This window comes from Lepus europaeus, chromosome 2, assembly GCF_033115175.1.
Source record: "Lepus europaeus isolate LE1 chromosome 2, mLepTim1.pri, whole genome shotgun sequence".
In the NCBI taxonomy this organism is placed as follows: Eukaryota; Metazoa; Chordata; class Mammalia; order Lagomorpha; family Leporidae; genus Lepus; species Lepus europaeus.
This window is the reverse complement of record NC_084828.1, coordinates 56,562,186-56,634,274: the sequence shown is the minus strand read 5'-3', so window position 1 is coordinate 56,634,274 and position 72,089 is coordinate 56,562,186. Positions and strand designations below refer to the sequence as shown.

The following is a 72,089-nucleotide window of genomic DNA, read 5'->3' as shown; positions in this document are numbered from 1 at the left end:
AAGTACAAAACCAAAAAATTACACTTGAGGAAAAATTTCCAGATTACTATTTAGTTGACAGATGGTTTTTTAATCCCTACCCTGGAATGGAACAATTCTCTCAATACAGCATTATCTAAGCTCTATGTACAACTTAGAATACTGAATCTCTATCTTGAAATAATAAGTGCAGGTCTAAATGTAAAAAAAAAAAATAGGTTACAAATCCATATTTACCTCTTGAGTTCTCACTTCAACTGGCACTATCATGTACTCATGACATCTTTATCCTCACTAGAACCTCTACTTCCAGCACAACTCGGACAAAACCACTTTGATTGACAGAATAGGAGAAATCAAAGCCATTGAAGCAGGAAGAAGAGAATCCAAGGCTAGGAGCGGATGACTCATCAGTATAAGTGGACACACTTAAGTCCTTGTTAATTTCTCTCACTATTTCTCCCATACAAACTTATAAGAAACTAGCAAACTGGTTTGGCAAACTTTGAAAATATACCTTACTGCAAAGATGATATAATTTTGTGATTTATTTCAAGAACAACATGAGAGGGGCCAGCGCTATGGTACAGTGGGTTAACGCCCTGGCCTGAAGCACCAGCATCCCATATGGGTGCCGCTCCACTTCCGATCCAACTCTCTGCTATGGCCTGGGAAGGCAGTGGAAGATGGCCCAAGTCCTTGGGCCCCTGCACCCGCATGGGAGACCTGGAAGAAACTCCTGGCTCCTGGCTTCAGATCAGCGCAGCTCCGGCCTTTGTGGCCAACTAGGGAGTAGACCAGTGGATTGAAGACCTCTCTCTCTGTCTCTCACTTTCTCTTTCTCTCTCCCTCTCCCTCTCCTCTCTCTGTGTAACTCTGACTTTCAAATAAATAAATAAATCTTTTTTTAAAATGACATGAGAGTATAGAGCCATGTAAATATTAATCGACTAGTTCATTGGCAAAATCAGCTAACCTTCAACTGACTCAAATGGGCCAACAGATTTAACAATTATATCAGATACTCAGAAGTTATTTAAAAATCACTTAATGGTTTAAAATGCTATGTTGACCAAGATTGTGTCCCTGGATACACTGAGCCTTCCTGCAGTAGGCTGTTGATACCACCCTTTCAGATAGCTGCCATGATTACCCAGCTGAAACTGAAATCCCAGCTAATTCCTTTCTAATTAAAACTCCTAATACTTAATTGGGACCACTAATGTTTCTTTCCTTGTTGTATTTATTTTACAGTTATTTCTTTCTTTTCCTTTAAAGCAGGATCTGTGGCACTTTTCAATTAATGTTTCATTATACCTTAAGTACAGTAGCCATCAAAAATATTGACTAAATGGCTTCAATTTTCCTATCATGCATCATTTTATGGAAAGGTCTAACCATTCTAATACTGAAGAGGAATTGGCAAAAATCAAAATTTCTCCTAAATTTTATTTTTAGACATTTGCCTTCTCACCTATATTGTAATTAAGGTATTAAGTCATGATTTTTTTTAATTATTTGGGAAAGTTATTCAGAAAACAAGGTACCCAAAAGATAATTGTTATCATTTCTTCTGTCAAACATCCAGTTATATTAGACCTATCACCCTACATGATTTAGTCAAAGGAAATTAAGTATTCCTAGATCCACTGTTTCCACCAAAGGGGTTGGTAGAAACACATACTCTTTACTCAGCATCATGATATATTATTACTACTTGAATGAGGTGAAACAGTGGTATAGCTAAATTTATAGGTCCTAGCTGTGCCTGAAACTCATTAAATTCCCACTGATGACATTGTAAAATTTTAACATTAATATAAAAGACACAGTAACACTGATTAGATTAACAGCCATCCTTAAATACAAATGCTTACCTCCCCCACCACGACCACTAAAAAAGAAATGCTATTCTCTGGACCTAATGTTTAGTCATTACATATACATAAAGTTTACATATTCATCCAATGGAAAACGAGTTTGTGTGTACTAATGATAAACCAACATGGCTTCCCAATATTAGCTACTCAAAATGCTTGAGTGAGCTTAAATTAATATAACCATGATTTGGCCGGCACCGCAGCTCACTAGGCTAATCCCCCCGCTGCTGCACCGGCACCCCCGGGTTCTAGTCCCGGTTAGGGCGCCGGAATCTGTCCTGGTTGCTCCTCTTCCAGTCCAACTCTCAGCTGTGGTCTGGGAGTGCAGTGGAGGATGGCCCAAGTGCTTGGGACTTGCACCCGCATGGGAGACCAGGAGAAAGCACCTGGCTCCTGGCTTCAGATTGGTGCAGCACACCGGCCATAGCGGCCATTTCGGGCAAACAGAAGGAAGACCTTTCTCTTTGTCTCTCTCTCTCACTGTCTAACTCTGCCTGTCAAAAAAAAAAAATATATATATATATATATATGTATATATATATAAAACCATGATTTGAAAAGTCAGAATAAGAGTGCATTTTGACCTAGTGGTTAAGCTTCTTGTTAGAATGTCTGCATCCCAACCAACAGAATGGGAAAAAATATTTGCAAACTATGCTAGAGATAAAGGGTTGATAACCAGAATATACAAAGAAATCAAGAAACTCCAAAACAACAAAAAAAACAACACACTTAAGAGATGGGCCAAGGACCTCAATAGACATTTTTCAAAAGAGGAAATCCAAATGGCCAACAGGCACATGAAAAAATGTTCACGATCACTAGCCATCAGGGAAATGCAAATCAAAACCACAATGAGGTTTCACCTCACCCCAGTTAGAATGGCTCACATTCAGAAATCTACCAACAACAGATGCTGGCGAGGATGTGGGGAAAAAGGGACACTAACCCACTGTTGGTGGGAAAGCAAACTGGTTAAGCCACTATGGAAGTCAGTTTGGAGATTCCTCAGAAACCTGAATATAACCCTACTACGCAACCCAGCCATCCCACTCCTAGGAATTTACCCAAAGGAAATTAATTTGGCAAACAAAAAGCCATCTGCACATTAATATTTATTGCAGCTCAATTCACAATAGCTAAGACCTGGAACCAACCTAAATGCCCATCAACAGTAGACTGGATAAAGAAATTATGGGACATGTACTCCATAGAATATTATACAGCAGTCAAAAACAATGAAACCCAGTCATTTGCAACAAGATGGAGCAATCTGGAAAACATCATGCTGAGTGAATTAAGCCAGTCCCAAAGAGACAAATATCAATTTTTTTCCCTGATGGGTGACAACTAACTGAGCACCAAAGGGGAAACCTGTTGAAGTGAAATGGACACTATAAGAAACAATGACCTGATCAGCTCTTTGTCCTGACTCTTGATGTACAATGTAATACTTTATCCTTTTTAGTATTTGTTGTTGTTGTTGTTGTTCTAGTACTAGTGGTTGAACTCTGTAATTAACACACATTTATTCTTAGGTGTTTAAATTTTAACTGAAAAATGATCCCTGTTAAATGTAAGAGTGGGAAAAAGAGAGGGAGGAGATGTACAATTTGGGACATGCTCAATCAGACTTGCCCCAAATGGTGGAGTTAGAAATGTGCCAGGGGATTCCAATACAATCCCATCAAGGTGGCAGGTACCAATGCCATCTCACTAGTCCAAGTGATCAATTTCAGTTCACAATTGATGACTCTGATAGGTCTAAGAGTCAAAGGGATCACACAAACAAGACTAGTGTCTGCTAATACTAACTGATAGAATCAAAAGGGGAGAGAATGATCCAACATGGGAAGCGGGAGACACAGCAGACTCATAGAATGGCAGATGTCCTCAATAGCACTCTGGCCTCAGAATCAGCCCTTAAGGCATTTGGATCTGGCTGAAGAGCCCATGAGAGTATTGTAGGCATGGAAAGCCAAGACACCCTGGGAAAAAAAAAAAAAAAACAAGACCTAAATGAATGATCTCTGTGAGTGAGATCCCAGTGGAAAGAACGGGGCCATCAAGGTAGGAGGTACCTTTCTTGAAGGGAGGAGAGAACTTCCACTTTGACTGTGCCCTGTCGGAATAAGATCAAAGTCTGCAAACCCTAAAGGCTTCCATAGCCTTGGTAACTCATGACTAGAGCCTAGGGAGATTACCGACGCCATAAACAAGAGTGTCAAATTGTTAAGTCAACAACAGGAGTCACTGTGTACTTACATCTCATGTGGGATCTGTCCTTAATGTGTTGTCTAATGTGAAGTGATGCTATAACTAGTACTGAAACAGTATTTTTACACTTTGTGTTTCTTTGTGAGTGCAAACTGATGAAATCTTTACTTAGTATATACAGAATCGATCTTCTGTATATAAAGATAATTGGAAATGAAAAAAAAACAACCTGGTGTTAAATTGGAAATGGAATAGAAAATTAATTAATTTTTAAAAAAAATATTATATAGGATCTCTGTCTTTAATGTGCTGTACACTGTTATTTAATGCTAAAGCTAGTACTCCAACGGTAGTTTTTTCACTTTGTGTTGCTATATGGGGCAAACTGTTGAAATATTTACCTAATATATACTAAACTGATCTTCTGTATATAAAGAGAATTGAAAATGAATCATGATGTGAATGGAAGGGAAGAGGGAGCGGGAGGGGGGAGGGTTGTGGGTGGGAGGGAAGTTATGGGGGGGGGAGCCATTGTAATCCATAAGTTGCATTTTGGAAATTTATATTCATTAAATAAAAGTTTTAAAAAAAATGTCTGCATCCCACATCACAGTGCCTGGGTGTGGTACTTGACTCTGGCTCCTGATTCCAGCTTACTGCTAATGTGGATCATGGGAGGCAACAATGATGGCTCAAATAGTTGAGTACCTGCCACCCATGTGGAAGATCTGAATTAGGTTCCCATCTCACAACTTCAGGGCTCCCCACCCTCTTCCAGTCATTTCAGTCATTTGGAGAATGAACCAGGGGATGGATAGAAGTACTCTGCCCACTTCCCCCAGTCTCTCTCAAATAAAAAAAAATTAAATACCAGAGTGGCCTATAATAATAACACTTAACCTTAGACCCAAGACACTAAAAAAAAAGGCATCACGTTATGGCCCTAGCTCTTGGTTCCAGCTGCCCACTTGGGAGACTCAGTTGGAGTTCCAGGCTTTTGACTTCATCTAGCCAAGTCTTGGCTGTTGGTGTTTGGGGACTGAACCAGTGAATGGAAAATAACTGTCTCTCCCTCTCTGTCACATTGCCTTTCAAGTAAAATTAAGTATCCTTTAAAATAATGATTCTATAATCAGTAAACTGTACAAGTGAAAATACTGTCAATTGGAAATTAGGCAGGAATAATACCAAGGAATTCTGTAGTAAAGTACTTAAGAACAGAAGGCTATCGGAAAAAAAAAAAAAAAATCTTCCCACTAACATTTTTTTGCTATGTGCACTCTTAGGACAAGTTAATTTACTTTTCTTAGCCTCAGTTTTCTCATTTTCAATTAATAATAATAATAGCCTCATGAAGACTGTGATGCTGGGGCTGGCGTTCTGACACAGTCTGTTAAGCTACCACCTGAAATGCCCCCATCCTATATGAACACAGTGGCTGCTCCACTTCTAATCCAGCTCCCTGCTAATGTGCCTGGAAAGACAGCTAAGGATAGCCCAAATACTTGAACTCTGACACCTGTGTAAGAAACTGTGATGGAGTTCCAGGCTCCTGGCTTCAGCCAGGCCTAGCCCCAACTATTGCAGTCATTTGGGTAATGAACCAGGGCATAGAAGATTTCATCTTCCTCTTTCTCTCTGTCACTCTGCCTTTCAAGAAAAAATAAAATAAGTCTTTTTTAAATAAATATTATGGCACTAATATTGTGCAGGATAATATATGTAAAGTTTCATATATTCATATACTCAAATAATCAGTAAATACTTAACAGTAATAGTATAATGTATCTATGAAGGTATTGTAAATTTAAAGAATTATATTCAAGTGAGATGGTTCACAGATATTTTCAGTGAAATCAGTTTTATGGAAGAGATCCAAGAAAACCATCTTTTAGAAGCTTAGATTATAAAACTTCCCAAGGTCCCACACAGAACAAAACAATGATCAGCCTCAGCTGTCCTGGTTCAGCATATTCATATATCAAGGTTTCAAACTTTTTAGCTAAGAAGTCCTCTAAAATATTTTTAAATGTATTCTTTTGCATATTTAAATGTACTTTTTATTTTAGGTTTTAAAAATTTATTATTAGGAAATAAATTTACATATTTTAGGAAATAAAAGTCTGATTGGATTGAATATGTCATAACAAGATGTGATGAAACAGGCTTTAGGGGTGGGCATTGTGATACAACAGGTTAACCTGACACTTCATCTTCATCCTCACCTGACACTTGGAACATACATATCTCAAATCAGAGTGCTTACTTCAGTTCTTTCCATTCATGTGGGAGACCAAGATGGAGTTCTTGGCTCCTGGCTTCAGTCTGACCCAGCTGCCACTACTACAGGCATTTGAGGAGTGAAACAGCACACTGAAGATCTCTGTCTCTCCCTGTCACTCTACCTTTTAAATACACACACACACACACACATAAAAAAGAAATAAGCTCTACAAGTCAGGTTAGAAGTTACTGTGGGGCCGGCGCTGTGGCATAGCGGGTAAAGTCGCCGCCTGCAGTGCCAGCATCCCATATGGGCACTGGTTTGAGTCCCAGCTGCTCCATTTCCGATCCAGCTCTGTGCTACAGCCTGGGAAAGCAGTAGAAGATAGCCCAAGTCCTTGGGCTCCTGCACCCATATGAGAAGACCCGAAGGAAACCCCTAGATCCTGGCTTTGGATCAGCATAGCAGCCAACTGGGGAGTGAACTAGCGGATGGAAGACCTCTCTCCCTCTTTGCCTCTCCTTCCCTGTGTAACTCTGACTTTCAAATAAATAAATCTTTAAAAAAAAAGTGTGATGTAAGAGGTCTTCAAAAAGTTCACAGAAAATGTGAGTTATGAAAAAACTGCATGAATCTCAAAATTTTTGCACCTTAAGCTTATTTTTTTGGTTCATAATTTTTATATTTTTTATTTTGGATTAACATGCAATATTCATACATTTTTAAGGCATACAACACAATTTTTCAACACATACATGTAGATTAAGCTCACCATACCAGGCATTCAGTCTTTCCATTTCCTTATCTTTTCTTTGTGTTTGGAGCCTAGCAGTCTTCCCTTCCAGAACAATACACAGTAAACATACATACCATTCATAGTAATAAAATGACACACCACTGTGAGCCACAGTCAGCCCACTGTGCTGCAAAACACCAGAACCTGTTACATTTACCCTACTGTTTGTTAGGACTCTAATTCTATTTTTCTAGGACCAGTGTTGGGGCGCAGTGAGTTAAGCTGCCACCTGCAATGCCACCATCCCATACAGGCACTGGTTTGAGTCCTGGCTGCTCCACTTCTGATACAGCTCCCTGCTAATGCACCTGGGAAAGTAGTGGAAGATGTCCCAAGTGCTTGAACTCCTGTCACCCACATAGAAGACCTGGATGGAGCTCCAGGCTCCTGGCTTTGTCCTGACCTTGCCCTGGACATTTCAGTCATTTGAGAAGTGAACCAGCAGATAGAAGATTTCTATGTATCTATCTATCGATATAATCTGTCTTCAAATAAAACAAATAAATCTTTTTTATAAATGCTTTTAATTCTATCTTTCCACAAACTTTTATAAGTACTCTTATAGAGCTCATACATTTGACTAGTTCTTGGCACTTTCAAAGGAAAGTTTATACTCTTTTCTGATCAGTTTTATCACTGAATTTTTGTTAGCTGGGAGACTCAATACTCTTAAGTCTTTGTGGCCTTTACAGAGATAACGAAGAGAAGACGGCAGCAATTAGGCTGTTATGAAGTTGACTCCTTATTTCTCACGAGTACACTTCTAGGGAGTTGTAGGGAAAGGCTTCAAGGTTTGTGCCATTCATTTCAACTTTCTGTATTTAACTCAGCCAACCACAAAAAGCCCTTTTCGTTAAGGAACTTCTTTCAGTTTAAAAAAAAAAGTGGAAGAATGATAATTTCCCACATGATCAATAAACATAAAGCAGCATCAGGGCATTTTTATACTGTTTCAACAGGAAAACAGAGAAAAGGAGAGAGAAGGGAAGAAAGGGAAAGAAAAAGATTTAAGTGTTTTAACTGTTGAAAATGAAAAGGAAAATTTTCCTTTTCCATAAGATCAATGGTCGTTGGTTTGTAAAGGAAATATTGACACAATCTGAAACTTAATTGATTGTCATCAAAAGATTATGCAAATAGCTCAAAAACTGTTAGGCAATGTTCACACCTCCAATTCTCCTGAACCAATATCCTGGAACAAACTGAAATTTACCTTTCCATTTTCAATGAAGAAAAGAGCACAGAATTCTTGAACAAGGAGTATTTTTTAAAATATTATTTCACTATTTTAAAGAATTATTTTATTTATTTGAAAGACACAGTTACAGAGAAAGGTAGAGACAGAGAGAGTGGTCTTCCACCCACTGGTTCACTCCCCAAAATGCCGCAATGTCCAGAGCAGGGCCAATCTGAAGCCAGGAGCCAGGAGCTTCTTACAGGTCTCCCACGTGGGTGCAGGGACCCAGGACTTGAGCCATATTGTACTGCTTCCCCATGTGCATCAGCACTGAACTGGATCAGAAGTGGAGCAGCCAGGACTTGAACCAGCACCTATATGGGATGCCAGTACTGCAGGTCAGGGCTTTAATGTGCTGCGCCACAGCACTGGCCTCACTACTTTGTTTCTAGTCACCAAGAATATGTGAAAAGGAAAATAAAAACAAATGAGTGTAAATGAGAAATCAGAGAAGAATCTCCCCCCTGAAGCACTTTCATACCAAAGTAGACATTAAAGATAATTTTTCTACAGCCAGGTTGCAAAGCACTGATGCAGCAGAAATTTTTTTGTAAATGCTAGGCACATTATTTGCCATAAAATATTAAGCCTGATATGTTAGAATTTTGTCATCCAATTAAATCAAATTACCATATTCTGGGGAGTCTGTGAGAGGTTTACTTGGTTTAGAGCACAAGTCAATAAAATGAAAATCTTGGTTCATTAATTTAACCCCCATATTGTTCAGTTCTATAAGTAAAGCCTGTTCCCATGACCTTGACCAGACTTTTCAAGGATATGTATTAGGTATACAAAAGTAATTCAGTAAGCAGGTATAGATCATCCAACAAAAATTCATTCACCATGGCTGGAGGAACATCTCCAAGCACATCTACTACTCAGGGAGGAAAATACAAAGTGATAGAATCATAGACAAGTTGACTCAGAAGGGAACTTCATGCTCACCCTGGGAGGAGCCTTCACTTTAAACATCAAAACAATGTATAATGAAAGGAGTTTTTTGACTATGTGAGTGTCATGTTCCTCAGCTATAAGATAAATATAACATTATTTGGCCTACTTACCTCATAATTTGGTTTAAAATTAAGTGATGTAGATTAATAAAGCCATCTAACTGTTGCAATTAACTATAAGGCAGAATTATTTGAAAACTAGCACAGTATCTTATTTTTAAAAAAAACTCAAATTTAAGTCCTACTTTAACCACTTATATAATGACTTGGCCATGTCACTTAAAAGTTCTCAGCCTAAGATTCTTTATCTTCAAAGGCAGAATATATAGGTCAATATTATGGGTGCAGTAGGTTAAGCCACTGTTTGTGGTGCCCACATCTCATATCAGAACATCTGGGTTCCTACTCCACCTCCACTTTCAATCCAGCTTCCTGTTAATGCACATCCTGGGAGGTAGCAGATTAAATAGCTCAAGTACATAGTTCCCTGTCACCCATAAAGGAGACTCAGAGGGACTCCTGGGGCTTTTGACCTTGACCTGGTTCAACCTGCCACAGGCATTTGAACAATGAACCAGCAAGGTGAATCAATCTCTCTCTCTCTCTCTCTCTCTCTTCCTCTCTCTCTCTTTCTTCCCTTTTTCAAATAAATTTTAAAGAGAGAAAATAATAAGCTGCTTTGTCAAACTTACATTTGCAAGGGTCAAATGAAGTAGATAACATATGTGTTAAACCATAAAATCCATGGCAGTGAAACTCAAAAGTAGCTAATGAATTAATGCTTCATATTGCTCAGCTGACACAGAATATTACAAAGAAACAGCAGTCTAGCAAAAAATACACACTTAAGTGCATGCACACATACTTGCTCTGTGTGTTTCTTTACTTCAGCCACACTAGTGGATAAGTGTTGTCTTTGTGGTTTTGATTTGCTTTTTCCTGGTGATTAGCGATATCCATCTTTTCAGGTGAATATTGACATTGACATTTTTGTCTTCTTTAGAAAAGTCTATTCACTTCATTTCCTTCTTTCTAATTGAATTATTTATCTTTTCACTGTTAGTTATAAAAGTTCTGTACATATTCTGGATACAAATGCTTTATCAGAGATATAATTTCAAATATTTTCTCCCATTCCTTGAGTTACCTTTTCATTTTCTTGATGGTGTCACTTGAGGCATAAAACTTTTAATTTTGATAGGTCCCATTTATCTGGGTTTTTTTCTCCTTTAAATATCTTCTTTTCAACTTTTGCATTCATTCAGATATAAACATGAAGGTACTTCAAAAAGTTTGTGGAAAATGAAATTAAAAGATAAGTTTATTTTGTTTTTTCTAATTTTTAATTAGATTCTAACAGACTCGATGTAATTTATAGATGTAATTCTAAGAACATAATGATATTACCTTCCTCTCTCCCTCCCTTCTCCTCTTTCCCTCCCACCCCTATTCCATCTCCTTTTCCTTTCTAGTTTTTGATATGACATGTTTTAAATTTACATTATAGTAAAAAGACTTAATATTTCACCAAATGAGAAGTTTGGAAATTTATATTCATTAAATAAAAGTTTAAAAAAAAAGAAGTAAAAAGTAAAAGAACCCTTGTTTAGTGGGAATATAGACAATGGCTATATTATATAAATAGTAATTGAATGGGAAAATGACCATTTCACACATATAGAGTAAATTTTAGAGTAATCTCAGATCATTAAAACTACAGTAGTATAACATTTTTTTTTTTTGGAAAGTCAGAGCTACACAGAGAAAGGAGAGGCAGAGAGAGAAAGAGAGAGAGAGAGGTCTTCCATCCAATGGTTCACTCCCCAGATGGCCGCAACAGCCAGTGCTGCAACAATCGAAGCCAGGAGCCAGCAGCTTCTTCTGGGTCTCTCACGTGGGTGCAGGGGCCTAGGACTTCAGCCTTCTTCTACTGCTTTCCCAGGCCATAGCAGAGAGCTACATCGGAAGTGGAGCAGCCAGGACTAGAACTGGCGCCCATATGTGATGCCGGCGCTTCAGGCCAGGGCTTTAACCCGCTGTGCCACAGTGCTGGCCCCAGTATCACATTCTTAACCATTGGTTTGCCAAAAGGTATAAAACAAAGTTTTACAAAACTATGTTTGCAGCAATACAGATACATACAACATTTTTTAATTTATTTATTTATTTGAAAGTCAGAGTTACACAGAGATAGAAGAAAAGGCAGAAAGAAAGAGGTCTTCTATCCTCTGGTTCACTCTCCAATTGGCCGCAAAGGCTGGAGCTGCACTGATATGAAGCCAGGAGCCAGGAGCTTCTTCTGGGTCTCCCATGCAGGTGCAGGGGCCCAAGGACTTAGGCCATCCTCTACTGCTTTCCCAGGCCATAGCAGAGAGTTGGATCGGAAGTGGAGCAGCCAAGACTTGAACCAGTGACCATATGGGATGCTGGCACTGCAGGCAGTGGCTTTACCCACTATGCCACAGCACCTGCCCTGAGCCATCTTCTACTGCCTTCCCAGGCCATTAACAGGTAGCTGTATCAGAAGTGCAGTAGCTGGGACTCGAACTGGTGCCCATATGGGATGCTGGCGCCACACACAGATGCTTAACTTATAACACCACAGCACCAGTCCCAGTCTGAGCACTTTTGTCAAAAATCAGTTGGAGTAAGAAAAAAAAATTGAATTCATGCATAGAAATCTTCAAAAAGCTTATAAAATGTATATTATGGGAGAACTATGCATGAATTTCAAAAAAATTGTAACAAAATTTATGTATCTTTTATTTCCATTTCTACAAATTTTGAAGTGCACTTGCCCATCGCGGAGAGGTTTAGAACTGGTCCAGAAGCCAGGACTATGCACCCCAAAGCTGTCCTGGCTAAATTGGATCTCCACTAGAAAAAAGGTATAGAGCAGGGGCCAACATTGTGGCATAGCGGGTAAAGCCACCGCTTGCAATGCCAGCATCCTATATTGGCATCGGTTCATGTCCTGGCTGCTCTACTTCTGATCCAGCTCTCTGCTATGGCCTGGGAAAACAGTAGAAGATGTCCCAAGTCTTTGGGCCCCTGCACCCATGTGGGAGACCCAGAAGAAGCTGCTGGCTCTTGGCTTCAGATTGGTGCAGCTTTGGCCGTTGCAGCTAATTGGAGAGTGAACCACCAGATGGAAGACTTCCCTCTCTCTGCCTCTCCTTCCTTCTCTATGTAACTCTTTCAAATAAATAAATAAAATTTTTTTTAAAAAAAGTATAGAGCAGGACCCTTCTGTGTGTGAATTCATTGACTTTTAAGCTCCTCCACCACCCCACCACCCCACCACCCCACTCTCCCTACACCACTAGTTTCTAAGTTATTTTCGGAAGATTCTCAAATGATCTCAGCTGAACTAAAAGCGAAAAAAAAATGCTTTACCTCTGCCAATATGAGGGTACTTCAAAGAGTTCATGGAACAACAGAATTAGAGATAAGTTTGTTTTGGTGCAAAAAATATTGAAATCATGCATAGCCTTTCTTGATATATATGTTCCATGAACTTCTGAAGAGCCCTCGTATGTGTTGGGAAATCAATATATTCTCAGCAATCAACATATATCCTCAACAATCTATGTGGAACACCTTCAACTAAAACATTTTGAAAAGCCATATTTAAAAAAAAGAAAAGAAAAGAAAAGCCAATATAAAAGGTGTGAATCTGTGGCAGGAGTTGTGACACAGGGAGTAAGCAGCCACCTGCAATGCCAACATCCTGTATGATTTCCAGTTCCAGTCTCAGCTGCTCCACTTTCAATCCAATTCCCTGATAATTCACCTAGGAAAGCAGTGCAAGGTGGCCCAAGTGCTTGGGCCCCTACCACCTACATGGGCGATCAGGATGGAGTTCCAGGCTCCTGGCTTCTACCTTGGCCATAGCAGCCATTTGGGGAATGAGCCAACATATAGAAAATCTGTCTCTGTCTCTGTAACTCTGCCACTCAAATATATAAACAAGTCCTTTAAAACAAATGGTTTGGACCCAGAAGGGGAGCAGATCTGGGGAGACTCTTGGCTATTCTTGTATTCTTGGATGAGCACCAAAATGGAAACAAGAGATGATAGTGAAAAGGCTTGAAAGAAGAATTAAAAAGCAAAAAGGAAATGCAAGAATTTAAAAGACAAAAGTAGTCTGTGCTCAATTTGCAAAAGAGCAGATTAGTCTCCAGAAAGTATTAACGGATATTTTTGGACAGTACGTCTTTTCCAAAGTAGCTATAGGTTACATTACATCCAGAAAAAGGGAGATTAGAGATATGTTAGAATTCTGACTACTGCAAAATGTAGCAACTAAATCAGAAGGTTTTAGCCCCAATTTCCTAACTACAGAAAAGATCAACTGGTTTGTCCAGGCTGGCAAAATTATTGTCCTTGCTCCAATCAGAGTGAGTAACATAATATAGTATAAGCATCACTCCTACAATAAGGAAAACTGAAAACATCTAAGATGAGAAGAGCTTATAGTGACATGGTGGGAAGAACAGTGCTGGTTTACCAGGTTACATAATCTCTAAGCAAGTCCTCAGTCTTTACACTTTGGTTTTGTTTGTTTTGTTTCTAAAGATTTATTTATTTAATTGAAAGGCAGAGTCAGAGAGAGAGAGAGGAAGAAAGAGATATTCCATCTGCTGCTTCATTCCTCAAACGCTCTCAACAGCAAAGCCTGGAGCCAGGAAGTCCACATAGTGGCAGAGGCCCAAGTATTTGGGCCATCTTCAGCTGCTTTCACAGTTGCATTAGCACATCTGGACCAGATATGGAGCAGCCAGGACAAACTGTTTCTCCAGTAGAGCATGACAGCATTGCAAGCAGCTGCTTAACCCACTGCACTACAATGCTGGCCCCTTGTTTTTAATGAGTCTGCACTATTAAGAATTAGTGACAGGAGTTGAGGTGTAGAGAATTTGGACTAGTGGTTAAGACACCAGTTAAGATGCCTATATTACACATCAGAGAACCTGGGTTTGACACCTGGCTCTGTCTCCTGACTCCAGCTTTCTGATAATCCAGACTCTGGGAGGAAGCAGTGATGGCTCAAGTAACTGGGTCCCTGTCACCCATATGTGAGATCTGCATTGAGTCACTAGTTTCCAGCTTCTGCAGAGACCAGCTCTAGCACTTGTAGGCATTTAGGGAGTGAAATAGCAGATCGATCTCTCTCTCTCTCTCTCTCTCTCCCTCTAAAATAAGTAAGTAAAATTTTTAAAGAAATGTTTTAAAGAATCAGTGAGGATTTTGTCTGTCCTTACAAAATAAATTTAATCTTTTAAAAAATCATTTTTTAACTTTTAAATATACACACTGACACACAATTCCCACAGATTAAAGTACTATTATAATTTTGAGATCAAATACTTTTTATTTATAAATACAGTACCTTTGTTTGGTTCTTTCTCTAAACACAGTGAATTCTCCCATAACAAAAAATAACCCCAAATTCTGAAGGGGTTTTGTGTTGTAAAGTTATACTACATTTAAGTTTTTCAAGTGAACAGTTTCAAATTATATTTTCAACTGGGAACATGGATGAGTGGTTAAAAACAGGAAGTTTGATGAGTAAACTTGAAACCAGTGAAAATACAGACAATAATGAGGGAAATTCAGAAAATTCTGAAATGGTCCACAGATGTGACAGTTATGGAGTGGCTCCTGAGTTTTCCCACATGAACCTGGTAGTGGAAAGCGTGATTGCAATATCCTGCCAAACAAGCAGTAAATCAACAGAAGGCTGCTATTAGAAGCTGACTGAAAGAGTTTCTCTTAGCATTTTGCAGATTTAATGTCTAAGTTTTGGAACTTTTGTTCAAGATGTCTTGGAATAATAATGTGCGTCCATGATACTGACATAATTATTGAAAAGCTAATCTTGGAAATTTTAAGGAAGAGCACTGGAATTCAGTGAAAAGTTCAACTTTAAAAGACCAAATAAAATACCTTGATGTTTCCCTCAAAAGAAATTTCAGAACATTATACAATGAGGCCTATATCCTATGACAAACTAGAGTGAAACAAAAGAAGAAAAGCTTGAAAAGTATCATTTGAAACAGTTCACTGTCACAGTTTTAAAAGCAAAAACAACCATTTGGGAGAAAGAAGTTAACCAGATTTTTTTTATCTTAACATTTGAATTAAAAAATTATTATTCATAGTTTGGACATTTCTTCTGTTATTACTCACTATATTTACAAAGGTGTATTTGATGGTAAAATGATGAGTAAATAAATTTTCTCTGGATTATTGGAACGTGTTTAAATTTAAGACACACAATGCTACAAGGGATGACAATAATGGCCTGAGCCATTACAAACCCTGAATACCAAGCAACTTATACAGAATTCACCAGAATCACATTCTCTCAGAGACTGCCTCCTGATTTTCAAAGTGTGCTCAATGGAGCCATCAACATTGTATATTATACTTTAAAATGTGTTTTAACCATGATGTTTTTTAACTAATTTGTGATGAAGTAGAACTTTTTCAACCACCTAGATGGATGCTGTCTTAATTAGAAAAGAAGGCTGATCAGTATTCAACTGCTATTGTGTCATCTTAGAGAAAATTTTTAAATTCATACTTAATGTGGCTGCTCAAAGCCTTCTTGAGCTCCATCCAAGTTCTCACTTATGATTTAAGGTTGTGAAATAAATGGCTTCTTGCTGGGCCCACCCTGTTCTCTTGAGTGTACTCTCTGTCTAAGGTTACCAACAACCCTGGAAGTGGTTGGTATGGACATTCCCATTCAGCCTTCTTAGCCCACTCTCCTTTAATAAAGCCCTTACATTCCTATGTATTCTTCTCACTTTCCAAATAAATCCTAAACCTTACCAAAAAAAATAAACAAATAAATAAATGGCTTCTGGAAGAGTTGGATATAATTATTATTGAACCTACCCAGTCAAGCCTACTTGATCCAATGACACAGAGTGACCTGGCAAACCTAAGTACTCAACACTTCAAGTCCCCAAACCCAAAACTCCTCCAAGTACTCAGGCCACTCTAGCTCTGTCTGTATACAGCAACAGGACTTGGGGTGCTCATGTGATGACTTACAACTTCCAGCACACTGTCATTTCCTCTCTCTACCACATCCCACTCCTTCCAGGATGTTTCCTCTATTTTCAAATATATGGCAGTTTGCCCACATATCCTTGGAATATTAAGCATTATACTGTGTTAGGAATTAGAATGGCTGTTTTCAAAACTCTTTCCCTCTGTCAACATGATTCTAATTATTGTTACTTCCTTAAAACACATACTTCTTTGCATACTTTCTGATTCAATCCCAGTAATTACCTCATACCTCAACTAAATTGCCTTTTTTTCTCAATTTACTATTATTATTATCCCTCTTATTTTCTCTTTCTCCTCTAATCAAAGGTGATTCTGTTGTCTACAAGATTTTCAGTTTCAACAGTAGGTCTGTGTATCAAAGCTGTATTTATTTGACCCAAAAGATATTGAGGGCTTAATAGACCAGCTATTTAAAAAAAAAAATCAACATATTAATTAGACACAGCCTCTTGGAGAGTGTTGTGGATAAGTGTGAACAAGCAAATAAATAACCATTAAAATGGTAAAAGGTGAAGATGAGAGGTACAAATTCTGTGTGGGGTCAAAGGAGAGAACAGTTTCAAGTGTTAATCAGGGAAAGTGTCACGGCAGACACTTGGATTACATGTTTTCCTATTTCATCTTCCTGTAAATGATGAAACATTGGAGGTTTTGAGCAAAGGAGTGTCCTAATCAGAGCATGCCTAAGAATGGTGACCCAGCCGGCAGTGTGGGGGGGCGAATCCAAATGTTCAAAGCAGGAGCCAGAACCTAGTAGAGAGCCACAATAATTGTCCAGACAAGAAGCAGTGCAGGCCTGAACTGAGGGGGCAAAAGCAGAAGGAAGGAAGGAAAGGAAAAGAACAAGTGATGAGCATATACATGTCAGGAACTGTGTGAAGTCCCCCAATACATGCTATTCCATTTAATGGAAAAGAAAGGTGGGTATGTAGATATAACAAGCACTGAGGAAAAGAACGAATTTATTCCTTACTAAGATTACATATAAACCACACAGCTCTAATCAAATCCTCTCAATCAGCCACTTGGGAATGTTGATTTTGTTTTGTACATGAGTATACCTATACTTGTGAGTTTATGTAACTCACTCAAGGCCAAAAGGGTAGAGAGTAGCAAAATCATATGAACTCAGATTTATCTGACTCCAAATAGTTTTTCTCCCCCACCTCACCCCCGTGCCCTACAAAGTCTTTAGAATCCACAACATATTCTACAACATACAAAGCATGGAGTATGAGAAGAGAGGAAGAATAAAAACTGAGCTGTGAATTTTGAAAGATGACTCATTAATAGTGGGATCATTAACAAAACAAAAAAGAGATGAAGTTTGGAGTTCAGTGAACATAAGTTAATAGCCTTCATTTTAGATATGCTGAGTTTGAGATTCTGACTGGTTATCTGAGTAAGAAAGTTCTATCAGTAGTTGGAAATTCATAGATTTTGGAATCATCTGGAGAAAGATTTTTGAGATGAAGAGAAATAGATTTAAGGAATTCAAGTGCAACACCAAGTCAATGAACAAGAAGTTACCCGAGGCGAAGATTTAGAGAAGAGAATGTCCTCACTTCCAACAGAAAGAAGAAAAACCAGCTAGTGATGGAGATGGAGAAGTTCTCAGAAAGCTAAAAGAACCAGCAGGCTAGGGTCTCAGAAGCCACACAAAGAGAAGGTTTCAAAAGTAAAATCTCCCGAAAGAGGACAAAAACTATGAGGACTGAGAAAGACTGTTAGATTTGTTGGATGTGAAATTCCTGGCAACTCCCCATCAAGAAGGAGATTTTGTAGAAGGGTAGACGCCATTTGACAAGGGGTTGAGAAGTGAATATGTGAACAGGAAGTGAAAGCAGAATTTATATTCTTTTAGAAGTGTGGTGGCAAACGGAAGAGAGATAAGGCAGTAGCCTGCTCCAGTAGCAGGGTCAGAAGAGGGTTATTTTAGGATAAGGAGGGCCCTGACCATATTTGTGGGCAGAGGAGGAGAGATTAAAGATACAAGAAAAATAGCACTGAGAGGATGGAGCAATGCTGACAAAAGGTGAGCAGTGACAGAATCAAGAGCAGTGCTCTTGACAAGCTAAAGATCAGATTACCTGATTCTGAGGTGGGGAAAAGGACAACCAGGGAACCTCTCCAGAGATACTGAGTGTTCACTTAGTCTGGCCTCATTCTCAATAAAACACAAGACAAACAGCTAATATAAGTCAGAGAAAAGTGGATCTCCCCTAAAAGATTGACATCCACATTCCAAAAGGAAAGAAAATATTTATATAGGTCAAAAAATGGCAATTCAATTTTGAAATATTTTTTGAACTTCAATGATTTCTTCAGCTATTCTCTTAGCATTTTTTCCTCAGAATCAAAACTGTTATTCTCTAAAAGTAAAAATATACCTCTCGATGGCATGGTTATAATTTGGACAAGGTTGTCAAAAATGAAGCAGCTGTCTGGATTCTCATCTGTGTTCTTTTAAGAACGTTCAAAATATTTACTTCAGTAAAGTTTTCCAAAGCAAGTATAGATATCAATGTTTATTACCAAAGCCTGCCAATTATGTGGTGATTTTAGTTGATCTACAAATAACAAATGCTATCTTTTAGTAAAACATTATATTTTACATGGATTAACAGCAAAACTTTTTAAACTTCTATTTAATAAATATAAATTTTGAAAGTACAACTTTTGGATTATAGCAGTTTTTCCCCACATAACCTCCTTCCCACCTGCAACCATCCCATCTCCCATCTCCCAACCCCTCTCCCATCCCATTCTTCATCAAGATTCATTTTCAATTATCTTTATATACAGATCAATTTAGTATATACTAAATAAATATGTAAACAGTTGCACCCACACAGATACACAAAGTATAAAGTACTGTTTGAGTAGTAGTTTTACTGTTAATTCGCATAGTACAACACATTAAGGACAGAGATCCTACATGGGGAACAAGTGCACAGTGATTCCTGTTGTTGATTTAACAATTGACACTGTTTCTTATGATGTCAGTAGTCACCTGAGACTCTTGTCATGAGTTGCCAAGGCTATGGAAGCCTCTTGAGTTCACAAACTCTGACCTTATTCATACAAGGTCATAGTCAAAGTGGAAGTTCTCTCCTCCCTTCAGAGAAAGGTACCTCCTTCTTTGATGGCCCCGTTCTTTCCACTGGGATCTCACTCACAGAGATCTTTCATTTAAGTCATTTTTTTTTTTGCCACAGTATCTTGGCTTTCCATGCCTAAAATACTCTCATGGGCTTTTTAGCCAGATCCGAATGCCTTAAGGGCTGATTCTGAGGCCAGAGTGCTGTTTAGGACATCTGCCATTCTATGAGTCTGATGTGTATCCTGCTTCCCATGTTGGATCATTCTCTCCCTTTTAATTCTATCAGTTAGTATTAGCAGACACTAGTCTTAACAGCAGAAATTTTAAAAGAAACTAAGTGCCTGGAGCTGTTTTCCCAGTCCTTTCCATTCTCACCTTCTATCACTAAGAACTCAGATGCACTGATCTGCAACTGCTGTTAGATTATTATGTATGTGAAAGATATTACTTAATCCTCGTAACAACCTTGCAGTTTATTACTGTTATCATTCCCATTTTGCAAATGGGTAAACTGGGATTAGGTCACATGACCAGCAGAGTCTCAGAGCTGGTATGGTGAAAACAGTTTCAGTCCTAGGCTGACTCAAAAATGTATGTATATAGGGGCCGGCGCCATGGCACACTAGCTTAATCCTCTGCCTGCAGCGCCAGCATCCCATATGGGTGCCAGTTCTAGTCCCAGTTGCTCCTCTTCCAGTCCAGCTCTCTGCTGTGGCCTGGGAAAGCAGTAGAGAATGGCCCAAGTGCTTGGGCCCTTGCACCCACATGGAAGACCAGGAGGAAGCACCTGGCTCCTGGCTTCGGATCAGTGCAGCTCTGGCCATTATGGCCACTTAGGGAGTGAACCAACAGAGGGAAGACCTTTGTCTCTCTCTCTCTCTCTCTCTCTCTCTGTAACTCTGCCTGTTAAATAAATAAATAAAATCTTTATTTTTTTAATTAATGTATATAAGCTAGACCACCTCACAATTCTGTTGGACATTTGGCTATATACAACCTTTTCTTATTCTCTAATTTCTTTGGTTACCTAAGAGTTCTCCTTTCTGAATTGTCCCTCACCCTAAGAGTATGAAGTCCCTGAAATCAGATACCAAATTTAGTATCCTTGCAACAGAATCTAGAACATTTTTACGTATTTCAAAAATATGGGATGCCAGCATTGCAGTGTTAGCAGGTTAATCCTCCACCTGCAACATCAGCATCCTGTATGGGTGCCGGTTCTATGAGACCTAGCTGCTCCATTTCTGATCCAGCTCTCTGCTAAAGCACCTAGAAAAGCAGAAGAAGATTGTCCAAATGCTTGTACCCCTGCACCCACTTGGGAGACCTGGAAGAAGCTCCAGGTTCCTAGCTTTGGCTTGATCCAGCCCCAGCCATTGTGGCCATTTGGAGAGTGAACCAGCAGATAGAAGGGGTGTGTGTATGTGTGTGTGTATGTGTGTGTATGTGTCTCCTTCTATTCTTCCTCTTCCTCTCTGTAACTCTTTCAAATAAATTTTAAAAAAATCTTTAAAAAATGTGGAAAGAAATTGAAATAACCATAAAGTTAACTTAAAATGATTAATCCAAGGCAGGCATTCAGCACAGCAGTTAAAATGCCACTCAAGATGCTCATATTCCAAATCAAGTGCCTGGGTTCAAATCCTGGCTTAACTCATGATTCTGGCATCCTGCTAAGGCAAGTATCTGGTTCCCTGACAAATTACCTCCCTCCCAAGTTCTTGGAGATGTGGGTTGTGTTCTCAGCTCCCAGATTTGGCCTGGCCCAGCCTCTCCCCTCCTCTCTCTCTGTTTCTCTCTCTCTCCCCACTCTCTCCCTCCCTCCACCCACCGGATCTCTGTCTCTCTGCTTTTAAAATTAATTAGGGGCCAGCACAATGGCATAGTGGGTAAAGCCACCACCTGAAGTGTCGGCATCCCATTGGGGTGCTGGTTCACGTCCCAGCTGCTCCACTTCTGATCCAGCTCTCTGCTATGACCTGGGAAAGCAGTAGAAGATGGCCAAAGTCCTTGGGCCCCTGCACCCACATGGGAGACTCAGAAGAAGCTCCTGGATCCTGGCTTCAGAGAAGCACAGCTCCAGCTGTTGTGGCCAACTAGGGACTAAACCAGCAAATGGAAGACCTCTCTCTCTCTCTCTCTCTCTCTCTCTCTCTCTCTCTCTGCCTCTCCTTCTCCCTCTAAATCTGCTTTCAAGTAAATAAATAAATCTTTTAAAAAATTAATTAATTAAATGAAGATCTGAGCTAAGGATAGGTTAGAAAATATTAGAGCTAATGTCCACTGGTTCATTTAACAGCTATTCTCCAAGGACTTTCTGTTTGCTTAACCCAGTCCCTGCCCTCTATGAATTCTCAGCCAAGTGAAGGAAACAGACAGGAGCTTTCTAACTATTGATCAATCTGGTAATGCCTGAAAACAGGTAGGGAGGATGATGGCACAATGGCTTGACTCTTTATTTATCATTAATATAAATATATATTATATAATATATATATATTAATGATAAATATATATATATATATTTCAGCCTAACTTCCCAATATGGGCTCATTTCCTTTTTGCATCAACACGAAGCCTCAAATGAAACCACACAGTGTATTTCATTTCAGAGTGAAACTCATGACACAGCTAAGCAGTGAGTCATCCTCAGAGACCATGAAATTTCAATCCCAGTGGTTTAAGGACTGACTGTGTCTTTTCCATCAGTAAGCTGCATTGTATGTTTCTTGGGCTTAACTTTTTTTGGTCATTCATTTTATTTTAACTGATAATTTTCAGGACAGTCAGTCTGTGTTATAACAAAACCTAAAATTCTATATAATCACTAAAAACTGAACAAAAGGGAAATAAAATGAGGAAGCTATTTTCCTTACTGACATAGATAATGGAGAAAATTTAGACATTTGACCACAATTTTTCCACAGTGATAATCCTCACAGACTAACTTGTATTACTATTTTACTTCATTGTGTTCTTTATAAAATTTTTCAGGTTAACAAAAGGCTATATCCTTTCACTTTGGAGTGTGTGTATGTATGAGAGAAAGAGACAGAGAGAGTAAATCTTACAGTGAAAAATGGGGAGAGAAAATAGACCAGGAAATCTTACAGTGAAGACTAGGCTTAGATCAGTAACAGATTTCAGAATTTATGAGGATACTACAAACATAGCTTCCTATGCCACACAGGTGATGTCTATTTCCTACCCTCCTCTTGAAAAATAAAAAAGCTAGGGCCGGTGCTATGGCACAGCAGGTTAATGCCCTGGCCTGAAGTGCTGGCATCCCATATGGGCGCTGGTTCGAGGCCCAGCTCCTCCACTTTTGATCCAGCTCTCTGCTATGGCCTGGGAAAGCTGTGGAGGATGGCCCAGGTCCTTGGGCCCCTGCACCCACATGGGAGACCCGGAGGAGGCTCCTGGATCCTGGCTCCTGGCTCCTGGCTTCGGATCATCAAAGTTCCAGCCGTTGCAGCCAACTGGGAGGTGAACCATCGGATGGAGGACCTCTCTCTCTCTCTCTCTCTCTCTCTCTCTCTCTCTCTCTCTGCCTTTCCTCTCTCTGTGTAACTCTGACTTTCAAATAAAAATAAATCAATTAATTAAAAAAAAAAGCATCAGTAATTTCTCAGGGTTAGAACACAAGTTAGTGTGAACCAATCACTCATCAAGGTCCATTCATCTCATTTGCCCCACCCTAACACACCCAAACAAATCCACCTAACACAAAAGGAAAGACCAAAAGTACACTACAATCATGCAGAAACAAATTCACCTTCAGCTCAACTTTAAGCTAATATAAAAGAAAAAAAACTTTCTTGTTTTTCCTGGAGCATGCCAAATCTTTTATGTGCTCTCCACCTCCTTACACCTTCCCTTCACTCCTATTGTCACTTCCTCTCATAGTTGTAAACATGAATTCCCACTTAAGACCTGCAGAGGTAAGATTATGTGAAGAATGCATGGTCAAGTGAGTTAGAAACTTAAAAATCTTTGAAGAGGACAGCACTCACATACAAATCACAAAATGGCTTCCAATGGCACTGATATGCATGATAAGAAGTTTAGATCATGTAATACTCACTGGAAAATCCTAATGAATCACAACCATACAAGAAACAAGGAAATTGACAGCCCATACTCAATATCTTTATTCTCTGTAATACAGAAGTGACAATAAACCAGATAAAGGTACTTGGATTTCACAACTTCTGATAGTTTGGTCTGGTCAAAATCAAGGTCCTTCCTAAGTACTTATCAGCTGGAATGATAGGTGAGATACAGAACTGTTTCCATCGTAAATATCTTCTTCTATCAACCCTACCAGTTTTAGTGCCTACCTAGATCAACTCCTAATCTTTCTTTTCCTCTCATAATGAAGTCACATCTTGCTCCAGGATTAGGTGTGTCAGCCTATAAAGTGAAAATCTCATTTAATGCAAATTACCCTTGAAAACCCCATAAGTCCCCCATAGAGTTCAATTTTTTTCTGAAAGTGATCTTATCAGTTCCTCTAATATTTCTCTAGGGCTTTTGATTACTTTTTCAATTCCTACATTGAGCATGTCAACAAATCCTTCACCATTCACTTACCAAGTGCCTTGAAATTCTTTGTCATATCATTCTTTTTGTTCAGGGAAATCCTTAAACTCATGTATATAATCTTTCCTTGGATTTTCACCAAAGACATTGATTGTTTGGGGCTTAATTAAATCTTTTGTCTGCTGCAGGGGACAAATAACCACTGTACTTATCATCCTAACCTTACCCAGTGTGTCTGCCCACCTCCCTGTCTCTCTAGTCCTGGTCCCTTTCTTTTCTCCTCCTTTCTCTTAATTTCTTTAAAGCTCAATTTATGTAAGTTAAGCATTTGTATAAAGTAAATCCTCAGTGTTGAGGCAATCTGCTCAAGGAGCATTTATAAATGCTTCGGCAATGACTATTGTTTCATAATAACTGTTTTTTAAAAACTCTCATTTATTCATTCATTCTCTCCATTGCATAAAAACTGTTTACACCAGCTACATACTAGCCTCTATTTCAAGCACTGGGACACATCAGTGTTCACAAAAGGCAATACTCCTGCTCTCAGGAAAACTCACTCTCCAGTGGGACAGGCAGTAAAAAGACATAAAAGGGGACTCCAAAAAGTTTGTGGACATTTTGCATTTTCTTTTAATTCCTTTTTCTCATGAACTTTCGGAATTCCCTGGTATACTAAGTATACTATCAGATAGGAGGGAGTGTTAAAAGGGGCAGAGGAGGCAGTCTGATCAAACAAAGCCTCTGAAAGAGGGGTCCGGGAAAGACCTAAGTTAAGCCGGAGGATGAGCCATGTGAATATCTAGGGCAAAAGAGAGGAAGCACCCATTGCAGAAGCCTGAACAAGAGAGTGGATCCGAGTGCTCCAGAAAGAGCAAGGAAACTTTCAGTAGAGTTGAAGCTGAGAGCTCAAAAGGCAAAATGTTATGAGTTTGAGAGCTGGCCAGAATCCACAGGGACTGGAATGTTTAAGCATGATCTCATTGAAATGTCTTTAGAGTTTCTCCCGCCGTTATGTCAAGAGGAGTTGAGAGAGTGGGATGTGGTGAGTGGAAGACACAAATCTGGGAAGGCTCGCCTTTGGCATTGCCCAGTATCTCAAATTAGTGTTTTCCCAAGATTTAACTTTTGTGTCAGGGAAAACAATTTAAAAAAGAGTTCTCATTAAGTGATTTTTGTTCACAAACTACAACTTAGACTTCTACTCTCAGGTCTGACGCCCTCCCGTAAAATTAGCTCTGAGGCTGTCCCTGAGAGCAGGCTCCCTCACACAGCAGCTCCTTCAGTGCCCAGAAGTCACCTGGACCCATGTGGCAGCCCTGAAAGTTGCCCTTCTGCCAGCACAGGACCCCACTTGCTGCCTTGTTCACGGCAGAGCTTCCAGCACCAGTGGGGAAGCAGGCTGCCTTCTCTTGGGGAACAATTTTAATAGCTAGTTTTAATAGTTTGTCTTCATTTTTGGTTAAACACTGGTCTCAACAGACTTTTTAGTGCCTTGAGAAGTTGGAATGTAATGAATTGACTTTTGAAACTGTAAGAATTTTTTTAACTTTACCTTTCATTTATTTAGAAATAAATAATGGTTTTTTTAAATAAAAATGGCACCCAATGCATAATATAAACTATAGAGCAAATTATCATCACTAAAACCCCCATTGCTCATATGCATGTGTTAGAGTATGTATGTATGTATGTACACACTTATATAAATTATTATCAGTTACATCTGACGTGTTGTGTTTAAACTTTCAGGCAACCCTGTCACCCATTCCTCTTCATGTCTCCTCTCCCTGTTCTGAATGCCACCCAATTGCCTTAAGTGTATCTACTGCCTAGAATGACTGCACTAAGGAAAGTTGAGTTGATTCTTTAGGCAGTGGGTTTCAGTGAGGAAGAAAATTCCTCAGTATGCATTCAATCAAACATAGGTTGTGCATCAACTATGCATTCACACCATGCCTGGGTCCTTGTAGACCACTGTAAGTACTTCATGGAAAACAACTGGTAGGGAGCCAAGTCTGGGGACAAAAAAGCAGAACAGCATGTTGTCATAGTCTGAGAAAATGAGGAAGCTAAGAAGAGCCAAAGCACATGTTGGAAATAGAATTAACTGGACTCTCCTAAGTTTTCTGCCCTTGCCAAATCTCAATTAATTCCCTCCAGAATTTTCCCTATGAAAGTTTACACACTTTATTACTCTGTAAGTGATCCAAGTTCAGAGACAACTTTACTGAATATCCTGTTTTACTTGCCAATAAATAGGATAAAGATTGCCAAGGAGTTTACGCAAGGATTTGAATACCTGGCTGTATGGCAATAAAAAAGAGGAAACTCTTCAGAAAAGGTATGAAAAAATAAAGATCTATTTTATACAGACCAGGAGGGTAAAATAAAAGCTCTAAAGGCCTTATTAAATAGACATCATTTATCAGTTTCATTGAAGTACCACCTGTATGATACTTTCTAGTACTTCAGTGGAAAAGACAAGGCTGAACTTCTGGTACAATCTGATTCTGGCAGCCATGATGTTTGGCCAGGCTACAAAGCTGCCTTTCTCCTAGGATCTTCACAAAGGGAAAAGCAAACTGTCACAGGCAAATAGTCCATGCCAAGGGAAAGTACTCTTGAAAATGAATAGAACAGGATTAGGTTAGGGACACGATGTCTCCCCAGCTTATTATCTGATAGAGGAAATCTGTGAAATATGAATCCATCATAGAGGGATAATCTGCTTCCAAGTCAAAAGACAAGAGACATTTTACTCTTTAACATAATTGGGGTAGAATGACATTGTGGTGCAGCAGGTTAACTCAATGCCTATAACACCAGAACCCCATGTGAGCACAGGTTGGGGTCCCAGCTGCTCCACTTCCTATTCAGCTCCCTGCTAATGGGCCTGGAAAAGCAGAAGAATGTGGCCCAAGTATTTGGGCCCCTGCCACTCATGTGGAAGACCCAGATGAAGCTCCTGGCTTCAGCCTGGCACAGCCATGGCCATTTGCAGAGTGAACCCACAAACAGAAGACATCTTTCTCTTTCTTTCTCTCTCTCTCTCATATATATATATATATATATATATATATATATATATATATGACTCTGCCTTTAAATAAAAATAAAAGCCTTTTTTAAAAGAATGATTGAGGGGCAGGCATTTGACACAGTGGATAAGTCAGCACTTGGGATACCCACATCTCATAACAGAGTTCAAGGCCTGGCTCCATCATGTTTCCAGCACCTGCTAATGTGCACCCTGGAAAACAGCATGTGATGGCTCAAGTACCTAAGTCACTGCCACCCACATAAAAGACCTGGATTGAGTTTCAGACTCCTGGCTTTGGCATGGCCCAAACCTCTCTGCCTTTCAAATAAAAATCAATTTTTAAAATTTCTAAAAGTAAAATAAAGTGGTTGAGTTTGGAGAATATGTTTGGTGCAGTGGTTAAGACACCAGTTGGGATGCACATCTCTTATGTCAGAATGCCTGGGTTCAACCCTGCTCCCTCCCAACTCCAGTTTACTGCTCATGCACACACCAGGAAGTAACAGATGATGGCTTCAAATATTTGGGTGTCTGCCACCCACATAGGAGACCTGGATTAAGATCCTAACTCCTGGTTTCAGGCCAGGCCCAGCCACAGCTGTTGTGGGTATCTGGTGAGTGAACCAGCAGATGAGAGATAATTCCTCTCTATTTCTTTCAAATAAATATAAATAGACAAGATAGAGAAATAGACAGATAAATTTTTTCTTCTAAGTCAGACAGTTAGTTTACAAAGATCCTGAGCCAGGCTTTTCTGGCTGGAGCCAAGGAATGGGCAGAAGAAAAGAAAAGGAATATTCCTACTGTGCCAGAAATCCTTAAGAAAAAAATGGAGGAATTTTACAGAGCTGAACATCAAGTGCCTGAGAAAGTAGTTTACCCAAAGATTGGTTAAAAATGCAAGGAGGAAGCTTAACTATGAAAAGGTAGGGACTACCACAGGAATACAGAGTCACAGAGCTGGAGTTTGAATGGCAAGGATAGCAAGAAAAGCTGGCAATTTCTATACACTTCCAAAAGGCAAATAGGCATTTCTCATCAGGATCATATGTAGCAATGGTGTGAGCCCCAAAGTGATGTACTTTCTTCACCTTTAGCAAATCAACACTGGCATCTTTCTAAGCTCAGCAAAACATCAATTGATCTGCTGAGGATTGTGGAACCATATATTGTTTGGCAGTAAGTACCCAAATCTGAAATCAGTAAATGAACTAATCTATAAGCACCTTGACAGAGAACATTCTGATCGCCCATTCTCTTGGTAAATACAGTATCCTTTTTTTTTCTTTTTAACTTTTATTTAATAAATATAAATCTCCAAAGTACAGCTTATGGATTACAATGGCTTCCCCCCCCCCATAACTTCCCTCCCAACTGCACCCCTCCCATCTCCCACTCCCTCTCCCATTCCATTCACATCAAGATTCATTTTCTTTTTTTTTTTTTTTTTTTTGACAGGCAGAGTGGACAGTGAGAGAGAGAAAGACAGAGAGAAAGGTCTTCCTTTGCCGTTGGTTCACCCTCCAATGGCCGCCGCAGCCGGTGTACTGCAGCCGGTGCACCGCGCTGATCCGAAGGCAGGAGCCAGGTGCTTATCCTGGTCTCCCATGCAGGTGCAGGGCCCAAGCACTTGGGCCATCCTCCACTGTACTCCCTGGCCACAGCAGAGAGCTGGCCTGGAAGAGGGGCAACCGGGACAGAATCCAGTGCCCCAACCGGGACTAGAACCTGGTGTGCCAGCGCCGCAAGGCGGAGGATTAGCCTATTGAGCCACGGTGCCAGCAAGACTCATTTTCAATTATCTTTATATACAGAAGATCAATTTAGTATAAATTAAGATTTCAACAGTTTGCACCCACACCAAAACACGAAGTGTAAAATACTGTTTGAGTACTAGTTACAGCATTAATTCACATTGTACAACACATTAAGGACAGAGATCCTACATGAGGAGTAAGTGCACAGTGACTCCTGTTGTTGACTTAACAATTTGAAACTCTTGTTTATGGCATCAGTAATCCCCCTAGGCTCTTGTCATGAGTTGCCAAGGCTATGGAAGCATTTTGAGTTTGCCGACTCCAATCTTATTTAGACAAGGTCATAGTCAAAGTGGAAGTTCTCTCCTCCCTTCAGAGAATATGGTATCCTTTGTATGGAAGATCTAATCTATGAGCTCAAGACTGTTGGAAAAGAATTCAATGAAGCTAATAAATTCCTGTGGTCCTTCAAATTATCTTCTCCATGAGATGGGATGAAGAAAAAGACCACCCATTTTGCAAAGGGTAAAGATGCTGGCAACAAGAAAAGCCAGATCAACAGTCTTATTACAAGGAAGAATTAGGTGTCTGTCAGGGCATTTTTGCAATCTGGTCAGATAATAAACAGTGACTACTCTCAAATCAAAAGCACACACTCATACACAAAGATCCTAAGCCAACTTCAAGTCAAAGTGAGGGCAGTGGTTACTGTGTAAACATCTATGTATCCAACCAAACTTCTTGATCCTTGCACATAGTGGCTGTGAATAAATGGGGAAATGGAGGAAAAAGACTGAGAAAAATAAGCTCTCAACTGCCTATGTGTAGACATTATTGTTATCTATCCAAAGAACCATGCTGAAGCATGGAGGCATAAAACAAGCATGTTACTTGTTCATTCTGGTGCTCAGGAATTTTTTTTAACTTTTATTTAATGAATATAAATTTCCAATGTACAGTTTATGGATTACAATGGCTTCCCCCTCCCATAACTTCCCTCTCACCTGCAACCCTCCCCTCTCCCGTTCCCTCTCCCCTTCCATTCACATCAAGATTCATTTTCAATTCTCTTTATATACAGAAGATCAATTTAGTATATATTAAGTAAAGATTTCAACAGTTTAGTGCTCAGGAATTTTAACAAGGCACAGGGAGAATGACTTGTCTCTGCACAGTGATGTGTGGGACCTGTTATGATGACTCCAAAAGCCACCAGGTGACTCAAACAGTATGTATTGAATGGCGGGGACAGGAAATCCATTTCCAATCTCACTTTCTTGAATCCCATGGCTGGGTGGGTGAAGGACAAGCTCACCACAGCTTTCCAGCAATGCTGACGTGCAGCCTCCCCAGCAGGGCAGTCTTGGGGTAATCAGACTTCTCCCATGATAGGCCAGTGCTCCAAAAGGAAGTGTTCCAGTAATTAAGGCAGCACTTCTTGGCCTTTTGTGACCCAGTTTCAGAGGACCCTAGCATCATTTCCACTCTAATTGGTTGAAGCAGTCACAAGTCCACCCAGATTAATGAGGAAAAAACACAGACCCCATCTCCTAATGGGAGGAATGATAAATAATAAAAAATAAACAGGCAAATTAAAAATATATGAGACAATTAACAAAGCCAAAATTGTGAAATTTAAAAATTAATAAAATTTACCAACTTGTGGCCAACGCCGCGGTTCAATAGGCTAATTCTCCACCTGCGGTGCCGCACACTGGGTTCTAGTCCCGGTCAGGGCACCAGATTCTGTCCTGGTTGCCCCTCTTCCAGTCTAGCTCTTTGCTATGGCCCAGGAGTGCAGTGGAGGATGGCCCAGGGCCTTGGGCCCTGCACCCGCATGGGAGACCGGGAGAGGCACCTGGCTCCTGGCTTCAGATCAGCGCAATGCGCCAGCCACAGTGCGCTGGCCGCAGTGCGCCAGCTGCAGCAGCCATTGGAGGGTGAACAAACAGCAAAAGGAAGACCTTTCTCTCTGTCTCTCTCTCTCACTGTCCATTCTGCCTGTCAAAAAATAGATAAAATTTTTTTTAAATTTTACCAACTTGTAAGATGGATTAAAAAATAAAAGAAAAACAAATATTATCAGAAATTTTTAAAGGAAACATAAATTTGAAAACTTAGATAATAAATATTTTCAGAAAAATATGACTGATGGGGCCAGCATTGTTGCATTGTGAGTTAAGCCATGGCCTGTGATGCCAGCACCTCATATAGGCTACAGTTTGAGTACTGGTTGCTCCACTTCTGATCCAGCTCCCTGCTAATGCTTCTAGGAAAGCAGTGGAGGATGGCCCAAATGCTTGGGCTTCTGCACCCAGGTGGGAGACCCTGAGGAAGCTCCAGGCTCCTGGCTTTGGCCTGGTCCAGCCCTGGCTATTGCAGCCATTTAGGGAATGATAACAAACAGAGGATCTCTTTCTTTCTTTCTCCATCTCTCTCTCTCTCTCTCTCTCTCTCTCTCTCTCTGAAAAATAAATAAACCTTTAAAAAAAAAAAAGATGTGACTGACATAAAAATTGGTTTAAGCAGAAGAAAACTTTAACAGTTTTACAACTGTTAAAGATATTAGGTCAGGAATTTAGTCACATGTGTGCATCTATGACACTTTTCCCTCTTATAGTAAAAGAATATTTGGCTATTGAAGGCATATAAATTTTTAATATAATTTAATTGGGCCAGTGCTGTAGTATAGTAGGTTAAGCCTCTGCCAGTGGTACCAGCATCCCGTATGGGCATTGGTTCATGTCCCAGCTGCTCCTCCTCTGATCCAGCTTCACGCCATGGCCTGGGAAGGCAGTAGAAGATGGCCCAAGTGCTGGGGCCCCAGTACCCATGTGGGAGACCCAGAGGAAGCTCCTGGCTCCTGGCTTTGGATTGGCCCAACTCCAGCCATTGTGGTAATTTGAGAAGTAAACCAATAGATGGAAGACCTCTCTCTCTGTCTCTCCCTCTCTCTGTCGGTAACTCTGCCTCTCAAATAAATAAATCTTTACAATATATATATATAATTTAATTACAATTTAACACAAATTACTTAAATATACATAAAACAAAAAAAATCCTCAGCTCTGTTTCTGAGGTTTATATAACCTTTATTTCGAAAACCAGCAAAAAATTGGCATTTGGTCTGCTACTTAAGTTCCTAGTTAAGACATCCACATCAGAGTACCTGGGTTCAATAATCAGCTCTGGCTCCTAACTCTATCTTCCTGCTAATGCAGACCCTTGGAAGCAGCAGTTATGGCTGAAGTGACTGGGATTCTACTACTCACACAGGAGACCTGGAATGAGCTACAAGCTTCAGCTTCTACCAGGGGCCATTGCAAGCATCTGAGGAATGAATCAACAAATGAGAGCCTTCTGTATCTCTTTTCCTGTATCTATACCTCTCAAGTAAATAAATTTTTAGCTAGGAAGAATAGGATAAAAGAGGAAAATTAAAGGATAGTTTCAATCAAGAACTCAGATGCTAAAAACCAAATAAATTACAAGCTAACCAAATCACCCCAAAGGATTCTCTGAAATGTTTCATTGTTTGACCTGGCTGATTGGTGCTTTGGGCCTTTTAAAGTCTTTAAACTGATCAAATACACTTTGCACACTCTTCTGATTATAGAAATAGTTTACAATAAACAAACAACTACTCCTTCTTGACAAACCAATCTGTTGTTCATCAGAACCTCTCAGAATCCTGCACTTGGTGCTACACAAAGTGTGATACAACAATAAGCAGAAGAAGCACATGAGAATTTGTTAAAAATGAATAATCTGAGCCCTACTGCATGGACATGAACATAGGATGCAGGAAGAGGTATTTTTTTTCATTTATTAAACTATTATTTAATGAATATAAATTTCCAAAGTACAACTTATGGGTTACAATGGTTTCCCCCCTCCTATAACTTCCCTCCCACCCTCAACCCTCCCCTTTCCCACTCCCTCTCCCCTTCCATTCACATCAAGATTCATTTTCAATTCTCTTTATATACAGAAGATCAGTTTAGTATATATTAGGTAAAGATTTCAACAGTTTGCCCCCATATAGCAACACAAAGTGAAAAAAATACTGTTTGAGTACTAGTTATAGCATTAAATAAGAGTGTACAGCACATTAAAGACAGAGATCCTACATGATATTTTTTTAAATTAATTAATTTTCTATGCCATTTCCAATTTAACACCAGGTTTTTTTTTTTTTTCATTTCCAATTATCTTTATATACAGAAGGTCGATTCAGTATATACTAAGTAAAGATTTCATCAGTTTGCACCCACACAGAAACACAAACTGTAAAAATACTGCTTCAGTACTAGTTATAGCATCACTGCACATTAGACAACACATTAAGGACAGAACCCACATGGGATGTAAGCACACAGTGACTCCTGTTGCTGACTTAACAATTTGACACTCCTGTTCATGGCGTCAGTAATCTCCCTAGGCTCTAGTCATGAGTTGCCAGGGCTATGGAAGCCTTTAGAGTTCGCTGACTTTGATCTTATTCTGATAGGGTCATAGTCAAAGTGGAAGTTCTCTCCCCCTTCAGAGAAAGGTACCTCCTTCTTTGATGGCCCCATTCTTTCCACTGGGATCTCACTCACAGAGATCATTCATTTAGGTCTTCTTCTTTTTTTCTTTTCCATGGTATCTTGGCTTTCCATGCCTACAATACTCTCATGGGCTCTTCAGCCAGATCCGAATGCCTTAAGGGCTGATTCTGAGGCCAGAGTGCTATTTAGGACATCTGCCATTCTATGAGTCTGCTGTGTATCCCGCTTCCCATGATGGATCCTTCTCTCCCTTTTTGATTCTATCAGTTAGTATTAGCAGACACTTGTCTTGTTTGTGTGATCCCTTTGACTCTTAGACCTATCAGAGCCATCAATTGTGAACTGAAATTGATCATTTGGACTAGTGAGATGGCATTGGTACATGCCACCTTGATGGGATTGTATTGGAATCCCCTGGCACATTTCTAACTCCACCATTTGGGGCAAGTCTGATTGAGCATGTCCCAAATTGTACATCTCCTCCCTCAGGAAGAGGTATTTTAACAAGTCCTTCAAAGTTCATTCAAGTTTCAGAAGCATTGCTCTGGGTTATGGAGAAAAGCAACAGAGGGATTACAAGCAAGGGGCTGAGACTTGAGCCCAAGGTAAATTAAGCCAAAGGAAATTTGGTGTCCAAAATTACATTCACTGCCTTACCTGAGCTCATATTGCTCCGTGTTGGGTTTTCTTTCTTTGAGACCAGCCTCACCTGGACCAGCCTTATTTCACAAAGGATAATTTTTCAATGACTCATACCTGAACATCTGTGTCAATTATAGGGCCAGCGTTTTTAATCACATTAAAAAGACTGCACTGGTTACTATGTATCCTGCCCAGACAATAATCTTGCTGTTCTAGCTCTAAGTGAAGCAGAAATGTGTTCATTCTGAGTATCCTGGAAGAAGGACTCTTCCTCATTCAAAGACTAATGGCCTACTTGTGGGAATATCCAAAGGTCCTCCTCCTTCCTGCCATTTCTTTTTCTATTACACATATACTTTCACATAATTTGAAGAGATATAGAGTTACTATAAAATATTTAAAAATGGCACCCCCTGCAGAAGCTTCACCTTTCCTTTTCTTCAGAGGATTCTTTAGGAATGTTTCCGTTTCTCAAGTGATTCCGGTTAAATATAAGAATGAGAAAAAGAGAGGGAGGAGATGTACAATTTGGGACATGCTCAATCAGACTTGCCCCAAATGATGGAGTTAGAAACGTACCAAGGGATTCCAATATAATCCCATCAAGGTGGCAGGTACCAATGCCATCTCACTAGTCCAGGTGATCAATTTCAGTTCACAATTGATCACACTGATAGATCTAAGAGTCAAAGGGATCACACAAACAAGACTAATGTCTGCTAATACTAACTGATAAAATCAAAAAGGGAGAGAAGGATCCATCATGGGAAGTGGGATACACAGCAGACTCATAGAATGGCAGATGTCCTAAATAGCACTCTGGCCTCAGAATCAGCCCTTAAGGCATTTGGATCTGGCTGAAGAGCCTATGAGAGTATTTTAGGCATGGAAAGCCAAGACACTCTGAAAAAAAAAAAAGACCTAAATGAAGGATCTCAGCAAGTGTGATCCCAGTGGAAAGAACGGGGCCATCAAGGTAGGAGGTACCTTTCTCTGAAGGGAGGAGAGAACTTCCACTTTGACTATGACCCTGTCGGAATAAGATCGAAGTCAGCGAACCCTAAAGGCTTCCATAGCCTTGGCAACTCATGACTAGAGCCTAGGGAGATTACTGACGCCATAAACAAGAGTGTTAAATTGTTAAATCAACTTTAAGAGTTACTGTGTACTTACGTCCCATGTGGGATCTGTCCTTAATGGGTTGTCCAATGTGAAGTAATGATATAGCTAGTACTGAAACAGTATTTTTACACTTTGTGTTTCTGTGTGGGTGCAAACTGATGAAATCTTTACTTAGTATATACTGAATCGATCTTCTGTATATAAAGATAATTGAAAATGAAAAAAAAAACTTGGTGTTAAATTGGAAATTACATAGAAAATTAATCAATTTTTTTTAAAAAATATCATGTAGGATCTCTGTCTTTAATGTGCTGTGCACTGTTATTTAATGCTATAACTAGTACTCCAACAGTATTTTTTCACTTTGTGTTGCTATGTGAGGGCAAACTGTTGAAATCTTTATATATACTAAACTGATTTTCTGTATATAAAGAGAATTGAAAATGAATCTTGATGTGAATGGAAGGGGAGAGGAAGCGGGAAAGGGGAGGGTCGCGGGTGGGAGGGAAGTTATGGGGGGGGAAGCCATTGTAATCCATAAGCTGTATTTTGGAAATTTATATTCATTAAATAAAAGACAAAAAAAAGGAATGTTTCAGTTCCTCTCTAAATAACTGTATGTTATATTTCTTGATTTTTCAGTTTTATTCATTATCAATTTTATTTTCCACCAGGGAAGATGAAGTTTCAGCTTTCTTTAAACAACCCCTCCCCTCATCACACACACTCTTTCCTTAAATACCACCATCATCTCATTCACCAATGCAGCTGTAATGAAATTTTGGTTAGATCAACATTCACTGTTTACACCTGGTGAGGAGATAACGTCATTCGCAGCTGAGACATGTAGGCTACCACAGCTGCTTTCATCTCCTGCACACGCTTTTGTGACTGGGGGTGAAAGGCGATAGGAGACAAGTGAAAAGTTCAAAGCTGCTTTCTCTTTTCTGATTTTGTCTGTATGTTTGATTTTCTATTTACTTATCAGTAATCTGATCCCAGACTCTCTGCCTGTTGTCTAAAACTCCCATCATGGCGGTGGGAGCGCGGGTATGGGGGGAAACAGCTATAATCCAAAAGTTGTACTTATGACATTTATATTTATTAAATAAAAGCTTTCCAGAAAAAAGAAAGAAAAAATAAAACTCCCATCAAATAGTCTCCTAATTTCATCATCTTAAGGAAATCTCTTCTGGAGCTTTCTCGTTTGCTTAATTCTAGACATTGCTCTCTGCAACCAATGGATGACCATTGTTCTAGGATCTCTATTCATTTTTTTTTTTTTTTTGGACAGGCAGAGTGGATAGTGAGAGAGAGAGACAGAGAGAAAGGTCTTCCTTTTTGCCGTTGGTTCACCCTTCAATGGTCGCTGCGGCCAGCGCATCTCGCTGATCCGAAGCCAGGAGCCAGGTGCTTCTCCTGGTCTCCCATGTGGGTGCAGGGCCCAAGGACTTGGGCCATCCTCCACTGCCTACCCAGGCCATAGCAGAGAGCTGGCCTGGAAGAGGGGCAACTGGGATAGAATCCAGCGCCCAACTGGGACTAGAACCCGGTGTGCCGGCGCTGCAAGGCGGAGGATTAGCCTGTTGAGCCATAGCGCCGGCCTCTATTCATTTTGAAGATTCTTTTCCACTTTCTGTATTAAGTCCCCTGTTTCTTACGTCCCATGTCTTTCTCTTTTTTAGTTTACTCTTTCATTTTGATGTCTTATATCCAGTAGTAAATCACATAGGAGATAAAATTTGTCAAAACCTGTGAATCTGAATTTTTAATTTTATCCTCATGGTTGCTTATGAATTGGGCTGAGTGTAGAATTCTAGGTTAGGAATCAATTTTCTTCACAAAATTTTGAGGTATAATTTTGTCATATCCTTGCCTCTGTTATTGCTATTGAAAAACACATACATGATCGATTTTTTACTGTTCATATGTAGCCATAGGGGCAGCTCTGTAGACTCCAAGAGATCAAGTTATAATGGACTCCAAATGGATCCAACATCATGTTTCCTAAGGTAAAGAACTGCTTTTTTAGTTTTGGGTTTTAACATCTTAATGATGAAATAGTATACAACTTCATTAATAGAAAATAACTGCTACACTATAAGAGTCTTTTATGCTGAAAAAAATCTTCAAAAGAAAAACCTGAACTTCCTGGAAGCACATCATGAATGAATTTTTCTATTAATATTTACGTGATTCGGGGTCATCGCCATGGCACACTTGGTTAATACTCCGCCCATGCCGCCGGCATCCCATTTGGGTCCCATTCTAGTCCCGGTTGTTCCTCTTCCAGTCCAGCTCTCTGCTGTGGCCTAGGAAGACAGTAGAGGACGGCCCAAGTCCTTGGGCCCCTGCACCATGTGGGAGACCAGGAAGAAGCTCCTGTCTCCTGGCTTCAGATTGGCGCAGCTCCGGCCGTTGCGGCCACTTGGGGAGTGAACCAACGGAAGGAAGACCTTTCTCTCTGTCTCTCTCCCTCTCACTGTCTGTAACTCTGCCTGTCAAATAAATAAAATCTTTAAAATAATATTTATGTGATTACCTCAAAGCAATTCAAAGACAAAACTGGTTCATTTTCAAACTCGAATCATTGTTGATGATTCCATCCTATAATATAGCAAGTACAAAAAACCCATAGAAATGGCAGATCAGCCTCACCACAGCTTCTTCACTAACTCCTACTTCACACTACCACTGATAATACTTAATGTTTCTTGAGCACTTACTATGCAACAAGAACATATTAAACACATAGAATCGATCACCTCATGTAATATTCACAGCAACCTGTTTTCCTATTTTATAGATGAGAAAACTTCAAAGAGGTTAAGTAATTGCCTAAAGATGCACAATAAAGGGTAGTCAAGAGAGGAGGTGACTGATTCTAGGTAGTATATGTCTCCAAGACACTATGTAGAAATCATGAAGCCTCTGCCTGTAATGCCAGTATCTATATGGGTGCCAGTTCGAGTCCCAGTTGCTCTACTTCTGGGCTGGCTCCCTACAAAGCGGGTAGAGCAGCTGCCGGCAATGCCAGCATCCCATATGGGCTCCAATCCGTGTCCTGGATGCTCCACTTCCAAACCAGCTGCCTGCTGATAGCCTGGGAAAACAGAGGAGGCTGCCCAAGTCCTTGGGCCCCTGCAACCACATGGGAGATCCAGAAGAAGCTCCTGGCTTCAGCCTGGCCCAGTTCCAGCATTTGCGGCCATCTGGGGAGTGAACCAGCAAATGGAAGTTCTCTCTCTGTCTTTCCCTCTCTTTCTGTAACTCCAACTTTTAAGTAAATAAACCTTAAATAAAAAAATAAATAAGAATTAAGCCTTAGAAGCCTAGCCAGGGAGATCCAAGACAGTAGGTCGAAAGGAACAAAATTGCAGCAGAACATCTTAGCCACCTCCCTCATTGCTCCTCTGGATTCAAATAGCCCAGGTTCTTACACCTGCAGAGTACCTTTAGAGATTTCCAGAATAACCCCTCACTGTGCTCTGCATGACAGAGCCATGCTCTGTAGTAAATTACTTGTTACTTGCTTCAATACATGGAGCCATTCATTGTCCCAGAAGTGCCTTTTTTAGGTGGGGGAGGGGGGGTGGCTTTGCATTTGGTCTGTGATACTTCTAAGCACATAGTCTCACATAAAAGCTACTGAAGTTAGTCAGTGTTGGAAATGCCCTTTCTCTCTCAGAGAATAAAACCTAGATACCAGAAAGACTATGTTTTTTAGCAGTGGTTGACTTCTCTGGCACTGTGGATGTTTTGGAATTAGAAACCATTGCTGTCTGCTTCCTGATGCTTTTGTTATTACTGAAATGTCCTCACTTGTGAGCTGGTGACGTCACAGTGCATTGTTCACAATGCATTCATCAACAAGTACTGTGGCGAGGACAGAAGGTTGAGAGAATGACAAGAGAAGAGGCTGGAATCTCCTCCTGTGCGTGAGTCAGCGAGGAAACTGCCACGTCTTCAACGTGCACTGAGGAAATGCATACCAGAGCACCAGAAGTATACAGAGCGCAGGAAGCACCAGGGGAGGGTCCGAGCTGTCCTGATCTGAGCAACTCTGAATCAAGATCAGAGTAGTTGTTCCAAGAGATGGGCCAGGCCATGCAGCAGATTACGGATGGGGAGTCTTTGAGATGAGGTCATCCAAGAAATAGTGCAATATTCTACAATGTCTCTGGGAAGCAGAATGGAGACAAAATGTGACAGAAGCCTTTTTTTTATTTATTTATTTATTTGTTTGAAAGTCAAAGTTACAGAGAGAGACAGACAGACAGACAGAGACAGAAAGATCTATCTGCTAGCTCACTCCCCAAGTGGCTATTATGGCCAGGGTTGAGCCAGGCCACAGTCAGTAGCAAGGAGCTTCTTCCAGGTTCCTCATATGGTGGATCCAGGGGCCCAAGCACTTGGGCCACCCTTCACTGCTTTTCCCAGGCACATTAGCAGAGAACTGGATTGGAAATGGAGCAGCCAAGACATGAATGGGTGCTCAAATAGGATGCCGGTGTTGCAGATAGCAGCTTCACCCACAATGCCAGCCTAGAAGTCCTTTCTTAATCTCTTTGGAAATACAGGCTTGCCTCTTGGCCAGAGTCCTAGTAAGGTGGCTCAGTGAATTCTTATTGTTTTTAAAGATTTATTTATTTATTTATTTATTTATTTGAAAGGCAGAGTTACAGAGACAGAGGCAGAGGCAGAGAAAGAGAGAGGTCTTCAATCTGCTGGGTCACTCCCTAAATGGTCGCAATGGCCAGAACTGGGCCCATGTGAAGCCAGGAGCCAAGAGCTTCTTCCAGGTCTCCCACATGCGTGCAGGGGCCCAAGCACTTGGGCCATCATGTACTGCTTTCCCAGGCCATAGCAGAGAGCTTGATCAGAAGTGGAGTAGACAGGACTCAAACTGGCACTCATATGGGATACCGGTACTGCAGGTAACAGCTTTACATATTATGCCACAGTCCCAGTCCTTCAGTTAATTCTTGAAAGATAACCATGAAAATCTAATGTAGGGATTTGCAGACTGAATGACTGTGTTAGTATGACACTTCTGACATGAACCAGCTGTGGGATTTGGGGTAGTTAGCTAGTCTCTCTGAACTTAAACTTCCTCATCTGGGAAATGATAAGTAACAACTAACTTACAGAGAGGCTATTAAGAATTAAATGAAGAAATGTTTATATAGTATCACATATAGAATGTACTCAGTGTCTGGCACATAGTGGATGATAGAATGATAGATATTACTAATTGTATACACCCACATGAATTATATGTGTGTTAAAGTATCTGTGTGTGTGTGCCTTTGAGATGCCTTATATATCTCAAGACAAGGAAAGAAGTATTCTGGTTTGGTTTTGAAGTTATTAAAGCTGATTAATAAGGGCCAGAATAATGGCACAGTGGGTTGCATCTGCATTTGCAATGTCAGCATCCCATATCAGAGCATCAAAGTCCTGGCTGCTCTACTTCTGATCCAGCTCCCTGCTAATGCACCTGGGAGGGTAGAGGAGGATGACTCAAGTACTTAGTCCTACCACCCATAGGAGACCCAGATGGAGTTCCTGGCTTCAGCCAGGCCCAGCCCTGGCTGTTGCAACCATTTGGGGAGTGAACAAGCAGAAGGAAGAAAGATGGATCTCTTTCTCTCTTTCTCTCCCCCCCCTCCCATCTCAGTGCATGTTGTCACTCTTCCTTTCAAATAAAAAAATAATTTTAAAAAATAATGATTAATAGCATTAGAAATGTTTTATGTGTCAGAATTCAATGATGAGTCCAAACAACAGTGTACATTAAGAAAGTTATCCTGTGTTCTCAGTTAATGGCTTTTCAAACTTCTTGAGAGCCAATTAATATAAAATACTGTGTATGTTTCTATATTTTGAAGAAAAATTACATCAGAATTAAACAAGCAAAAAAGTCTTATATTCAAGGCTATTGCAATAGAGGAGGGTCAAGTATACTGCAACAGGGAGAAAATGACTTAACTTCTTAACAGAAACAGTGGGAGAGCTTTTGAGCACTGGAGTGAACTCATGGAAAAGTACTAGGGGACACTAGTGGTCAATGTGATGAGGCCATCTGTGGTTGCTGGTTGGCACTTACTGAAGTTAGGCCCCTACCTTCCCACAGAGCTGAGACAAGGGCTCTTTCTTGACGTCTAAATTTCAACCAGTTGGCTCCCAAGTCCTTGAGAAAAACATCCGTGGGTTGTAAAACTGTCAAGACCTCATCTCAAAGGGGCAGAGGAAGAATTTACAATGACAAGCTTTCTAAAGTAAATGCTCTAAGAAAAGCAGATTGGGAGCCTAAAGTCAGGGAAAATCCTGCTAAAATTTAGTCAAGCTAAGGAGAACTCCACCTTAGTTTGGCAGGGTCTGTTTTAATGCATCACTGAAGTAGGTAGCCAGTTTTCCCTGGTACCACAGCACCACCTGTCCTAAACATAAAATGCTGCTGTTATTTGCGGGCAGCAATGAAGGCCCTGCCTGCATCTCTATTAAATCTGCCATCCACTGCCTCCATGTTCTACTTTCCCAGAAACCAGGAGGAAAAGGAACAAGCTAGGCAGCAGGAGCAATGTAAGGATAGGTGGCAGGCCAATTAATAACAGTTTTACACAGCAATCTGCCATCAAGGAGACCCAAAAGGCCAGTCTACCCCAAATGGCATTGGTTTTAGATATGGAAAACCAGGGCTTCAGATGGACACAGAAATCAGCTTCTGAAGAGCCCTTGCAGCTCTGCCAGCCTAGAGCTGGGTCACTGGAAACAGAACTGCCCTGGAGACGAAGGACTCCCAGGTCAGAGCTTCAGATCCTGTTGGCTCTAAACTGAAAAAGTCCTTCAGTCAGTCCAGCTTCCAAAGTAAGTACCGCTGTTAAGGGGACGGCCAAGTAGGATCAGTAACATTGCAGGCAGAACTGTAAATTTCCTTTTAGCGATGCCACCTGCCTTCTATTCAGGCCAGCTCTCCTCCCAGGCCAGCTAGGTAATGGAAGTCAACAGAGTGCCTTCCCAAAGGAGGTTCCCACCTCCCTTGTGACTCCTCTTCCAGCACCCCATGTGAAGAGATAGATAGGTCTGGGTCTCATATCTGGCCAGGCCTTAATTGCCACCTGATTATTATCAAGCCCCTCCTGTCAGTTTCTGTTTGTCTCTCAATGGGAAAACAACCTCATGGTTTGGACAGTACCTTTCCTAGGTCCTCTAACAATGACTCTGGCCTTTGTTTTAGAACATGTGAATTTAATCTGCTTGTTAAATTTGTTTTCTCCAGACTTGAAACAGTGAAATTCTAGATGGTGAGGCACATGAAACCTCGGATGGAAGCAGTTTGTTCAAGCTGACACTGCCTCCCCCTTGAGAGGCCACCTCCTGCTGGAGCCCTGTCTTGACTGCTATTTCCTATTCCACCCCTACTCAGCTTGAAGAAGCCAGGGAAGTCATCGTCTCATACCCTCTAACAGAAGTTAGGGTCCATTCTTCTGGGGAAGGGAATGTGAGGAGTCAGACTGGTCAATAGGCAGCCAGGTTGGTCCTGCTGGAAACTGAAGACATAAAATTCTTGCTTCCCCCAGGCCGGCGCCGCGGCTCACTAGGCTAATCCTCCGCCTTGCGGCGCCAGCACACCGGGTTCTAGTCCCGGTTGGGGCACCGATCCTGTCCCGGTTGCCCCTCTTCCAGGCCAGCTCTCTGCTGTGGCCAGGGAGTGCAGTGGAGGATGGCCCAAGTTCTTGGGCCCTGCACCCCATGGGAGACCAGGTGAAGCACCTGGCTCCTGCCATCGGATCAGCGCGGTGCGCCGGTCGCAGCGCGCCAGCCGCGGCGGCCATTGGAGGGTGAACCAGCGGCAAAGGAAGACCTTTCTCTCTCTCTCACTGTCCACTCTGCCTGTCAAAAAAAAAAAAAAAAAATTCTTGCTTCCCCCGAAATTTACCTTTGGCAAGATGAAAAGTGCCTGCCCGGCTCCTTGGGAGCTTCCAATTTTATCAAGAGAATAGCAAGGGAGTGGCAATGCCACCCTTCTGAGCTCACAGCTTACTGTAAAAACAAGTTACCTATCCCACCCCTCCATGGCATTTTTGTTTGCTCATGAGCAAACCAGGCAGGGCAAATAAGATTACAGATCAGGTCTTTTGATGGGTTTTGTCAGAACCTTATTACTGACTGTCCAGTTGTTTTCTTCCCCAAAATTGTGCTTTAAACCCCACTACCATCAGCCCCTTCGGGTTATGCCTCTCTTGAAGTACCCCCCTCCTATTCACTCTACCAGAAGGTCCCTGACTTAAATAAATCTTGCTTTTCTCTCTGAAAAAAAAAAAAATCTGCCATCCAGACAAGACCTTAGCAACATTTTGAGATAGACAAAAGCTTTTTCTTCCTTTCCAGATCTCCTCTCTCTCTTTCTCTCTCTCTCTCTCTCTTTTTCAGACATTCTGTGCCTTTAGTCTCTTTCCACTCCTTTTCCTTCCTCCCAGGACACTTGTTCCTGAATCCCATACTGAAAATATGAAAAACTACTTAAAGAAAGCTGCAATGTTTATATACTAACAAAACCCCAACAGTGAAATTTCTGGTTCTGACAAGCAGTGAGTTGGAATTTTAATGAATCTTAGCAAATAAATGACTGCCACAATGAAACACAGGGCAGAAAAGTCTCAGCAGGCACCCTACCTGCCAAGTACAAACTGGACAAACTGGAGAGTGACCCAGTGCCTCACCAAGGAGAGCAGGCACTGAAGTAGGGGCCTGGAGGTGGGGGCAGATGGGGAGGGGATCAATAGCATACATCTAAATAAAGGAGAGAGATAAGAGCCAGCACTTCCTCCCTCTGGACTTCGCTTCAGTGAGTTCAGGAACAGGAAATAAAAATGGACCCAAAAATGGTCCCCACTGTTCAGCTTCATCCATCAAAATCATCTTAGGCTTTTCTGTCTGACCTTAAAGCCCTAACCCAAATACCATCTCCACTGCTTCTACACCCTTATTCCCTCCAACAATGTGTTTTCATAAATGAAAGTGCATTGGCACACTTAATGAGTTAACACAGGAAAAGCAAGAAGAGGGTGTCCAGTATATAAGAAGTACTAGACACATATTAGCTAATATTTCATCTCCAAAATGATGATGCTACAACCCTGATCATGAGGGATTTATAGCAAGGCTGGAGCAGAAAAGTACCCCAGTTACAGCTGATAGGTCAGCACTATAAAACAGAGGAACTTGTAAATTTCCACAAAAGAAGATCTACTTCATCCTGTGTTTAAAAAAGACAAGACACTAGAATGGATGTTTTGCTAGAGACTCGCACAAGGATGTTGATTTTGCTACTTCATATCAATCCACTGAACCTATTCTTACTTGGAGTTACTTTAACTCAGCACCATTGATACATGTAGGACCCGAATGGGGAAGATTTTTACCTCCAGTGATATTCTCTTAAGATATTCCTACTAGGGAAAGTGTAGTGGGTAAAGCCTCTGTCTACAGTGATGGCATCCCATATGGGCACCAGTTCGAGTCCTGGCTGCTCCACTTCCTATCCAGTTCTCTGTTGTGGCCTGGGAAAGCAGTAGAAGATGGCCAAAGTCCTTGGGCCCTGTACCCACATGGGAGACCCGGAAGAAGCTCCTGGCTCCCAGCTTCAGATCAGCACAGCTTCAGCCATTACAGCCAACTGGGGAGTGAACCAGAAGATGGAAGACCTCTCTCTCTCTTTCTCTCTCTTTCTCTCTCTCTCTCTCTACCTCCCCTTCTCTGTGTGTAAATCTGACTTTCAAATAAATAAATAAATCTTAAAAAAAAAAGACATTCCTAGTAAGAAATTCATTTTGGGGCTAATGTAATCCCATACAATACTTGCTTTATTAAAAACAAAAGGGAGGAATGTTAGTAAAATGGCACAGTCTTATCTACGGCACGATCTACACCTTGGACACCATCCTAGGTTCTGGCCCCCGTCATCATCGCTAGAAGCCAGGTGACCCCATGGCCCAATCACCAGTGTCAGCTCCACCTCCATCCTAATTGGATTCGCCATTCCTACTCCCTGCCTGCCCCCCCAGCAAAGGTTTAACAGGACCTGTTCCTGAACACATGGCCCTCTCTCAATCTCTCTCTCTCTCTCTCTCTGTCTTTCTTGATCTCTCTCTTACACTCTCCTTCTCCCTCTTTTCCTTCTTCATCCCTTCCCTCCAGTCTGTTGGGTTTCCTCACCAATAAACTCCTTCCCTTAAAAAAAAAAAAAAAAAGAAATTTGTAGGGGTGGGCATTGTGGTGCAGCAGGTTAAGCCACCCTAGGGATGCCTGCATCCCATATATGAGTGCCTGGGACCAAGTACCACCTTCACTTACAATCCCACTTCCTGCTAATGTGCCTGGGAGGTAGCAAATGATGACTCACCTACTAACAGTCCTTGTTACCCATGTGAGAGAGTTCTTGGCACCTGGCTTGGTAGCCCAAGCCTATCTCTCTCTCTCCCTCTCTTTCCTTGTCTCTTCCTCTCTCAGTGTGTCACTCTCCCCTTCAAATAAATAAATAAATCTTTTTTAAAAAAGAGGAAAAGACAGTAAAAAAGCAGTTATAAGGGAAAGTCCTGTGATACTCAAAGAATGGTCTCTCTTGACCCTTGTCAGCACCCTTGAAAGTGGTCAGCTACACTGATTTCACAACTCCCGGATCCAGCAACAGCTGTGCTGCTTCCTGGGAAAAGTCAGCTTCTAAAAATCACTACAGAACTGTTGATATAGGGTAATTCAGCGCTAAATTGACCAGGAGGGTGGAGCTTTTTTCTTAAAGGGGAACAGTGTGGTAAGATAGTTTGTTTTTGTGCTTGACCTAAATCTTTCACTTCCTCTCATCAGACAGAAGCAGATGTTCAGTGCAGGGTTGGGGAGGGAATGAAGAAGATGAAGGAAACAGAATAAAGCTGTTGCTCAAGCTTTAAGACATCAGCCAGATGTTTATTCTCTCATATAAGTATATAGAATTCCAACACAATTCTTCATTCATAAATTAAACCTGTATGCCTACCCACTCCACCTTTTCCGTAAAGACACAAATAAAATAAAATAGAATAAAATAAAACAAAAGGCAGAGTCAACTATATACAAACCATCTTTTCAACAAATGGTCCTGAAACAATCAGATATTCATAATGAAAAGAATGAATTAAAATTCTCACCTCACATCACTCACAAAAATTAACTCAAAGTGAATCAAAGACCTAGTAGTTGGCCGGCGCCGTGGCTCAACAGGCTAATCCTCCGCCTTGCGGCGCCGGCACACCGGGTTCTAGTCCCGGTTGGGGCACCGATCCTGTCCCGGTTGCCCCTCTTCCAGGCCAGCTCTCTGCTGTGGCCAGGGAGTGCAGTGAAGGATGGCCCAAGTGTTTGGGCTCTGCACCCCAGGGGAGACCAGGAGAAGCGCCTGGCTCCTGCCATCGGAACAGCGCGGTGCGCCGGCCGCAGCGCGCTACCGCGGCGGCCATTGGAGGGTGAACCAACGGCAAAAGGAAGACCTTTCTCTCTGTCTCTCTCTCACTGTCCACTCTGCCTGTCAAAAAAAAAAAAAAAAAAAAGACCTAGTAGCTTTTAACTACAGGTAAGAGAGAGGCCTACACAATTTTTTAAGTAAACATAGGATAAATCTTTGTGACCTTGAATTAGGCTAAGATGTCTTAGCTAAAGCATGACTTATAAAAAAATAAATTAATAATTTTCAAAATTTAGGTTTCACAAATTGATAGGAATTATATACCACTATAGTTTAATGATTTGTTACTATTTTAAAATTTTTATTAGCAGGGCTGGCACTGTGGCGTAGAGGGTTAAGCGGCTACCTGTGACAGCAGCATCCCATATGGGCTCCAGTTCAAGTCCCAGCTGTTTTACTTCCTACCCAGCTCCCTGTTAACGTGTCTGGGAAAGCAACAGAAGATGGCCCAAGTACTTGTGCACCTGCACCCATGTTGGAGACCCAGATGAAGCTCCTGGCTTCTGGCTTCCGCCTGACCCAGCCCTGGCTGTTGTGACCATTTGGGGAGTGAGCCAGTGGATGGAAGATATCTCTGTCTCTCCCTCTCTCTGTAATGTTTTCTTTAAAATAAAGAAATAAATCTAAAAAGAATTATATTACTGAAGTTGAACATATACTCATTTGATGATTGTTTATAGCCCTTGCTATTTTTCTTGCTGGACTCTGGTTGTTTTACTTTTTGTTTGTTTAACTCTTTATTTAGCAGAGCATTAAGCCTTTGATTAATGTAAATTAAAAGTATTTTATCTCAAAAATTTTTAAAAATAAATGAAGAACAAAAATTTTCAGGTTTTATACTTCAGACTATACTGTTAAGAAAATAGACAAATTATGAACTGGAAGAAAATATTTGCAAATCATATAAAGACTCTTACAATTCAGTGTTAAGAAGACAGATAGCCCTATTCTTCAAATATGCAAACAGTTTTGAATAAACATCTCATCAAGGAAAATATATTAATGGTCAATAAGCCCATAAAAGATGTTTAACATGCTTTGTTACTAGGGCAATGCAAATTAAAGCCAAAATGGCATACCATTGCACACTCACTAAAATGAATACAATCTAAAAGGCAGATGATATGTTAAGTGTTGGTGACCACATAGAGAAACTGGAAGCCTCATCTCTTGTTGGCAGAAATATAAATGGTGTTCTACTATGGAAAACAAGTAGTTTTTTTCCAACTGAAACATAAATTAATTACAATATCCAGCCATTCTATTCCTAGATATCTATTCAACAGAAATAAAAGCATACCTCCACACAGAGACTTGTAGATGAATGTTCATAGAAGCTTTATTTATAATAGCTGAAACATGAAAAAAAAAATCCAACAGCCCGTGAGCTGGTGAATGGATGAACACAACATGGTATATCTCTATAGGGGAATAATTCAGCAATAAAAAGGAATGAAATACTGAAATATGCCACTACATGAATTTTTCTTGAAAACATTATTTATAGTGACAGAAGCCAGTCACAAAAGGCTGCATATTGTCTGAGTCTATATGTACTATTCAGAATGGGTAATCCATAGAGACAGAAAATAGATTACTGGTAGGCTGGGACTGGGAGAAGGAATCTTGTGATGATGATTAAAATACTCTAGCATTGAGTTATGATGATAGGAGCTCTTCTATCCACTTACTAAAAACCTTTGATTCTATAGTCTAAATAGTTTATTTTTGTGGTTTGTAAAATATACCATATTAAAACTATTTTTAAAATACAAGCATCAAAGAAAACTCAAAGATGGTGAATACTGACATCAAAAAACAAAAACACGGGCCAGTGTGGTGGCATTGCAGGTAATCTGCCACCTGTGATGCCAGCATCCAATTTGGGTGCCAGTTGGAGTCCCAGCTGCTCCACTTTTGATCCCTGCTAATGTGCCTGAGAAAGCAGTGGAGGATGGCCCATGTCCTTGGGCCTCTGCACCCATGTGGGAGACCCAGAAGAAACTCCTGGCTCCTTGCTTTGGCCTGGCTCAGCCCTGGCCATTGTGGCCATTTGGAAAGTGAGCCAGCAGATGGAAGAGTTCTGTGTCTCTGTCTGTCTGTCTCTCTCTCTCTCTCTCTCTCTCTTCCTCCCTCCCTCTGTGTGTGCATGTGTGTGTGTAACTCTGCCTTTTAAATAAATAAAATAAATTTTTAAAAACACACACAGAGATGTAAAGAATGACCAAGTTTAAAATTGATGTCCCTATAGAATACTATACAGCAGTAAAAAACAATGAAACTCGGTCATTTGCAACAAGATGGAGGAATATGGAAAACACTGTGCTGAGTGAATTAAGCCAGTCCCAAAGAGACAAATATCATTTGCTTTCCCTGATCGGTGACAACTAACTGAGCACCAAAGGGGAAACATGCTGAAGTGAAATGGACACTATAAGAAACAATGACCTTATCAGCTCTTGCCCTGACTCTTGATGTACAATGCAATACTTTATCCTTTTTAGTATTTTTGTTGTTGTTGTTGTTGTTGTTGTTGTTCTAGTACTAGTGGTTGAAATCTGTAATTAACACACTATTATTCTTAGGTGTTTAAATTTTTTTTTTTTTTTTTTTTTTTTTTTTTTGGATAGGCAGAGTGGATAGTGAGAGACAGAGAGAAAGGTCTTCCTTTTTGCCGTTGGTTCACCCTCCAATGGTCGCTGCAGCCAGCTCATCGCGCTGATCCGAAGCCAGGAGCCAGGCGCTTCTCCTGGTCTCCCATGCGGGTGCAGGGCCCAAGGACTTGGGCCATCCTCCACTGCACTCCCGGGCCATAGCAGAGAGCTGGCCTGGAAGAGAGGCAACCGGGATAGAATCCGGTGCCCCAACCGGGACTAGAACCCAGTGTGCCGGCGCCACAAGGTGGAGGATTAGCCTGTTAAGCCATGGCGCCAGCCCAGGTGTTTAAATTTTAACTGAAAAGTGATCCCTGTTAAATTTAAGAGTGGGAAGAAGAGAGGGAGGAGATGTACAATTTGGGACATGCTCAATCAGACTTGCCCCAAATGGTGGAGTTAGAAACGCGCCAGGGGATTCCAATACTATCCCATCAAGGTGGCATGTACCAATGCCATCTCACTAGTCCAAGTGATCAATTTCAGTTCACAATTGATGACTCTGATAGGTCTAAGAGTCAAAGGGATCACACAAACAAGACTAGTGTCTGCTAATACTAACTGATAAAATCAAAAAGGGAGAGAAGGATCCATCATGGGAAGTGGGATACACAGCAGACTCATAGAATGGCAGATGTCCTAAATAGCACTCTGTCCTCAGAATCATCCCTTAAGGCATTCGGATCTGGCTGAAGAGCCCATGAGAGTATTGTAGGCATGGAAAGCCAAGACACCCTGGAAAAAAAAAAAAAAGAAGACCTAAATGAAAGATCTCTGTGAGTGAGATCCCAGTGGAAAGAACGGGGCCATCAAAGAAGGACGTACCTTTCTCTGAAGGGGGAGAGAACTTCCACTTTGACTATGACCCTATCGGAATAAGATCAAAGTCAGCGAACCCTAAAGGCTTCCATAGCCTTGGCAACTCATGACTAGAGCCTAGGGAGATTACTGACACCATAAACAAGAGTGTCAAATTGTTAAGTCAACAACAGGAGTCACTGTGTACTTACATCTCATGTGGGATCTGTCCTTAATGTGTTGTCTAATGTGCAGTGATGCTATAACTAGTACTGAAACAGTATTTTTACACTTTGTGTTTCTGAGTGGGTGCAAACTGATGAAATCTTTACTTAGTATATACTGAATCGATCTTCTGTATATAAAGATAATTGAAAATGAAAAAAAAAAACCTGGTGTTAAATTGGAAATGGCATAGAAAATTAATTAATTTTTAAAAAATATCATGTAGGATCTCTGTCTTTAATGTGCTGTACACTGTTATTTAATGCTATAACTAGTACTCCAACAGTATTTTTTCACTTTGTGTTGCTATGTGGGGGCAAACTGTTGAAATCTTTACTTAATATATACTAAACTGATCTTCTGTATATAAAGAGAATTGAAAATGAATCTTGATGTGAATGGAAGGGGAGAGGGAGCGGGAAAGGGGAGAGTTGCGGGTGGGAGGGAAGTTATGGGGGGAGGAAGCCATTGTAATCCATAAGCTGTACTTTGGAAATTTATATTCATTAAATAAAAGTTAAAAAAAATACACCTTAAAAAAATAAAATAAAATGGATTACAGGAAAAAAAAATTGATGTCCCTGACAGCCAAAGCAAGAACAAAAAAATGTCAGAGGACTATATAACTTGATTTTTGTTCAAAAAAAATATAGCAAGCAAAACATGTTTCAGAAAATTCTGACTCTGACCTCTACCAAAAAAAAAAAAAAAAAAAAAAAACAGAAGAAGAAGAAAAAGAAATAGAAAAATTTTAGGAGTTCCATATGAGAAAACCTCTATAAAAGTTGACAAAATTTAGGCACAAAATTAGATAAGCAAAATGCAATAGAGCCATATTTACAGCAGAGTGATTCAACACCAGGAAAATGCTCTGAGAAACCAAGGAATGAGTATTTACTTTTGCTATTCTTCTCATATATCATTTTTCTCATCAGAGCTCTAACAAGATTTCTACAGAAGACAATACAAAATTGAGTTCCTAGTTTCATACATAATTAAAGGAGATTATTGTTCTGAAACTCCAGACATGTGGAGAATTAAGGAAATTAAAGACGTTTTGCTTTTGTCCAGTACACAGAATGGCCTTAAACATGGAGTGGGCTAAGAATATTTACAGGTAAATAAGAACTGCCTCAAAAAAAAAAAAAAAAAGTAAGCCCTGAGTCTGTTTCTAAGGTACTAACAAATACAATGAGGCCCCAAATCTCTACACTCACGATACTTCAAGACATTCTTGGCCTAAATAATTTTTTTTATTTTTTATTATTATTTATTTGACAGGCAGAGTTACAGACAGTGAGAGAGAAAGGTCTTCCTTCCGTGTGTTCACTCTCTAAATGGCTGCAACAGCTGGAACTGCGCCGATCCAAAGCCAGGAGCCAGGAGTTTCTTCCTGGTCTTCCATGTGGGTGCAGGGGCCCAAGCACTTAGGCCATCCTCTACTGCTATCACAGGCCACAGCAGAGAGCTGGACTGTAAGAGGAGCAACCGAGACTAGAATCAGCACCCATATGGGATGCTGGTGCCGCAGGCAGAGGATTAACCTTAGTGCACCACGGCGCTGGCCCCTTGAATGATTTTTACAGTAGTAGTCAGTGTATGTACTTGCCAGCTATGAACTTCAATGTGGATCTTGTGGACCCATTAATTGGAAGGGAAATGAGTCAATGTGGCTCCGATGGGTGGTGTTGGTCCCAGAATACATGCCACCATCCAGAGCTGCTGAAATCTAACTGCATCTATCTGTTGAAGAGAGCTGTGTAACTCTATTCAGCAAGAACATATTCTACAAACAGTATACTTGACTCTGAGCTGTTTCTCAAGTCAACTAAAATAATCCAAGACCAGTTGGAGACTCAGAGTTGGAGTTTATTCAGAAGTCAGTGTGAGGATTTCAGCCGGGAAGCAGTCTGAACTGGCTACTTCACAAGCTTTTGTTTGATTACAGGTTTTATACTTTTCTTACAGGGTGTGTACGTGCATCTGTCAGGTTTAAACAAGACAGGTTTATGTCATAGATATCAATCAAATAAAAAATCAAAGAAGGATATCTGGTAATAGTTACAGACTAGGTTTTTAATTGTGGGAGTATATTACACTCCCACACTCCATATTATCTATATGCTGGGAGAAGCAAACAATGGGGTTATTAATCTTCAGACAATGGGATCATTAATCATTTTTCATATAAAAGTCCTAAGATGTAAAGCTTATCATTCTTAATGTTCAGCAGATGTTTCCCAGGCCATAGAGTTTGCTGCCTAGGGTCTTCATGGCACAGATACTAACTCAGCTTATTTGGGCCTCTGCAATCACCATTCCACTTCTAAGTCCACACTCCTGATGAAGCAACCCTTCAGTATAGGACCATGTCATCAGCAAAGGGACTAACGAATACCTGCTTGTTTGATATGTCAAGAGACATGGCATCTGATTTATCTTAAAAAGCTAAAGAAAATATCACAAGTTAAAGAACTTAAAATTAAAGAACTGGCACATTCACTTTAAATGTTACTGAAATTTGAAATTTCACTCAAGGAGTATCCCATGTTTCACAACAGAAATTATAATCATTTGCAGAAAAATTAAAAATCTTAATAAGACCCTACAGTTTGAATATTCTTAATCTCAATAACAACAACAACAAAAAATCCTGATGTGAAAATGGGAAAGTATTTGTGTAGAAATTTCTCCATAGAAGATACACTAACAGCCAATAGCCACATGAAAAATTGTTTGACATAACTAAGCATTCAGGAAATAACTAAACAATAAAATATCATCTTATCCTCATTAGGATGGCTGCTACCTAAAAAGGGTTCAAAAAAATAAAGGTAGAAGTTTTAGTCTGAGTCTGGTAAAATTAAAACTTTTGGGCCAGTGTGTGGCACAGTGGGTTAGGCTGCCACTTGCAATAACTGTATCCCATATGGGCACTAATTCAAATCCTGACTGCTCCAATTCTGATCTAACTCATTGCTAATGATCTGTGAAAGAAGCAAAAGGTGGTCCAAGTATCTGGTACCCTGCCATCCATGTGGGAGACCTGGATGAAGCTCCTGGCTCTTGGTTCAGCCTGGCCAAGCCCCAGTTACTGTGGGCATTTGGGGGTGGAAGATTTCCCTCTCCCTCTTCTTCTCTCCTCTCCTCTCCTCTCCTCTCCTCTTCTCTTTCTCTCTCTCTTTCTCTCTCTCTCTCTCTCTCTCTCTCTCTAATTCTGCCTTTCAAATAAATAAGTAAATCTTTAAAAAAGATAATTAAACCATTTTCCCATGATAGGAATGTGAAATGGTACAACCACTATGTAGAGCAGTTCCTCAAAAAATTAAAAAGCTACCTTATGATACAAATATTCTGCTTCTAAGTACTGAGTATATTCCAAAAGAACTCAAAGCAAAGTTTCAAGCAGACATTTACGGGGCCGGCACTGTGGCATAGCAGGTAAAGCTGCTGCCTGCAGTGTTGGCATCCCATACAGGCACTGGTTTCAGTCCCGGCTGCTCCACTTCAGATCCAGCTCTCTGCTATGGATGGCCTGGGAAAGCAGTGGAAGATGGCCCAAGTCTTTGGGCCCATGCACCCACGTGGGAGACCAGGAAGAAGCTGCTAGTTCCTGGATTCGGATCAACCTAGCTCTGGCTATTGTGGCATTTTGGGGAGTGAACCAGTGGATGGAAGACTTCTCTCTCTCTCTCTCTGCCTCTGCCTCTGCCTCTCTGTAACTCTCTTCCTTTCAAATAAATAAATAATACATTTTTTAAAAATAGACATTTATTTATCCTGTCATAATAGCATTATTTGTAATAGCCGAAAAATAGGAATCAACTCAGTTGTCCATCAACATATTACTGGATAAACAAAATGTGGCATATAAATTACAATGAAATATTATTCAGCCTTAAAATGGAAGAGAATCCTGACACATGTGACAACATGGATAAAACTTGATAACGCTATGCTAAGTGAAATAAACCAGTCATGAAACTACAAAAACGTAGGTCAAATACATTGTGGTACAGTAGGTTAAGCTGCTACTTAGGATGCCCAAATCCCATGCGAGAGTGCCTGGGAGTTAAGTCCCACCTCAGCTTCTGATCAAGCATTCTGCTAATTTACCTGAAAAGCAGCAGATAAGGACTTAAATACTTGGATTCTTTCCATCCACGTGGAAACATAGATAAAGTTCCTGGTTCTTGGTTCCTTGGTTCTTGGTTCTGGCCAAGTCCAGATCCAGTTGTTACATACATACCAGATGTGAACGAGTGGATAGAAAATAGATTACCTATATCTATAAATACATATATCTATATCTATATACAGATATATATCTATCTATATCTATATACATATATACACATATATTTATATATACAGATTTATGTGTGTGTATCTCCTTTTCAACTTTTTGAAAAATACAAATACTCTACATTCCACTCATATAAACCAACTAGACTTATCAAATTAATACAGATAGAAAGTAGAATGGTGCTTGCCAGGAGCTGGGAGGAAAGAGGCATAGGGAGTTTCTTAGTAGTGTGCAGTTTCTGTTTCGCAAGTTCTGGAGATTGGTCACACAAAAAGTGAATATACTTAAATTACTAAAACATTCACTTTAAAATGGTTACTATGGTTTTATGTTATGTATATTTTACCACAATTAAAACTTATTTCAAAGTTCTTAATCAGTTTCTCCATTAGGTGCATCATCAAGCCAACCAGTAATTGCAAAAGAACTGAGCTCAAAGACTGCCTCCTCCTAGCAGGATCTTAAATCAAGTGAATTAGACCTCTGGTTTATAAAGAAGAAAGCTGATGTCAAGTAGCCCTCTGGTAGAGGTTGCATGCTATGTTTTGAATCCATCTTTCAGAGTCTTTACCACATGTTCCCCAGACTTGAGCTTTGAGAAATAAAATAAAAACAAAGCTGGAGGCATCACAACAGATTTTAAGACATTTTACCAGGGAAGTGGGGTGGGGGCACAGTGCTGTAGTAGGCTAAGCCTCCACTTGCAGTGTTGGCATCCCATATGGACATCAGTTCATGTCCCAGTTGTTCCTCTTCTGATCTAGCTCTCTGCTAATGGTCTGGGAAAGCGGTGGAAGATGGCCCAGGTACTTGGGCCCCTGCACCCACATGGGAGACCGGGAAGAAGCTCCTGGTTCATGGTTTTAGGTCAGCCCAGCTCCAGCCGTTTCAGCCATTTGGGGAGTGAACCAACGTAGTTATAATCAAAAGATCCTGGTACTGGTGCAAAAAACAGACATGTGGACCAATGGAACAGAAAAGAAATTCCAGAAATCAATCCATGCATCTACAACCAATTAATCTTTTACAAAGGAGCTAAAATCACTCCCTGGAGCAAGGTCAGTCTCTTTAACAAATGGTATTGGAAAAATTGGATCTCCACATGCACAAGAATAAAACAAGACCCCTACCTTACACCCTATACAAAAATCAACTCACAATGGATCAAGGATCTAAACCTAAGACCTGAAACCATCAAATTAGTAAAGGAATACACAGGGGAAACAATGCAAGAAATTGGCATAGGCAAGGATTTATTGGATAAGACCCTGGAAGCACAGGCAATAAAAGCAAAAATAGATAAATGGAATTACATCATGCTAAAAAGCTTCTGCACAGCAAAGGAAACAATCAACCAAGTGAAGAGACAAGTGACAAAATGGGAGAAAATATCTGTAAACTGTATAACAGATAAAGGATTAATATCCAGGATTTATAACAAGCACAAGAAACTCAACAACAACAAAACAAACAATCCAGTTAAGAAATGGGCTAAGGGGCTGGTGTTATAGCCTAACAAGAAAAGCTGCTGCCTGTGATGCCAGCATTCCAAATGGGCAATGGTTCAAGCCCTGGCTGACCCACTTCCAGTACAGTTCCTTGCTAATTTGCCTGGAAAAGCAGAGGAGGATGGCCCAAGTATTGGGACCCCTGCACCCATGTAAGAAACCCATAAAAAGCTTCTGACTCCTGGCTTTGGACTGGCCCAGCCGCAGCTGTTGAAGCCATTTGAGGAGTGAACTAGCAGACAGAAAGTCTTGGTCCCTCTCTCCCCACCTCCACTTCATCCTCCCTCCTTCTCCCTCTCCTTCTCCCTTTCCCTCTCCATCTCCCTCTCTCCCTCGCTCTGTGTAACTCTGACTTTCAAATAAATAAATGAATCTTTGAGAGAGAGAGAGAGAGAGAAATGGGATAAGGATATAAACAGGCATTTTTCTTTTTTTAATATATGTGTTTTTCTTTTTTTTTTAATATATGTGAGTGAAATTAACATTTTCAGATTTGATTATTATTTATAGGCCTTGTCTATACTCCTGAGGAACAGTGGATTTTCTACTTACTAATTGTTGAATTTTGTATTTAGTGGAGGATTAAGCATGCGATTATAAAGTAAATTTAAAGTATGTCATTGCAAAAATTAAAAGAAACATAAGAAAGAAAGGAGTAGAGAGAGTGGAAGCAAGAGAGGGAGGGTAAGGTAAGAAGTTTCATTATGTTCTAAAAACTGTATATATGAAATACATGAAAGTTGGCCCCTTTATATAAATTTTAATTTTTCTAAAAAATGAACAGTACAATAAAAATGAAAAATCACTGACCCAAAACATGCCTCCCATCATTTGTTTCAACTCACCATTTAATTTGGGCCTCCATTTTTAAAGAAGGCTTATAAAACTTCTAAGAATACATAATACTTGCAACCGACTACATCAACCATAGAAGGAAACGAACCTCTGATTAACTTATGGTGTTGACAAACTATCAGACTTTGAGCATTCACAACAAAAAGATACTTAAGGAAAAAGTAGCACTGGTGGCCAATTAAATGTTGATTTTCTGACACAGTAGAAGAAAGAAGACATTAAACAGAACGGTTCTGCTCTCTGCAGGAGGCAGAGGAAATGCAGACAGTAGTAGTAAGGGATACAGGTGCCTTGATGGGGAGCTGAATTGGAGGTGGGGCAGCCAAGACTCAAACTGGTGCTTATATGGGATGCTGGCATTGCAGGTGGTGGCTTAACCCACTGAGCCACAACACAAGCCCTGATACATACTTGTTTTATAAAAACGTGCCACACTGGGGACTGCCATTTGCAACACTGGCATCCCCTATGGGCATTGGTTCAAATCCTGGCTGTTCTGCTTCTGGTCCAGTTCCCTGCTGGTGCACACGGGAAAGTGGCAGAGGGTGGCCCAATTGCTCGGGCCCCTGCCACCCATGTGGGAGACCCGGATAGAGTGCCAGGCTTCTTTCTTCAGCCCTGACCCAGCCTGGGCTGTCGTAGCCATTTGGGGAATGAAAAAATGGATGGAACATCTCTCACTCTCTGCCACTCTGTCAAATAAATAAACTTTTTAAAAAGTAGTAAAGGGTGATGAGAGATGAAGAGAGCTCCACAGAGATAACAAGGGTCTCCCAAGTTGCTCCCACCTCAGCTCCCTCCAGAGAACCCCTCAGCCTCCATGTCACTATCAGAGGGAGTAAAGAAAGTGGGAAAACTGAGGCTGCACTCAACTCCACCCATCATTCTGTCTCAAACATTCACAGGCCTTAGAGGGGAATGGCTTGATAAGAAATGCTGCCACCAGCCTCACCTCTACTTCCCAGGGAATGGGAGACCATCAGGCAAACATCTGACATTGCCTAAAAATCTGTCATCACCAACACCAGCTATTCCATGTTCCCCTTTGTCACAGTGGCAGCCTCATCTCTGTCTCCCTGCCCAAGGCTGGATCCCATCCCTGTGCATTCTCAGAAATCATGTGTCATCTATTTTCTCCTCCCTCCTCCCAAATCTTCGTCCATTCTCTTCCCCCTTAGCATACACATATTCTCAGATCCCACCCATTATTTAATAAATGAAAAATAGAAACTCCTAATCCTATATCCCCTTTTGAGACTGTCACTTCACAGCCAGAATTCTTAATATTTCAGTCTACAGTTTTCTTCTGTCCCTTATGTCCTCAACCAAGTGAAACCTCACTGCAACTGTTCTCACCAAAGTTATCGATAACCTTCCTGGTGTCTACCATCTTCAGACACCAACACTGGTTGGCAGCCTCTCTCACTGGGGATCCACAACACCTCCTTATTTCCTAGTCCCAAATTGTAGCATGATGCCCATACTAGTGAAACTCTGGAAGCACTTCTTATAGATATGGTTCATACAGTGCAGTGCTTCTCAACCCTAGATACTCACTAAATGCACTGTCCATGTTTACCCCACTTGGCAATGTTTCTCATTTAATTGGTCTTGGTAAGCCAAAGACAACAGTATTTTCTAAAAGCTTCCCAGCAATTTTAGTGCTCACCAGTATCCTTGTCACTTCACGCAATGATAGTTAGGATGGGAAAATTGCAAAAGGCATAATTTTCACTTTAGAACTTAACCTTTTTCTTAGATTTTAATTCAAGCTTTAGGATTCTATGTCAGTAAATTTTCAATGTTTTCTTAAAAATTTATATTAGAAAATTGTGGCAGCCAGCTCTGTGGCATAGTGGGTAAAGCCACCAGCTGCAGTGCCAGCATCCCATATGGGAGCCAGTTCGAGTCCCAGGTGTTCCACTTCCTATCTAGCTCTCTGCTATGCCCTGAGAAAGCAGCAGAAAATGGCCCAAGTCCTTGGTCCCCTGCACCTGTGTGGGAGACCTGGAGGAAGTTATTGGCTCCTGGCATCGTTGGATTGGCACAGCTCTGGCCATTGTGGCCAACTAGGGAGTGAGCTAGTGATGGAAGACTTCTCCTCCCCCCCACCCCTTCCCCAATTATCTATCTATCTCTGCCTCTGCCTCTCTGTAACTCTGCCTCTTAAATAAATAAATAAATCTAAAAAAAGTTGTTAAAAATTGTCTCATATATAGTCGTGTTAAATATGCAATCCCAGAGTATTTCTCTCACCAACTCTTTTTTTTTTTTTTTTTTTTGACAGGCAGAGTGGACAGTGAGAGAGAGACAGAGAGAAAGGTCTTCCTTTTTGCCGTTGTTTCACCCTCCAATGGCCGCCGCAGTAGGCACGCTGTGGCCAGCGCACCGCGCTGATCTGATGGCAGGAGCCAGGCGCTTCTCCTGGTCTCCTATGGGGTGCAGGGCCCAAGGACTTGGGCCATCCTCCACTGCACTCCCTGGCCACAGCAGAGAGCTGGCCTGGAAGAGGGGCAACCGGGACAGGATCGGTGCCCCGACCGGGACTAGAACCCGGTGTGCCGGCGCCGCAAGGCGGAGGATTAGCCTAGTGAGCCGCGGCGCCGGCCTCTCACCATCTCTTAACCAGGAGCCCAAGTATGCCCAACCATGTCATCAATTTGACTCAATGACTCTGATGGCTATGAACATGGGAGGTTTTCCTTACTCTCCCTTCTGAGTTTCCTAGGATTCTTGGTGTTTTTACCTCACCTACCCCTGGCTTCCAGGAAAGAAACAGGTCCTAGCTAGGGGTGTAGGCTTCACCCACCTCTGCACTTTGAGGGTGCAGAACCTGCCTGTTACTATTGTTGAGAAAGGCATCTCTCACAGCAGTGGCGTGACCAGAGAAGCACATTCACACAGAGGCCGTTTTGTTTGTTTCGTGTATTGAATTACTTAACTGTGGTTGTGGTTTGCAGGGGATTAGGGTGAAGAAGTGGGGAAGAAGTTGGTCAAAAAAAGGTCTAGGTGAGTAGGAGTAAAGCAACCATAGAAAGCTGTGAGACCCAACCACATAAAGACACAATTCCATCCACCCAGCCCACATTTTCCTGCCGTATTTTCTATACAAATTCACCCACTGACTCACTCATTCTAGAAAGGGAGGAAGAGAGGTCATAAAAAGAGGCAATACTTGAAAAGTACATCTTTTATTGTAACTGATCTGTTATTTTAAGATAAGGTGGACAATCACCTAGGAACAAGGAGACTAAATCATAAAGGATTGGCAGTGACTGTAGAAAATTCTAGGACTCTCATGCTGCCAGGAGGTAGGAAGTCTGGATATTCCCTCTTCACCAGGTCCTTCTCAGCACAAGTGCAGAGTCTCATAAAAAATTTAAAAGTCCAGGGGGTGGAGCCAAGATGGCGGATAGTGAGGACATGTGCCGCAGTTTGGGAAAATAAAGTTTCATAAAAGTGGAATTACTGTAGCCTCAGGAAAAGATTCAAGAAAAAAACTGCAGAGGAAACGCTTCCAGATCTAGTGGATGTGACACAGAGGACCTACAGGGAGCCCACCGCGTGGAAACCCAACCGCGGGAGACGAGCCGCAGAATCTCGCCAGCGCGGGAACAAACGGAAGGTAAGAAAAAGGCGTCAGAAACCCAAGACATTGGGGGGGAAAAGCAGAGGACTCTCTATTCACTCACCGAGCAAAACAAAGAGCAGGAGCCATTTTACATATGTAAAGTGCCACCAACGAGTTCACAAACTCAGTAACTTTGGAACTTTGGTGAAACTTGAGAACACATTGAGGGCTGCATAAACACTTTGTGTGGTCCCAGGGGTAGATCAAACGAATACTCACAGAGGCCAGATTTCAACTACCCTCAATTCCACTCACCTGTGCTGAATAACTTGCCAACTGAGTCAAAAAAAAAAAAAAGAGAGAGAGAGAGAGAGCAATCCAGCAAGGAGCAAGGGAGAGAACAAACTGGGTTAGTCGCTTTTTGCACAGCCTTAAACCTGAAGAATCAAGCAGAGCTCTCTGGCCACACCCATCACAGCCCCTAAGGATCCATCAAAGCAGACAGCCCACTTAGAGGCATAGTATAACGAGAAAAAAACACCACAGCCAAAAAAAAAAAAAAAAACATGAATTATCTCCAACATGCCAAACAAAAAATGTAGAAACCGAGGTAACAAGAGCAAGGAAGACACTATGATGCCCTCAAATGAACAAGACACCCCAATCCAAGATTATGAAGATGAAGAGATAGAGCAAATGCAAGAAGCAGTTCTCAAAAAATTGATAAGAACATTAAGAAGTTCTCAAAAACAAATTCTTGAACTACAGAAATCCTTAATGGACAAGACAGAAAATCTCTCTCGTGAAAATGAAATATTAAGGGGGAATCAAAATGAAATGAAACAACTAGTAGAACATGAAACTGTGATAGTGACAAAAAACCACAATGAAATGAAGAACTCAATAGATCAAATGACAAACACATTAGACAGCCTTAAAAACAGAATGGGTGAAGCAGAAAAGAGAATATCGGAATTAGAAGACAGAGAACAGGAAAGGAAACAGTCAAATCAAAGAAAAGAAGAAGAAATCAGAAATCTAAAAAATACTGTCAGGAATCTACAGGATACTATTAAAAAACCCAACATTCGGGTTCTAGGAGTTCCTGAAGGCATGGAGAGGGAGAAAGGATTAGAATGCATTTTCAGTGACATACTAGCAGAAAATTTCCCAGGTTTGGAGAAGGACAGAGACATCCTAGTACAGGAAGCTCATAGAACCCCTAGTAAACATGATCAAAAGAGATCCTCACCACAACACGTCGTAATCAAACTCACCACAGTGAAACACAAAGAAAAGATCCTAAAATGTGCAAAAGAGAAACGCCAGATTACTCTCAGAGGATCTCCAATTAGACTCACAGCTGACTTCTCATCAGAAACCCTACAAGCTAGGAGAGAATGGCAAGATATAGCCCAGGTACTAAGAGAGAAAAACTGCCAGCCCAGAATATTATATCCTGCAAAGCTCTCATTTGTGAATGAAGGTGAAATAAAGACCTTTCACAGCAAACATAAATTGAAAGAATTTGTTGCCACAATTCCTGCCCTGCAAAAGATGCTTAAAGATGTGTTACATACAGAAACACAGAAACATGGTCACCAATATGAAAGAAGATAAAGGAAGGAAACCTCACAGCAAAAGATCACAGGAGTCTCAAACCATATATTAGAAAATATCTTTGGCAAATGACAGGGCAAAGTTACTCCTTCTCAATAGTCACATTGAATGTTAATGGCTTGAACTGTCCAGTTAAAAGACACCGATTGGCTGATTGGGTTAAGGAACAAAACCCATCTTTTTGCTGCTTACAAGAAACTCATCTTTCCAACAATGATGCATACAGACTGAAAGTGAAAGGCTGGAAAAATATATACCATGCCAACAGAAATGAAAAAAGAGCGGGCGTAGCCATCTTAATATCAGACAACATAAACTTTACCACAAAAACTGTTAGGAGAGACAAAGAGGGGCACTATTTAATGATTAAGGGATCCATTCAACAGGAAGATATAACGATTATCAATGTATATGCACCTAATTACAGGGCACCAGCTTATTTAAAAGACTTGTTAAGGGACTTAAAGGGAGACTTAGACCCCAATACAATAGTACTGGGGGACTTCAATACTCCACTCTCAGAGATAGATCAACAGGACAGAAAATCAACAAGGAGACAGTAGATTTAAATGACACTATAGCCCAAATGGATCTAACAGATATCTACAGAACATTTCATCCTACATCTAAGGACTTTACATCCTTCTCAGCAGTACATGGAACCCTATCTAGGATTGACCACATACTAGGCCATAAAGCAAGTCTCAGCAAATTCAAAAGAATTAGAATCATACCATGCAGCTTCTCAGACCACAAAGGAATGAAATTGGAAATTAGCAACTCGGGAATCCCTGGAGCACGTGCAAACACATGGAGATTAAACAACATGCTCCTGAATGAACAATGGGTCATAGAAGAAATTAAAAGAGAAATCAAAAATTTTATGGAAGTAAATGAGGATAACAGCACAACATACCAAAACCTATGGGATACAACAAAAGCAGTGTTGAGAGGAAAGTTTATATCAATAGGTGCCTACATCAAGAAATTGGAAAGGCACCAAATAGATGAGCTTTCAAGTCATCTCAAGGATCTAGAAAATCTGCAGCAAACCAAACCCAAACCCAGTAGGAGAAGAGAAATAATTAAAATCAAAGAAGAAATCAACAGGATTGAATCCAAAAAAAAAAATTACAAAAAATCAGCCAAACAAGGAGCTGGTTTTTTGAAAACATAAACAAAATTGACACCCCATTGGCCCAACTAACTAAAAAAAGAAAAGACCAAAATCAATAGGATCAGAGATGAAAAGGGAAATGTAACAACAGACACCACAGAAATAAAAAGAATCATCAGAAATTACTACAAGGACTTGTATGCCAGCAAACAGGGAAATCTATCAGAAATGGACAGATTCTTGGACACATACAACCTACCTAAATTGAGCCAGGAAGACATAGAAAACCTAAACAGACCCATAACTGACACAGAAATTGAAACAGTAATAAAGGCCCTCCCAACAAAGAAAAGCCCAGGACCAGATGGATTCACTGCTGAGTTCTACCAGACATTTAGAGAAGAACTAACTCCAATTCTTCTCAAACTATTCAAAACAATCGAAAAAGAGGGAATCCTCCCAAATTCTTTCTATGAAGCCAGCATCACCTTAATTCCTAAGCCAGAAAAAGATGCAGCATTGAAAGAGAATTACAGACCAATATCCCTGATGAACATAGATGCAAAAATCCTCAATAAAATTCTGGCCAATAGAATGCAACAATACATCAGAAAGATCATCCACCCAGACCAAGTGGGATTTATCCCTGGTATGCAGGGATGGTTCAACGTTTGCAAAACAATCAACATAATACACTACATTAACAGACTGCAGAAGAAAAACCATATGATTCTCTCAATAGACGCAGAGAAAGCATTTGATAAAATACAACACCCTTTCATGATGAAAACTCTAAGCAAACTGGGTATGGAAGGAACATTCCTCAATACAATCAAAGCAGTTTATGAAAAACCCACGGCCAACATCCTACTGAATGGGCAAAAGCTGGAAGCATTTCCGCTGAGATCTGGTACCAGACAGGAATGCCCACTCTCACCACTGCTAGTCAATATAGTTCTGGAAGTTTTAGCCAGTGCTATTAGGCAAGAAAAAGAAATTAAAGGGATACAAATTGGGAAGGAAGAACTCAAACTAACCCTCTTTGCAGATGATATGATTCTTTATTTAGAGGACCCAAAGAACTCTACTAAGAGACTACTGGACTCATAGAAGAGTTTGACAAAGTAGCAGGATATAAAATCAATCCACAAAAATCAACAGCCTTTGTATACACAGGCAATGCCACAGCTGAGGAAGAACTTCTAAGATCAATCCCATTCACAATAGCTACAAAAACAATCAAATACCTTGGAATAAACTTAACCAAGGATGTTAAAGATCTCTACGATGAAAACTACAAAACGTTAAAGAAAGAAATAGAAGAGGATACCAAAAAATGGAGAAATCTTCCATGCTCATGGATTAGAAGAATCAATATCATCAAAATGTCTATTCTCCCAAAAGCAATTTATACATTCAATGCAATACCAATCAAGATACCGAAGACATTCTTCTCAGATCTGGAAAAAATGATGCTGAAATTCATATGGAGACACAGAAGACCTCGAATAGCTAAAGCAATCTTGTACAACAAAAACAAAGCCGGTGGTATCACAATACCAGATCTCAGGACATACTACAGGGCAGTTGTTATCAAAACAGCATGGTACTGGTACAGAAACAGATGGATAGACCAATGGAATAGAATAGAAACGCCAGAAATCAATCCAAACATCTACAGCCAACTTATATTTGATCAAGGATCCAAAACCAATCCCCGGAGTAAAGACAGTCTATTCAATAAATGGTGCTGGGAAAATTGGATTTCCTCATGCAGAAGCATGAAGCAAGACCCCTACCTTTCACCTTACACAAAAATTCACTCAACATGGATTAAAGACTTAAATCTACGACCCGATACCATCAAATTATTAGAGAGCATTGGAGAAACCCTGCAAGATATAGGCACAGGCAAAGACTTCTTGGAAAAGACCCCAGGAGCACAGGCAGTCAAAACCAAAATTAACATTTGGGATTGCATCTAATTGAGAAGTTTCTGTACTTCAAAAGAAACAGTCAGGAAAGTGAAGAGGCAACCGAAAGAATGGGAAAAAATATTTGCAAACTATACTACAGATAAAGGGTTGATAACCAGAATCTACAAAGAAATCAAGAAAATCCACAACAACAAAACAAGCAATCCACTTAAGAGATGGGCCAAGGACCTCAATAGACATTTTTCGAAAGAGGAAATCCAAATGGCCAACAGACACATGAAAAAATGTTCAAGATCACTAGCCATCAGGGAAATGCAAATCAAAACCACAATGAGGTTTCGCCTCACCCCTGTGAGAATGGCTCACATCCAGAAATCTACCAACAACAGATGCTGGAGAGGATGTGGGGGAAAAGGGACACTAACCCACTGTTGGTGGGAATGCAAACTGGTTAAGCCACTATGGAAGTCAGTCTGGAGATTCCTCAGAAACCTGAACATAACCCTACCATACAACCCAGCCATCCCACTCCTTGGAATTTACCCAAAGGAAATTAATTTGGCAAATAAAAAAGCCATCTGCACATTAATGTTTATTGCAGCTCAATTCACAATAGCTAAGACCTGGAACCAACCCAAATGCCCATCAACAGTAGACTGGATAAAGAAATTATGGGACATGTACTCCATAGAATACTATACGGCAGTAAGGAACAATGAAACCCAGTCATTTGCAACAAGATGGAGGAATCTGGAAAACATCATGCTGAGTGAATTAAGCCAGTCCCAAAGAGACAAATTTCATTTGTTTTCCCTGATGGGTGACAACTAACTGAGCACCAAAGGGGAAACCTGTTGAAGTGAAATGGACACTATAAGAAACAATGACCTGATCAGCTCTTGTCCTGACTCTAGATGTACAATGTAATTCTTTATCCTTTTTAGTATTTGTTGTTGTTGTTGTTGTTGTTGTTCTAGTACTAGTGGTTGAACTCTGTAATTAACACACAATTATTCTTAGGTGTTTAAATTTTAACTGAAAAGTGATCCCTGTTAAATGTAAGAGTGGAAAAAGAGAGGGAGGAGATGTACAATTTGGGACATGCTCAATCGGACTTGCCCCAAATGGTGGAGTTAGAAATGTGCCAGGGGATTCCAATACTATCCCATCAAGGTGGCATGTACCAATGCCATCTCACTAGTCCAAGTGATCAATTTCAGTTCACATTTGATGACTCTGATAGGTCTAAGAATCAAAGGGATCACACAAACAAGACTAGTGTCTGCTAATACTAACTGATAGAATCAAAAAGGGAGAGAATGATCCAGCATGGGAAGTGGGATACACAGCAGACTCATAGAATGGCAGATGTCCTAAACAACACTCTGGCCTCAGAATCAGCCCTTAAGGCATTTGGATCTGGCTGAAGAGCCCATGAGAGTATTGTAGGCATGGAAAGCCAAGATACCATGGGAAAGAAAAAAAAGAAGAAGACCTAAATGAAAGATCTCTGTGAGTGAGATCCCAGTGGAAAGAACGGGGCCATCAAAGAAGGACGTACCTTTCTCTGAAGGGAGGCGAGAACTTCCACTTTGACTATGACCCTATCGGAATAAGATCAAAGTCAGCGAACTCTAAAGGCTTCCATAGCCCTGGCAACTCATGACTAGAGCCTAGGGAGATTACTGACGCCATGAACAGGAGTGTCAAATTGTTAAGTCAGCAACAGAAGTCACTGTGTGCTTACATCCCATGTGGGATCTGTCCTTAATGTGTTGTCTAATGTGCAGTGATGCTATAACTAGTACTGAAACAGTATTTTTACACTTTGTGTTTCTGCGTGGGTACAAACTGATGAGATCTTTACTAATTATATACTGAATCGATCTTCTGTATATAAAGATAATTGAAAATGAAAAAAAAAACCCTGGTGTTAAATTGGAAATGGCATAGAAAATTAATTAATTTTAAAAATATATATATATTATGTAGGATCTCTGTCTTTAATGTGCTGTACACTCTTATTTAATGCTATAACTAGTATTCCAACAGTATTTTTTTTCACTTTGTGTTGCTATATGGGGGCAAACTGTTGAAATCGTTACCCAATATATACTAAACTGATCTTCTGTATATAAAGAGAATTGAAAATGAATCATGATGTGATTGGAAGGGGAGAGGGAGCGGGAAAAGGGAGGGTTGTGGGTGGGAGGGAAGTTTTGGGAGGGGGAAGCCATTGTAACCCATAAGCTGTACTTTGGAAATTTATATTCATTAAATAAAAGTTTAAAAAAAATTTTAAAAAAATTTAGAAGTCCGCCAAAGTTCACTTCAGGAAAACACAGACCTTAATCTGAAGCTTAGGTTAGTAGAGTGTATAGTGCACCATATTGATAATGCTTTAGAACCAAATTTATTGATTTATTAGAGTATATGGTTGCCATATTGGAAATGTTTTAGAACCAAATTTATTTATTGATTGATTCCTCTTCTCCACTATGGAAACCATGTAAAAGTCTTTCCACGGAGCCATGAGAAGTCAGTGACTATTATAGGAAAGAGATTTCAGTTCTGTCTGAGATACTACCCAAAAAAGGCAATGAGATCTGTATGCTACATGTTCTCACAGGCGGGATAACCACAGCTTAGAGTTGTGGGGGAGAATCAACACAATGGCACTCGCTCTTCCAGACACCTTTTGATCAGAGAACCAATGACTGCAGCAACATAGACTACTGAAATTGTCTTTCTACCACCAGTGACCAGCAAATTTACTATGTCTAAATCATGCTTCTGAATTCCTATTTTATCTGCAACAGCCCTGTAACAGTCAGGGCTGGACCACGCCAAAGCCAGGAGCCTGGAACTCTATCCAGGGAAGAGACCCAAACACTTGGGTCATTTTCTGTTGCTTTCCCAGGCACATTAGCAGGGAGCTGGATCACAAGTAGAGAAATCAGGACTTGAACCAGTGGTCAAATAGGATGCCAGCATTACAGGCAGAAGCTTAATCCACTGTGCCGTGACATGGCCCCACTTATTCAATCCTTTATAATCAAATAGTTTGCTCCATGTTGGACCCAAACTGAGAAACCTGGAGCTTCCACCAGGGAATCGAGGCTGAGAGCACCCGGGAGAGCTGTTGCCCAGGCCGCCCGCCCTCCATACAGGCCACCTCCCTTTCCGGCCCGGGGAAGAAACAGAGGGGGAATGTGAACAGCTGTGGAAGTCGGAATCTCGGGAGTGGGAGCCAGAGCGAGCCCCTACCCAGCCCAGCTCAGCCTTCGCGCCCATCGGTCCTCCCGCCCAGCCAGCCCCGGCCATGGGATTATTAAAACACAGCTCCATCATCACCCAGGCGCAGAGGGAAGACGTCCTGGTGCTCACCAAGCAAGATCCCAGGGACCTGCCTGTTCCCAGGGGTGACATAGGAAGATCAAGGAAGGATCTGTATGGGCATTGACCTGGATGAAACCCTTGTGCATAGCTCCTTTAAGCCCATCAACAACGCTGACTTCATAGTGCCTGCCGAGATGGAGGGGACCACTCACCAGGTGTACGTGCTCAAAAGGCCTTACGTCGATGAGTTCCTGAGACGAATGGGGAAGTGCCTCACCGTGTGCTCTCTTCACTGCCAGTCTGGCCAAGTACGCCGACCTGTGACGGACCTGCTGGAGCGCTGTGGGGTGTTCCGGGTGCGTCTCTTTCGCAAGGCCTATGTCTTCCACCAGGGCTGCTACATCAAGGCCCTCAGCCGCCTGGGGAGGGGCCTGAGGAAAATGCTTGTCCTGGACAACCTGCCTGCCTCCTACAGCTTCCACCCGGAGAACGCGGTGCCGGTGCAGTCCTGGTTTGACTACATGGCCGACACTGAGTTGTTGAACCTGGGCCGCATCTTCCAGGAGCTGAACGCAGCGGACGACGTGTACACCAGCCTCGGGCAGCTGCGGGCCCGTAGCCTTCCCGGCTTCCCTGAAGCGGCCTCGCCCACACTGTGCCTGCCTTTATGACCAGCCTGACAGACCGAGCCAATACTGGAGCACCTCACCCAACGGGGCCTGGAAGCAGCGCGGAGGGACTGAGCAGAGCGCTAGGGCGGGTTAGGTGGGCGCAGGCGCACCGCGCCGCCGCGGAGCCGCCTGCTGGCTGAGGTGCGAGCCCACACGCAGCAGCGGCCCCAGGATGTGTTGTGTTTGGGGGCGGGAGAGCCGCTGAAAGAGCAAGACTCTTCCCAGGTGAGTTGGTCTCCTTTGTGTCCCCCCAGGAGCCCCTGGGCTCCGCAGGCTGAAGACGTGCAGGCTCCATTGCCAAAGCATGGCCGCCCCGCAGTGCCAAGGAGGAAGGAAGGGCAGAGGCCTCCTCGGGGCGACTCGGGCACACACTTTTCTAATACCCTTCTCCAGCCCGCTGTTCCAGACAGAAACATGACACTTTTGAGGCATTGCGACCCCGTTTCCGGAACCCTGTGGCTGCAGCCGAGTGCCTGGCCCGAGCCGGCTCTGTGCCTCCCCGCAGCTCCGGCCAGGCCTGCCTTCCTCACACCTCCTCCTAGTCTTGGCGGTCCTCTGCCCGCCCCGGAAGAGGGCAGAGAGCCGATTTCCGTTCTCCTGACCCCTGTGTTTCAATTCTCTTTCTAAACGTGCCGTTTGGGGCCTAGTTTTTGGTAAAGCTACATCCCTGGGCTGACAAGAAAGGTGGGCGACGCAGAGACGCCCCCGCGGCTTGTGAGTCGCTGGCCGCGGTCCCCGTCCTCTGCCGGTGCAGGCCCAGAGGCTGGGGAGAGCCACGCAGGCGGCCCCGCCCCTCCCATTTCTTTGGCAGGGAGATTCTCTGCAGTCTCCCCGGGGCCTGTCCCCAGCTCTCTCTGTTCCAGCCTGCATCCTTCCTGGCTGTCGCTGTTCCTCTCCAGGGACTCAGAACTCCTGCTGTTCCATTGGGTTTGCAGACCTAAAGGCCGGGCCTCCAGCCTCCAGCAGTGGTGGGAGCAGGCCCCTAGTGCACTTGCTCTCTAGGTGTGTCTGCTTTCAGTGGTCCTTATTGGCGAATGCAAGTATCCCTGGGTTAAAAAAAAAAAAAAAAAGGAAGTGCTGCCATGATTGTGAGCACAAGGAGACCCCAAAGCGGGAGCCCCACCTCCGCCTCACTGCTTTAATCATGCCCTCCCCGTAGCTGGGTGTGGCTCTCACCTCTCTTCCCTTCCAGGCAGGCCGCTGGAGGAGGGTGGTCAGCCCGTTACCCCTCGCGCGTCTTCAGTTGATTATTATCTGGCTTTCACTACTCAAGCTGCCTCTCTCTCTCGAAAAATGGGGTTTTGTTTTTTCTGTATTCTTCCAGTAAGTGTCAGTGTTCACCCAGGGTAGAGGGGTTCAGCGGTCTGCCCTGCCGCCCCATTCCGTGGATGTCACAGGGCCTGCCTGGCAGCGGTACACAATGGGCCTTTGAGCTTCTTGTGATGACCCCAAGTCTGACACGTTCCGCCTGGTCCCGTGCCATCCCCCCTTCGCAATGCCATTGGAGGGTGGGAAACTGCTTCCCACTGTGCCTGGGCTATGGGATTCTGACTACCTTGCTTCATGATTTGATAAATTAGTCGTATTCAAACACTTACAATGTAGGTCGCCATTAAGTGTCTGTTTATATTTTTGGAATATTTATATTACTTATAACTAATTAATAAAAGTGGTTTAAAAAAAAAATAGGCTGCCGTCGCGGCTCAATAGGCTAATCCTGCACCTGCGGCGCCAGCACACCAGGTTCTAGTCCTGGTCGGGGCGCCGGATTTTGTCCCGGTTGCTCCTCTTCCAGTCCAGCTCTCTGCTGTGGCCCGGGAGTGCAATGGAGGATGGCCCAAGTGCTTGGGCCCTGCACCCACACGGGAGACCAGGAGAAGCACCTGGCTCCTGGCTTCGGATCAGCATGGTGTGCTGGCCGCAGCATGCCACCGTAGCTGGCCATTGAGGGGTGAACCAACGGAAAAGGAAGACCTCTCTCTCTCTCTCTCTCTCTCACACTGTCTAACTCTGCCTGTCAAAAAAATAATAATAATAATTTGGCACAGTTTAAGGACCTAATGGTGTGCAACACAATGATAGATTTTCTGAGGCAGAAAGAAAATTTGTTGAGATAGAGAGCTAAATTATAGAAAAAGCTAAAGTCAACTAATTAGGAAAAAAAAGTAGAAAAATGAGAAAATTTCAGAACTCCCTGGAAATCTTTTCTCCCAACTAATGACCAGAGAACTTCCACAGCAAAGAACCAGACTACTCCAAGGTTCTACCTGGGACTCCCTTACTTGACTCACTCTTTTCACCCAAGCTTTGGGAGATCAAAATTAGAAAGGTTTTTGCCACATTTCAACCACACTTTTAAACTTACCTAGTTCACACTCCATGTGGGTTTTATGGCCAATTGCCTCTCCTTGGGAATTAATGGTGCCTCGCAGAAGCTTTCTGGCCACTGTTCCTACTCTTACCTTTGGCAAGTACCAATGGTGCTCAGGCTAAAACTTAGAAGAAAAGAAGAAAAGTCAGTATTAAGAACAATTATCTTTAATAAAACAGGGGAAGATAATAAAGTGCTAATACCTTTCCTGAAGTGGGATCCCTGAGTTAAGAACTATGGGACATAAACAGCATAATTCAAAGACCCTATCACATCTTAAATATTCTTTTTTTTTGTTATAAAATCTATATAGTTTTATTCAAAAATATAGGTTACTGTTTATTTTATTTTTTTATTTTTTTTTTCATTTTCTTTTTATTTTAAACTTTTATTTAATGAATATAAATTAACAGTATACAACTTATGGATTACAATGGCTTCCCCTTCCCATAATTTCCCCCCCACCTGCAAACCTCCAATCTCCCG

At 41.3% G+C, this 72,089-nt stretch overlaps 1 pseudogene; it reads left to right on the top strand.

The window, feature by feature from the left end:
- The first annotated feature begins 14,823 nt into the window (after positions 1-14,823).
- On the top strand, positions 14,824-69,232 carry LOC133750888 (carboxy-terminal domain RNA polymerase II polypeptide A small phosphatase 2-like; annotated as a pseudogene).
- The last annotated feature ends 2,857 nt before the right edge of the window (positions 69,233-72,089 follow it).